At 46.6% G+C, this 71,073-nt stretch overlaps 6 protein-coding genes across 6 annotated transcripts; 3 read left to right on the forward strand and 3 right to left on the reverse strand.

Moving 5' to 3' along the window:
* Positions 1-12,515: 12,515 nt before the first annotated feature.
* PtA15_15A115 (uncharacterized protein) lies at positions 12,516-15,366 on the reverse strand (the record flags this gene model as incomplete). The annotated part of the gene is made up of 8 exons (XM_053163289.1): positions 12,516-12,626; positions 12,717-13,004; positions 13,094-13,175; positions 13,247-13,737; positions 13,833-14,018; positions 14,189-14,634; positions 14,691-15,140; positions 15,222-15,366. 8 exons carry the CDS (start codon positions 15,364-15,366, stop codon positions 12,516-12,518), a joined length of 2,199 nt encoding a protein of 732 aa, XP_053027279.1.
* Positions 15,367-16,588: 1,222 nt separating this feature from the next.
* Positions 16,589-18,159, forward strand: PtA15_15A116 (uncharacterized protein; the record flags this gene model as incomplete). Its single annotated transcript, XM_053163290.1, has 6 exons — positions 16,589-16,724; positions 16,806-16,952; positions 17,027-17,095; positions 17,160-17,600; positions 17,684-17,908; positions 17,999-18,159. The coding sequence occupies 6 exons, from the start codon at positions 16,589-16,591 to the stop codon at positions 18,157-18,159; spliced, it is 1,179 nt and encodes a 392-aa protein (XP_053027280.1).
* Positions 18,160-18,369: 210 nt separating this feature from the next.
* On the reverse strand, positions 18,370-23,611 carry PtA15_15A117 (uncharacterized protein; the record flags this gene model as incomplete). Its single annotated transcript, XM_053163291.1, has 9 exons — positions 18,370-19,025; positions 19,685-20,048; positions 20,970-21,415; positions 21,486-21,629; positions 21,699-21,848; positions 21,921-21,986; positions 22,460-22,664; positions 22,736-23,380; positions 23,483-23,611. The coding sequence occupies 9 exons, from the start codon at positions 23,609-23,611 to the stop codon at positions 18,370-18,372; spliced, it is 2,805 nt and encodes a 934-aa protein (XP_053027281.1).
* A 1,374-nt stretch (positions 23,612-24,985) lies between these two features.
* On the forward strand, positions 24,986-27,473 carry PtA15_15A118 (uncharacterized protein; the record flags this gene model as incomplete). The annotated part of the gene is made up of 8 exons (XM_053163292.1): positions 24,986-25,166; positions 25,247-25,330; positions 25,415-25,468; positions 25,555-25,608; positions 25,693-25,881; positions 26,030-26,812; positions 26,883-27,230; positions 27,301-27,473. The coding sequence occupies 8 exons, from the start codon at positions 24,986-24,988 to the stop codon at positions 27,471-27,473; spliced, it is 1,866 nt and encodes a 621-aa protein (XP_053027282.1).
* A 1,368-nt stretch (positions 27,474-28,841) lies between these two features.
* Positions 28,842-29,414, reverse strand: PtA15_15A119 (uncharacterized protein; the record flags this gene model as incomplete). The annotated part of the gene is made up of 4 exons (XM_053163293.1): positions 28,842-28,882; positions 28,959-29,058; positions 29,129-29,266; positions 29,406-29,414. The coding sequence occupies 4 exons, from the start codon at positions 29,412-29,414 to the stop codon at positions 28,842-28,844; spliced, it is 288 nt and encodes a 95-aa protein (XP_053027283.1).
* A 20,651-nt stretch (positions 29,415-50,065) lies between these two features.
* PtA15_15A120 (uncharacterized protein) lies at positions 50,066-51,364 on the forward strand (the record flags this gene model as incomplete). Its single annotated transcript, XM_053163295.1, has 6 exons — positions 50,066-50,208; positions 50,265-50,605; positions 50,629-50,850; positions 50,896-51,104; positions 51,187-51,267; positions 51,338-51,364. 6 exons carry the CDS (start codon positions 50,066-50,068, stop codon positions 51,362-51,364), a joined length of 1,023 nt encoding a protein of 340 aa, XP_053027284.1.
* Positions 51,365-71,073: the final 19,709 nt, after the last annotated feature.

Below are 71,073 nucleotides of genomic sequence, written 5' to 3' on the forward strand. Positions count from 1 at the left end.
GTCAAGGATGGTGGTCTCGCCCCTCAAGCATCTCAAAATAATATTGTTCAGTCCCTCTCTCCATTTTTCCCTATCTACCTCTCTCTCTTCTCTATATTTTCAAGTCTCTGCTTGAGCTCTTATGCAATTTTGTCTCCCTGTACTTAGTCAGACCAAGACTCTGGAGTAACAAAGATTCAACGGCCAAGCTGTTTCTCAAACATCTCGCAGTATAGATCCGGCCAGTAATCACACCTGACCAGGCTAATGCTGAGTGTGACGCCAAGCCCAGCTGTGATTGTATGTCCACACAGCCGCGTCTCCTTTTGGTATGAGTTGTCTTTCAAATTGTGGACTCTCTTGGAGAGCTTATGTAGATTATTTGAAGTCCTATTGATTCAGACCACAAGTAATGTCACATTTCCCTCCTAATTGAGGCCTTCTTCACAAGTATCTCTTACAACCTGCAGCCAGAGTTAATTTCTCAATTTTGAAGAACCCATACTTCAAGTTTATTTTTGGCACCATAAGCTACAATTTGCTGCTAGACTATACCCCTTGAGATTCCACTTTGAAATCTATTTTTATATATACAAGATTTTCCAGCTTCTTTTTCAATTGAAGAACAAAAATGGGGGGAAATTGAATCAGATCAAATAATAGCTGGTGGTGACAAAAACATTGCACCAGTGAAGAGGATAAACTTAGAATACAGTGAATAGAATCTGCAATAATCAATGTGAAACCTAAGCTCAGTACAGCAGATTTGTATACTTTCATATGTATCCTACATGTGTTTCTCTTTCCTCAGTCTTTTTTTACAGTTTCACTAATCTGGATCTAATCTCCTTTGTTTTGCCTCCATTTTTGTTTATCTTTGCAATCACTCTCTTCTTTTTGTTCCTGCCCATTTCTCATGCTGTTTCTTTCAGGTTTTCACCCTTAGCTCTCAGGTTTTTACTGACTCTGTGTTTCCTAATGTCCATATTGGTTGGAAAAAATTAATGGATATTTTGGCTTTTAGTGATAACATCTTGCCATACTTATATGAAGCAATTCTGTCAGACTGGAGGAATTTTTCTGCAACTTTCAGCAGGTGAGCTTAAATGCCTTTTCTGTATATAATGGGGGGGTTCAAAGTTGACTCCTGCACTGTTTCAGGAGCTAAATTCAGGAAAAAAAAGTCCCAGCCAAAAATCTCCAGAACTTTCTGCAACTTTGAATCCCCCATTTTATCCTATCTGTTGTTGCAATCCATTCAGGACCCACACAAGCAGGAAAAAAGGTAAGTCCAAAACTTGCCCATCTCATCATGACCCGATGGCTGGCCCAGAGTCCAGACCGGCCATCAATTGCATTGGATGGACGGTCAACACTGTCCATCAATTGCATTGGATGGCTGGTCAACACTGTCCATCAATTGCATTTGATGGCCGGTCAACACTGTCCATTTGTACATAAACCCCACTTGATGACCCGGTCGGGTTGTCAATTCACAAGTGGCTAACCAATAATCCACCACTCAATGACCTGACCCGGTCATTGAGTGCTCAATGGCCCGGTCACCCAGTCTTTGGGTTAATACAGACTCCACTTGATGACAGGGTTGATCATTGAGTGGAGTATGTACCATCCACTGGATGGCCCGGTCACCCGGTCATCGAGTGGATGGTGCACACTCCACTCAATGGCCCGGTCACCCGGTCGTCGAGCAGATACACACCCAACTCAATGGCCCGGGCACCTGGTCATCGAGTGGAGTTTTATCCACTCGACGGCCGGGTGACCGGGCCATCGAGCGGATACACACCAAAATTGATGGCCCGGTCATCGAGTGGATACAGACTCCACTCGATGACCGTGACCGGGCCATTGAGTTGGGTGTGTATCCGCTCGATGGCCCGGTCATCCGGTCATTGAGTGGATACAACTCCACTTGATGACCGGGTGCCCGGGCCATCGAGTTGGGTGTGTATCCGCTCGATGGCCCGCTCATCCGGTCATTGAGTGGAGTGTGTATCCACTCGATGACCGGACTGGGTCATCAAGTGGATACACACCCACTTGATGATTGACTCGGTCATCAAGTGGATACCCACTTCACTTGATGGCCGAGCCTATTGTTGAGTGGAGCGGGCGTCCACCCGATGACCGGGCCATTGATTTGGGTGTGTATCCGCTCGCTGACCGGGTCTGGCCAGCAAGTGGAGAGCAACCACTCGATGACCCGGTCAGGTCATCGGGTCATCGAGTGGTGGGTATTGGTTAAAGTGAGCTGTGTATCCACTCAATGACCCAACCTGGTCATTGAGTGGTGTACGTGGGAGTATTCTGTGGACTGCATCTGTTATTGAATCGATGACCTGTCAGTTGAGGCCATGGATCTGATGAGGTGTGTCCAAAAGAGATACTTCTCTATTGGAGGTCATGGATTCAGGAATTTGGGGTGTTTCCTGATTCAGGAAGGCCCTTTCTGCATCCCCTCCTTGTGAAGGAAATCAGGTTTGCAGGAAGGAATTCAGGTCCATTTTTTTCCTGAATTTTGGTCCTGAAACAGTGCAGGAGTCAACTTTGAACCCCCCCAATGAAGGATGAGTTTCTAAAGGCAAAATAAGGGTTCCTTTGGGGGTTTGAACCCTGCAGCGGTGCAGCTGCCTTTGCCTCTAGTAAATAATTGATTACTCAGCTTTATTTAATTAATAAGTAAGGCCCCGTTTGGCTGCCACGTTATACGTCATAAACGGTTAAATTTATGACGCCGCGACCCAAAGTTCGCCCCCCGTTTCCACCAAAACTTTGAAACCCCCGGTGTGGTGGTCAACCCGGTAGTCAAATCAATTTTCAGTTCTCAAAGCTCACCGGCGCTCACATCAAGACTCACAGTTCAAGACCCTCAAGGCTCAATCCTCAAGCTTCAGTTTCCACCTCCAGCTTCTTTTCCCCCATTTTGTTCCTCCTTCATATTTCCTGTCTGGGCCCTTTTCTCTCCTCCCCTTCCTCACTCCTTTCCATCTTATCCCTCTTCCCTCTAGTCACCCTCTGTTTATTTTTCATGGTCCTAACACAGCTTGTGCTGTGGGTTTATTCCTGTTTTCTTTGTTTTGATCTGCTTTTCTCTTTCCTCTCTCTGGTTTGTGGCTTTTCTTCCTCATATTCTAGGCTGTGGTTTTTTTTTTTCCTTCCTCCTCTATCTTTCTCTCTGCTGAGTTTTGCTATTTTGTTTTGCTTTCTTTTTTTTTTGTTGTTCTGTTTTGTTTTTCTTTTTCTTTTCTCTCTGTGTTGTGTTGTGTTGTGTGCGCGCGTGGCGCGCAAGGAGATGATGAAATACATGTGACATGTGTCTCCCTGAGTCCAAGTTCGCGGAACTTGGAGGAAGGGAGGCCATGGCATTCTGATCCGCCATCTCGAGTCCAGAGTCTAGAATCCAGAGTCCAAGTCCCAAGAATCCAACTTCTTTCGACGAATCCCTCAAATCATCCCAGAATCCTCAACAAAACCGCCGCCGAGAATCCAACCCTCGGCGAACTCTCAAAACCACCTCCACAACGCTATCACCTCGAATCTTCCGTCTCATCTTTCCGGACCGATCCGTGAGGGCAGTCACCCGACACCATTCCCCTCCCAGCGCTGCCGCCGGCCTAGCACCGGACGGAGCTCCATATTTGGTCCCCCGAGCCGGGATCGAACCAGCGACCTCAAGATTTACAGTCTCGGACTGTGGTTTTGAGGCGTTTGGCGGTTAAAATTCTTTTCCTTTCTTTTTCTTTTACCCTGAATCTCTTCAAATTTGAGATTCTCAGCTGAATCACTTGGGAGTCTTCTTTCTCTCCAAAACTCTCGGATACGACCGGTATCTCCCACATCCACGAACGAACGATCTCGATCCATCGATACACGTCATCCGTCGATTTGATTATTTCCTTTTTTTTTTTTTGTTTTATTCTTTTTCTGTGTTCAGCAGCGGGGCAAAGGAGAGGAAGAAGTAAGTCCCCTCCACTTAGTAGCACCTCCGAAAGTCTACACTCGTATCAAAGCATCATCGCCACCGCTGTGAGCCGCACCCTCTGGTCCGTCAGTTTTCTCCCTAGAATCCGTCGTGATGGTCAAGATCCAATCGCCGAACAAGCGGCTATGCTTCGATGGGACCAAGGTCGAGAGGTTCATCGAAACCTACGAGATGGTGGCTAGTTTGGACGAGGCTACCGAGCTCGACATGGCCCGGCAGATTCGGCTGTTTCTTGCCACTGACGAGCTGCTAGACATCCTCGAGACGCTGGAGGGGTTCAGTCCTCCCGATTGGCCGAAGCTCAAGGCCGCGATGATCGCCTATTGGGGCCAAGTGGACACCGCCAGGTTCACGACGCGGGACTTGACTTCTCTGGTCGAGGATCGAGCTTCAAAGGGCGGTGTGGCTAGTGCGTCAGACTATCAGACGTTCCGCCAGTCTTGGGAGCCCATCCAGTCCTACCTTCTCTCGAAAGCGCACATCGATTCGGTGGAGGAAATCCGAAATTCTTACTACCAAGCGTTCTCGCCCACCGTTCAGGACGAGATCAGGAAGAAGCTGATTCGCGACGGGACCATGGTGACCACTCTGGACAACCGGTTCAAGTTGCCGAGCTTCAAGATCCTCAAAGACGCCGTGGATGCGGTGATGAAAGAGCAGACCGCGCTCACGTTTGAGGAGTCGAGGACCGGACAGCCCGTCGTCGGCCCCTCATTCCAAGAGGGAAACTCCGTCATGAAAAAGATGGGCGAGGATCGTCGTCCCAAGGAAGCTCCGGCGTCTTCGAAACCCGCCCCCAACATGGACGAGCTTTCGCGGATGTTGGAGGCGTTTGAACATAAGATCGACCAGAAGATAGCCGCTATTCCCTCTAAGGCTTCGGCGTCGACGGACCGACCACCGATGGTGTGTTATTATTGCCACCGTGAGAACCACGGGACCGGCCGCTGTCTAGAGCTCGCTAAAGACAAGGAGGCGGGGCTCGTCGAACAACGCGGCACCAATTTTTTTCTCCCAAACGGGGCGCTCATCCCGTTCAACCGTAGTAGGCCGATCCGACACATTGTGGCCTCCTACCATCCAACTCCATCCGCGGGGGCGCCAAGACCTTCGACTCCCACCCGACAGACATCTAGCGCAGCCGCCGTTGAATATAAGGCAAGCTGCGGATCTTTGCAACCCTGGTATCCACCGGCGGTGTCCTCGCAGGCTTTTGCTGGAACCTATGAGTCCGATCCGGCGGGCAGGAAGCGACATGAAGAGGCACGGCCGTTCAAGGCTCCTCTAGTTCCACCAACTCAGTCGCGGAGGCCGCTGCGGAAGACACCTGGAGCGCCCAAGGATCCAGCGAGATCCCAAGAGGAGGAGGAGCCGGAGCTCTTCGATAGGATCATGAACAAGCCGGATCCTGAGTCTTCTCCACCAACGGAGCAGCCCTCTCGCTCTGCCACTCCTCCCAAAGCTGCAGGACAACAGCCGAAGGTCCGATTCGAGCGTGAGGTCTCTCGTGACCACCCGGACGCGGTCGAGGGGCTTGTCAAGAGGATTTTTGACCTACCCGTGACTACGACCATCGGGGAGATTTGTTCGGTTTCGCCAGCCGTCTTGGACGGCGTGAAGAAATGGGTCTCCCGCCGTCGGGTGGAGGTTGGCTCCGAGGACCTGAAGGTGAATTCCGGGACGTTGGCGGAAGGGATCGATCCGGATGGGGAATTTGATCCGAGTTTGTACTCCTGTCCGCTTGGCTATCTCAGCTGTAGCGTGGGGGAGGGTGAGATGATCTCGTCCCCGCTGGTTGATTCCGGTTCCCAGCTCAACTTAATCTCGGACTCGTTAGCGGTCAAATTAAATCTCACTCCGCGGGTAAATTTCAGTGCGGCCGTCTACGGAATCAACAATCAGGCGTGTGAGCTGATTGGCATCGCCGAGGACGTACCCATACGCGTGGGCCGTTCTATTGTGGGTACCTGCCATTTCTGGATCACCCGGGCCGATGGGCCGTTCATCCTCGGTCGCCCATTCTTAATGGATTTCAGGGCTACCTTGATGTTCTCCCCTTCATCCGGCGAGCGAATTATTCTGCCCGACTCGAGTGGAAGGAACATCGAGGTAACTCTCTGCCCGGTTGATAAGGGGAGATGGGAGCGCGAGTTTCCGGCTCATGGTCGGAAGGGCGTCTTGGTTCATTGCGGGCGCCTCGAAAAAGACTCTCAGGAGGATAAGCATTTTTTATGAATGGAGCCGATCCATTTGCCGGCGGTCTTAATCAAGGGTCTCGACTTTTCACCGGCGGATCGGCTTCCGACTCATCGACCCATCATTTCTTTCCTCACTCAGCTTCATTACTCTCAGTTTCCTCAGACGGTTCAATCAAAAATTATCAAGAGCAAAAACATCAAGAAAATCTCGAAAACCCAAAAAACTTTGGTCTCGTTTCTGCCAGCCCTCCTTTTCCTCATCTCGATCAAGTCTTCCCTCTCATTTCTTCAAAAGGCGGACAAATAGCTCGCGGTGGGCAGCATGGGTATTCAGCAGGGGCACAAAGCGTCAAAGTAAGTCCCCCTCCATGTATGCATCTCAGGGTAGATATTACCGCGTCATCAAAAACACTATCTCGTGCCACGCTCGTGAGCAACTCTTTGGAATCCAATCTCTCTCCCACTTTAGGTGGCCCATCTTCTCACCGACAGCGTCTCCGTGAAGAGAATAAACTAGACTTTCAACCACGTCTCCGTGAAGAGAATAAACTAGACTTTCAACCACGTCTCCGGAAAGAGAATAATCTATCTTTGCCCATTGGGACCCTCCGCAATGAGGCTAATCTAGTTCCGTCTATCGAGACCCTCCGCAATGAGGCTAATCTAGTTCCGTCTATCGAGACCCTCCGCAATGAGGTTAAACTTCCGAGCCTCCGCGACGAGGGAAAACTAAAGATCCTCCGCGATGAGGGAAAACTAGCGAAGGATCAGATGGATGAGGAGGAAAAAGGTAGTCCGCGGAGGTTGGAGGAACTAGAAGTAAGTTCTCTCCGATTATGCACCTCCAGGCTAGATGCCGCCTCGTCAAAAGCCCTACGATCTGCCACTCTCGTGAGCCGCCCCTTTCTGTCTGGTCTTACCTATGCAGATAAGGCCCCTTTCGAGGATCCTGGGGAACGACGGACTTGGGAACTTCTTCAGGGTGGTCTCAGCGGACAATCTCAAGCCGCCTTGTTGGACGCTTGGGCAGCGGGCGAGTACGTGGCCTTCGCAGCCAGGTACAAACCAGTTTCTCGGAAGATCAAGCCAGTAAACCAGCCAATGCCGCTAGGGTTGAATCCCCCTCTTCGTCGACCCCCTCTTTCCCGCGATCCCTACCGGCCTCTTCCCCGCTCGTTGGCGGGTCCTTTTCGGCCCAAGGGGCGCGTTACCGCGGAACGCCTCCAGGTGGTGAATTTTGGCCCGGACGGCTGGCTTTGGCCGGATGAGCTGAACCTCATCAAGAACGTACTGGCGGAGCGGAATCAGTCCATTGCTTTTGACGAATCCGAGCGCGGCCTTTTGAAGGACTCATACGGCCTTCCTTACATCATCCCGGTCGTCGAGCATGAACCATGGCAAAAGAAGAAGATCCCCATACCCGCAGCTAAATTGGACGAGTATACGAGGATTCTCAGAGAAAGGGTGCGGAACGGGTTGTACGAACAATCAACATCGTCATATTCTTCACCGGTCTTCTGCGTGCTGAAGGGTAACGGCAAGCTACGGATTGTGCATGATCTACAGCCTTTGAACAAAGTTACGGTGAAAGATGCCGGTGTTCCTCCAGCTACTGAGGACTTCGTCGAGTCATTCTCAGGCCGCGCCTGCTATGGACTAGGCGACATTCTCGGCGGCTACGACGAACGTGCTTTAGATCCCATCTCCCGACCATTGACCACTTTTGACACCCCGCTGGGTAGATTCCAACTGACTCGCCTCCCGCAGGGCGCCACTAACTCTGTTGCCGTTTATCAGGCACAGATGATGTGGGTTCTGCAGGACGAGATTCCCAACCACGCCGGGGTGTTCATCGATGATGGGGGCATCAAAGGCCCAGTCTCGGATTACGAGTGGGAAGTTCTGTCGTGGCATCCCGGAGTCAGGCGGTTCATCTGGGAATACGCTGCGACTCTTGAACGGGTTTTGTTCCGGATCGAAGAGGCCGGGTTGACGGTCTCGGCGACCAAGCTGGCTGCATGCGTGCCTGCATTGGAGATCGTCGGCCACGTGGTTTGCAAGGAGGGCCGGCGGATGGCGAAAAGCAAGGTTAACAAGATTTTGTCTTGGCCCACCCCCATGGACGCCACAGAGGTTCGAGGGTTCTTAGGCGTGGTAGTGTACGTTAGAATTTTTATTCCAGCGTTGTCCCAGATTTGCCTTCCTCTTCGGCGCTTGACTCGGAAAGATGCTGAATTTCTCTGGACGGAGGATTGTGCGGAAGCCTTCGAGCGGCTTAAGTCTTTGGTAGGACGGGACATTGTCCTGGTCAAAGTGGACTACGGGCCAAGCGCTGGGCGCCTCAAACTCGCGGTAGACTCCAGCTTTCACGCCGCGGGGGCGGTTCTTACGCAAGCAGACGGCAATGGTCTCGATCGCCCTGCGCTCTACGAATCGCTGTTATTCTCTGACGTGGAATCTCGTTATTCGCAACCCAAACTCGAGCTCTGCGGAGTCGCGAGGATCCTGAAGAAGCTTCAAATCGTTCTCTGGGGGCAGCATTTCGAACTCATCGTCGATGCTCAGTCCCTTGTTCAGATGATCAATGCGCCAAGCCTACCCAATGCCCCAATGACTCGATGGGTTTCGTTCATCCACTTGTTTTCTTTCGACATCACTCACCGCCCGGGCAAATTGTTCACGATGCCGGACGGACTTTCCCGCAGACCGCAAGGCGACGACGAGTCAGACCCACCTGCGTCCGATTTTGACGAGGAAGCCCCTCTCATTAGACCATTAGCCTCGTTCTCGGCTAGCGGGGTATCAGAATACACCGGCTTCCAGGAGGGATTCTGGCGTCAATTGGAAGACTATCTTACGACGATGGCGCGGCCCGAAGGCGTGGACTCAGTAGCGTTTCAGGCATTGAGAAGGAAAGCGTCAGGGTTCTTTGTGCAGGCGGGGCGCCTCATGAAGAGAGGTAGCCCCCTCCCAAGAATCGTTGTCACGGTGCCCAGCAAACAGGATGAGATTCTCGGTCGCTTGCACGAGGACCTGGGCCATCGTGGCACTGCGGAAACCTATCGTCGCGTCGCGGACCGCTTTTGGTGGCCGTCCCTCAAGAAGGCGGTGCAATCTTGGTGCCGCAGTTGTGAGGCCTGCCAGAAGCGAGACCTACGGCGACCACAGGAGGTCCGCTATCCAACTGGCGAGGACACTCTGTTCGGACGGGTCTCAATGGACGTTGTTCACATCAAAGCCAGCGGAGCAAAGTATCTTATTGTCGCCCGCGACGACTTCTCGGGCTGGGTGGAGGCGAAATTCCTCAACAACATCACTTCGGAGGCTGTCGCGGCTTTCCTGCAAGAACACTGGACCATGCGCTATGGCTTAGCGCGCGCTTATTCGACAGACGGAGGTTCGGAGTTTGGCGGAGCACTGGCGGAGATGCTGAGGTCTTTGCCAGGGCAACACAGGGTCTCGACACCATATTATCCGGAGGCTCAGGGAATGGTCGAGCGTGGGCACGCGCCACTGAAGGCGGCTCTGGTCAAACTCGCTGGCGAATCGGGCAAGAACTGTAGGAAGTTCCTGCCTCTAGTACTTTTCGCGGATCGTATCTCCACCAAGCGCACGACGGGCTACTCGCCGTACGAGCTCGTGTTCGGGCAGCGTGCCGCCCTCCCCATTGACCTAGATATCGAATCCTTCCTTGGAGTGGACTGGGATGAGGTACGCGGTACCTCCGACCTACTTGTGGCGCGGTCCAGACAGCTCGAGCGCAGTGAAGAATCTCGGCGAGTCGCTCATGATCGGATGATGAAATCCCGTGCGGACTCTATTCGCTATTGGCAAGATCGGAACTCGGATAGGTTGCGCGACTCTCTTTCTCCCGGTACTCTAGTCCTCGCTTACAACCGGTCATTGGAGGTTCAGTGGGGGCAGCTTTTCGCCCACAAATGGAACGGGCCCTATCGGATCGTCAAGCAAGTTCACGGAGGCTCTTATGTTCTCACCGAGCTCGATGGCGCGGAACTCAAACGTTGGTTCGCGGCGGATCAGGTCAAGGAATACTTTCCTCGTGGGGGCATTGGAGACCAAAAGTAAGTTCCCCCTCCTCGGTATGCACCTCGGGTATCTACTACCGAAAAATTGTCGTAAGCTCTACATTCGCCACTGTCGTGAGCCACCCGCCGGGTCCCCTTTGTTTCTTTTCTTCAGCGCGGTTCGACAGGATCTTTGGCGGAGACCGCACAGTCTAGGGACAGACTGTAAGTGGTGGTGGGATGTGGTGGTCAACCCGGTAGTCAAATCAATTTTCAGTTCTCAAAGCTCACCGGCGCTCACATCAAGACTCACAGTTCAAGACCCTCAAGGCTCAATCCTCAAGCTTCAGTTTCCACCTCCAGCTTCTTTTCCCCCATTTTGTTCCTCCTTCATATTTCCTGTCTGGGCCCTTTTCTCTCCTCCCCTTCCTCACTCCTTTCCATCTTATCCCTCTTCCCTCTAGTCACCCTCTGTTTATTTTTCATGGTCCTAACACAGCTTGTGCTGTGGGTTTATTCCTGTTTTCTTTGTTTTGATCTGCTTTTCTCTTTCCTCTCTCTGGTTTGTGGCTTTTCTTCCTCATATTCTAGGCTGTGGTTTTTTTTTTTCCTTCCTCCTCTATCTTTCTCTCTGCTGAGTTTTGCTATTTTGTTTTGCTTTCTTTTTTTTTTGTTGTTCTGTTTTGTTTTTCTTTTTCTTTTCTCTCTGTGTTGTGTTGTGTTGTGTGCGCGCGTGGCGCGCAAGGAGATGATGAAATACATGTGACATGTGTCTCCCTGAGTCCAAGTTCGCGGAACTTGGAGGAAGGGAGGCCATGGCATTCTGATCCGCCATCTCGAGTCCAGAGTCTAGAATCCAGAGTCCAAGTCCCAAGAATCCAACTTCTTTCGACGAATCCCTCAAATCATCCCAGAATCCTCAACAAAACCGCCGCCGAGAATCCAACCCTCGGCGAACTCTCAAAACCACCTCCACAACGCTATCACCTCGAATCTTCCGTCTCATCTTTCCGGACCGATCCGTGAGGGCAGTCACCCGACACCATTCCCCTCCCAGCGCTGCCGCCGGCCTAGCACCGGACGGAGCTCCATACCGGGGGTTGCGCGTCATAAATTTGACCATTTATGTTGTATAACGCGGCAGCCAAACGGGGCCTAAAATATTATAGAATTTTCTTATTCTACGGGTAAAATAACCTAGGGTACCTCACTTAAACGTACCCTTAATCATTATCCCTTCCTTGTGTAAACTACACCCGGGGAGTCCATCCACGGGGAAATCACGCGGAATCCACGAGGACTCCACGTGGTAGCCGCGCGCGAGGTCGGACCAGCGGCTGGAGGTCCAGGGAATCACGGGGTCACCACCGGGAGGATCACCCGTGGATTCCACGGCAGCTTTTGGCTACGCGTGGAATCCCCGTGGATTCCCTGTGATCCTGACGTGGAGGTCGGGCCCACGGGTGGATCGCAGGTCCTTCAACCGTGGGCTCCCCGTGGAATCGCCGTGATACCCACGCGCTGGTGGGGCCGCCGAGAGGCCACTCAGCTTTCCCCCGTGGTTTGACTGGCTAGCCTGGGGCGGAGCGGATCATATCCGTGGGTAGTAATGTAGCAGAATCTGGTACCGCCAGGGTACCACGCGCTGCATTGCAATCCAAATGGCTGTTGTGAAAACATCAAAAAAAGAGATACATAGATGAAAAAAATGACAAAGATAAAAAAACACAAATGAAATCAGGGAAATGTGAGAGAAATGACACTACAAACTTTTATTATTTCGCCCAAAAAAAAAATAAAAAAAAAAGTGGGTAAAATAATGGTAAAAAAAAATAAAAAAAACATATTATTAGGATCCAATTTTTTCCCTTTGTATTTCACATCCTCCATCGACAGAAATTTACACACTCCACTTGTGTCTCAAATACATGTTGGTGTCTTGTTTCTTTGTGGCTCTATATTTCACCTTTCTCAGTTTCATTTTTTTTTGGTTTCCTATGACATGCAATTTCATCTTTTTGTTCTCTTCATTATCATACTCTTGGCTTCATTTGGCGCACATCATAAATATTGATATCATAAATAGATACATATTAAAAGCATAACTATGTGCAAGTTGAAAATATTGTTATATACAAGTGAGAAACATTAACATATATATACAAGTTCAGAAAAAAAAACATATTCAAATTTACCCCGAAGATTTATGAAAATATCATAACTATGTGCAATTTGAAAATCAGGCTATATACAAATTTATAAACATTAACGCATCTATATAAGCTGAGAGAATACGCATGGGCCGATTTACCGGAACGATCTTTTAATTTGATTTAAGATGGATTTGATAGGGAAGTCGGACGAGGTGTTAACTTCGAGTGAGTTGAGAAAAACAGGGTCTTGGAGTTGAAGCCAATCCTGGTCAAAGCAAACATGATTCATTTTTTTTGGCGGAGGGAAGGAGCTTTGTGGCGCGTTTTCCGGGCGGCGTCGGGTCCGTGGACGAACCCCTTTGGCAGATGTGAGATGTCCTCCTTTCTTTCTGTCGCGGTACTCATCCAGAGCGACAAAGGCTTCCGTCAATGCTTGACTGCGCCATGGAAGCCGCCGAACTTTGCAAAACTTCTTCGTGTGTCTTTTCGTACCAGCTGAAACCCTTCTTGAAGTACTGGCGACAGGGGCGGCCGACAGTGCTTCGTCGTCTGTTTCGTCGTCACTGCAAGCATTTTTGATAACCGGGAGAAAGTGATTCAAGCCCCCAATCTCTATAGCAGATTCTAGGCGAGCGGCTTTAAGCTTTGTGATTTTATTATAATCAGCATGAGAAGAAAATACTCAATCAGTTGATGGACTATGAATAGCGACAAATGCCAAAAAAAAAATACATTTGTTCGTCGAGCATTTCTTTTTACAATGTTGGTATTCTTTGTCTGCTCATCTGGTGTCCAACTATTCGCGGCCCTGACCCTAAATTCATCCAACAATATTTTAGCTGAATCGGGCTCAATCCGGCCAGTGGATCCAGACAAATGACTTACTTTCGCGCATAACGTTCCTTGACATAAGTTGTGAGATGATAAAGAACTACACCTGGGTCTTTTTCCTCAGGCCGAAGCCCGTCGTACTCGTCGCATTCTGCTAAGCAAACAAAAATGTCCTTGGCCAGATTTAAACAAAGTCGATTTTCTGGCGCAGATAATGCTAAATTGAAGTCAAAACGGAATCGCCGCATCCCTTTTTCTTTCATCATGTCATGCATGATCTTCAGCTGTTCTTGGGAGGCGGAGACATGCCCAGGACCTCCGGTACGACGATACGGAAAATGAGGATCTGAAATGTCTTCACTGCTATTGGAATTCGTCTCGGAGGCTTCGGAGTCGGAGTGAGTATCAGGTTCGGGGTTGTCTCGTGTTGATGCGGCAACGCCTCGCAGCCAACTTTTTTTCTCGCGAGCAGTAGGGGGAGGGGGGGGTAAAATTGCACCCTCAGGCAAGCCAAAGAGAGATTCAAACAGAAGACCTATAAGTTTCTTTATATCCGGAATATAAAATGGAGAATTAACAAAAACCAGCCTTGGATTGCGGGTTGCAATTGGCAATCATGCAAAGAAATATTTAGGCATACTTTAAACTTTCCAGAACGAGAGACAGTGGATGGGTCGATGGTCGAAGTTTGTTTTTCACGGGTCCTTCGTGTGGCTTGGTGGTCTACTTTATCGTGCAAGCCGTCCAGTTTTTCCATGATGTCTCGATAGTTTTCAGCGGCAGATGCGATGTCGTCTTGAATCAGTGATAATTTTTCGGTATGTACCTGCAAAATCCGAAGAATGTCGGTCTGGGTCGCTTGGCTCCACAGATTTGCGGGTGGAGGATGGCGTTGATTGTTATCTTGGGGGGTAACACGGTTGCCTGACTCATTTGGGGATGGATCGTTCCTGTACAATCAATCCCAAATGAATTTCACTAATTAACGAAGTGTACAGTTTTAAAATCGTCCCTATCAGTCATTGGAGCATCTGAAGTTTGAGGCATTGGCAAAGGTATGGCCGGAACAATTTCGTCATAATCGTCTGGGAGTGTACCTCGGGGAGTAGCTTCACTTGATATTTGACGGTCTGAGAGGGCATTGCTCGAAAAATTGATGTTGATGGTACTTTGATTTGGAACTCGGTTGGTACAAGAAGGAACTTGGTTGGGACGGCAGACCGGAGTTTTGAGTTGAATCAGATCTGTTTCTCTTGATCCAGAGGCTTTAGGCGTCTGAAGTTCCGGATCGGAGTGGTTGATTGGATCAGCGCTTGAGCTACGGCGTTGGTGCTGTGGATCTGATTCGATCGGTTGATGTTGGTTAGGTTCAAGTGGCAAATCGTTGGGTTGATGTTGACTAGGTTCAGTTGGCAAGGTCGGTTCCAGCGGCGGCAGCTGAACTCATGAAGGATCAGTAATTGAGTTCCACGTATGACAAGCTTATAGCGTGACTTACTGGTTAAGGCGTAAGCAATACAAAGTTGGACTAATTGGGTCTTGCTTTGACCTGCCACGCTACATCCGATGCGCGTAAGAACCTTTGCTAAATCGGCCTCAGATACTCGACTGAATTGAAGCTGAGTCTTGTCAGCCTGAGTGAGTTCGGCGATGGGTATGGAAAATCCCCAGGGGAAAGTGACAACAGGCGGCGCTGTACATGAAGAACTCTGAGTGAAATCAAAACTTGTTGTCGATGCCGCATTCCGATCCTTATCCCGGGGACAATGAGTGAGACGTTTTGGAGAGCGGCCCCGACGCGGCCGCCTAGGAGGGCGTACTTCCTCTTCTTCGTCACTCTCAACGACTAGCACTTTCCTTTTCCGGCCTTTTGCTCCGACTGGGGGTGGAGGTGACTGGGTGACTCGGTTTTGCTTTGCTCGCCGAGGGGTCCGCAATCGAGAAGATGCTGTCATACAGAATTACGGTGAAACACTTCAGTTTAATTATGAACTCTTGCAAAAAGCTTAAACCACTTCAGGACATCTACAATCATCGTTCTCCTGCTGCCCCAAAACATCAGTTGATTCAGGGGCGAAATTTCTTCCAGATCGTGTCCGGCGTGAGGTGACTTGACCCCCTAATCTGGGTGGGGAAGGTTGAAGTTTTTTCCGAGCCTGGCCTCTAGGTGGCATAATAATTATTAGCAAGTCAAATAAATCAACAAACTCTAGTAGAATCAATCAAAGTAGTCAAGTTAAATGTAGCGAAGTCAAATAAATTGACGCAGGAAATTCAAATCAATCAACGCGGGAAAGTCGAATCAGTCGACGCAGGAGAATCAGGACAATCAACGCAATCAATTCGAATCATTCAAAGTGGTAAACAAGACTAAGATTGAGGTGGAGGGGACGACGTACTATGTCAATAATCTCCGCAATGAAGAGAAGAAGAAAGGGCAGCTGTCATGAGAGGTGGTGAGGCGAACAAAGAGATTGGCAAATGATTTTGCTACGTCACACGGAAACCGACGACCACACCAGTAAATCCGATGCAACTGGCCCTGCTTTCTGATAGGGAGGAGAGCTGTGTATGAGTCAGTCAGCCGGGTTGAAGGCAGGCAATATTTGAAAGGGGAACATTCTTTACCGTTTTTTCTGTGGCAGGTACTTGCACGGTGTTGGACATTGTACCATCATAGCTCCCGCTGTCCGTCGGCCTCTAGATAGGCCGGTAAGTGGATTTAGAATACCAGTTGTTTCAGTGGTTGCGCCGGCGGCTTGTGACAATGGAAGCAAAAATACCTGTGTCAGCCGGCCTTTACGTGGCAGAATAACTGCCAAGGTCAATTCAGGAAGGATCACGTGGAGAAGTAGACGTACATACGTTATAATTAGTTGTCCAACGCTCTTTGTAGGTTGAATGGGGCTCTCTTGAAGTCGTTGCGGCTCGAGCTGGTGTAAGTTTAACCCAAGAAGGGCGATTGGGACGCAGAGATCGGGATTCTGACCTGGCCAACGCTTGTACATACATACTACATAGGCATATCTAATAGGATTTATGTACAGCCAATTATAATTGGATAATTAACCTTTGAGTCTACAGCCAAACACTTCAAGGATTCCGATCACCTACCCAACAACGCTACAAGCTCAAAAAATTGGCGTACATATGTAGTAAGATGGTACAAAGGCAAGTTGGCATTTCATTGATCAGGCGTCTCAGACTCTCTTACCAAGAAATCCGTATTTATTGCACTGATCGATGATTCGACTTACAGGATTTTTCAACCAATTCTGTCCACCCACCATTTCGACCCCGCTTGTACTGCTTACCCTCGTCTGTTCTGCTTGCTCCTTACCCTCGCCTGTTGCTCGCTGCTCCCCATCTGATACTTGCTCGTCGTTATCGTTGATAATGAGTGACACCAACTCGAACGCGCACACTCATTACAGCCTTGCTAACGAACCGGGGGATGATGACTGGGTACCTGGCTCGGAGTTTGGCTCGGATTCTAGTCGTGAACCTTCCCCTGTCTCAATGATCAACCCAAGTAAGTCGTATGAAGATTTTGATCACACCGTATAGATATTGAAAGATGTTGATTTTTTTGCCTTTCTAATGTGATGTCCAGATGAGAACCTGCCAGTGGCACGACGCTTACATTTGATAGAAACTCGTCTTGAAAGTGTCATTGGTTTTCCCGAGGGCTTCGCCATCCAAGACCTGCCGGGATTGGGAGGCCGCATAACTGAACTGGAAAGAAATCATGTCAGACTTGGCAAGTTTCATCCAATGGCTTTCATTCGAACATATATTGATACTTACTATTTCTTTTGCTTGGTTTATATATAGCTACCAAGGTGGAAAAAATCCCGTTGAGATATCGGATAAAGCAATTAGAGGTTTCACTTGAAAATCTAGGTAAGTTGCTCGGAAAGTTATGGATGAGTCATCCGCCTGCTGATCAATTTTTTTGGCTCGTTAGAACGAACCAATCTCTTGCATAGAAGAATTGCCGACCTTGAAGCATACGTGAGGAACCACATATCGGGCGGCGGGGCGATGGTTTCTAGTGGAATTAATGGTGTGGCTGGACCACCAGCAGCGGCTCATCCGAATGAAGGTGTGGTCCAAGTCGGCCCAGAAATCAGGGAAGCGGCGGATCCTAATGATAGTGCGGTTCAAGTCGGCCCGGCATCTGGAAATGCGGCAGATTTAAATGGCAGTGTGGTTCAAGTCAACGATGAACCAGCGGCCGCGGCGAATTCGAATGGAAATGCGGTGCATGCCGGCCATGCCCGCGCAGGGACGGGTAATTTGACTGGGCAAGTACTTCGAGTCGGTCATGGGGCAGCATGGGCAGTAGGTCGTAGATTTGCACCTTGGCCATTGGACGACGTGGGGAGAGATGTGCCGGTCACCGAGTGTAAGTTGATTTTTAATCTTTCTATGCTTGTCTAAACTTGAGACAAGCGGGCAGCTGGCTGATTCTTGATTGTTTGTGTAAAGGCCCCGGGTCCAATTCAGATGGGAGTGTGGTTCAAGTCATCTATGAACCAGCGGCCGCGGCGATTTCAAATGGAAGTGCAGCTCATGTCGGCCATGGACCAGCAGGGGCGTGTAATTTGACTGGAGAAGTCCTTCGAGTTGGTCTTGAAGCTGCAAGGGTGGTAGGTCCCAGATTGGCTCCTTTCCCATTCGAGGACCTGGTAAGAGACGTGCCATTCACCGAGGGTAAGATCTTTTTGAATCTATCAGTGTATCTTTCCAACTTGATAAAAGTGGGCTGTTACATAGCTGATTTCGATTGTTTGTGCAAATTAGGTCCCCGGCCCGACGAGCCCATGAGATCTCCATCTGGGTCAGGCAGAGCTGACGAAATGGAAGTGGCATCGGAAGGAGAAATCATCAGCGAGACCAGAAAAAGGAGTGTAACGGATCAAGGCATTGAAACCCACGGTGGGAAACGACCGAAACTTGAGTAAGGATTTGTGGGCGCTTTGCTTTTTTTGGCTGTTTATGTGGCTTGTCTCAAGAGGTCTTTCATTTTTTGGAACTTGTGATTATTTTATTGTCGTTCTGTACATAATCAGTTATATAAAGGATGATACACGACAAACTACGCGCCAAAAAAGATAAAAAACCCGTTTGTAAATAGCAGTCAATTTTTGATGATGGAAAGAAAAAACAAATGTCTACTCGCGATCAAGTGAGACTAGTGCAGTCGTTGGAATGTTTATACTAGGAACAAGCTCGCCCGCTGCATATTCAATCCAAGCACAATGTGAGACAACATCGTTAATGTTAATGATGAACTCGTCATCTTTTATTGGGAGACGGAGATAAAGTTGAATTTGAGGTTGTTGGAGCTGAGAAAAAATGTCATCAATTGACGGGGGTAAAGGTGGTAATGGCTTGATCTTTACCCATGTCTCAGAGATTTGCTCTTTATTAGTACTTGTTCTGACATGTGTGAAAATAGTTTGAATACGCGCAAAGTGAAGAAGTTTTGGATATTTAGGATCCACAGCAATGATGCTGTTGTTTGGATTGGCCTCCCACGTAGAAAAAGTGACGTTCTTGTGGAAGAAATGCTGATGAATCTGACATCGAGAAGTTAAAGTGGCGGTGCGTTTTTTGTCGGTCTCACTCATGCGAATCCACTCACTGGCCACGACCCAACTCCTAGTATGTGACTTGGCATTGAGGTAATCGGCTAGTTTTTGAGAGTCTTGACTGCTCAGTTTTTGTTCATGGATGGGATCAACGGAATGCTTGGGAGTGTACGCTTTGGGATTGTCGAGATCTTTGAGTGAATTGATCTTTGAACGGAGGGACTCGGGAAACAATTCTGGTGTATCAAGCATGGCGCGCAAATTACCTGCGCGGCAGAAACCTTTCAAAAACGTGATTTCAAGCTGGCCTATTTTCAAAAGACCGAGATGAATCAGCGTCAAAAAGGACTCTTCAAATGTTAGGTCCAATTGATTTAGCCTTACCAATGCGGTTATTATGGCTGGATTGTAAGACCTCACCCATCAGTCTTTCCATAGGAAATGACCACCATGCCCGAACAGGCCCAAATCGCGCAAGACATTCTGGAAGATGCATCGCCATGTGATGATTTGGCGCCAGTTTGGCGTAAGGAAATATAACCAACGACCCACTGAGATATTCTTTGAGGTGTTCTGAAAAGAGCTTGATGCGCAGGTGTCATTGAGCGTTTCAAGGCAAGATTGACCGCGGAAACAAGATGCGCAAAATTTTGCAAAAGTGACATGTGCACACGATTGCGTCCGTACCACACTTTCATCATGATGAGCGGCAACTGCATCACGAAAAGATGACGCCATTCATCGGCTTTTAGCTTCCCATTAGCCGCCTTGCCTAGCACGGGAATTGCACGCTTGATCCAGGTCGGATAGTGTATTCGAGGAAGCAGAGAATTGATTATATTTAGCATGGCCGAATCAAATATGTGGTCTTCTTTGGATCCGGCTATCCATTCACCCAACACAGCTAAAGTCGAAGGGTCTCCATCCCAGTCAAAGTCACTAGAAGCTGTATTGCTGCCGAAGTTGTGTTCACAAAGCCGGAATGTCCCAGGAGGGGCGGAGTTGGGTTGGTGTGCCCCTGGAGCGTGAGGATGAATGTGATCTTCTGCATCTTCTTCGCTAGAAGCGGATTCTTCGTCGTTAGAAGCGGATTCTTCGTCGCTAGAAGCGGAGTCCTCGGAGTCTTCTTCGCTAGAATATTCGTCCTCTTCGTCGAAAGTCTCGGATTCGCGGGATTCTGAGAGAGCCTCCTCGTCCATCTCCGCTATTTCCGTGGCTGGGATGTCTCTCCGCCCAAATTCATAATTTTCATTGACTTCCTTGTCGGACATCCGCCAAAAGCGCTTACAGTGCCATTGAAATAAGCCAAGAAGGAGATTATGCATTGCATCGACTGTTTGGTACTCGGTGGGCTTCCAGTATGGTAATTCGGTCAAAACCGAGTAGCGGATTCCGTGTTTTTTAAAGATTTTTTTCCGATCTTCAGGTGTACTAGCGTCGCGGTAGGCATGGGCCCATTTGATGTGATGAGCTGAAGATCGAGGTTTCCAAGAGTCCATGATCAAGTTGTTTATTAAAGTCTTTGATATTTCACAAAAAGAACACATGAATTTATTTGCGCTGTGGCTTGCCAGACCCAGAGCGCGACGCAAGGCGGGAAGATCTGCAAAGCACGGTACCAGCGCCGCATATATGTGTCGTCCTTGTGGATACCGATGTGTGGACGACAATGAGAGACCAGATGACCACAAATTTTGAAGTTGTCGGACTATTGGATTAAGTATCCAGTTGGTTTGCGTCAAGCTTGGTTCTTTGGGCCCTGGAGCAATCCCTACCAAAAAGATATTTTCCGGTTGATAACGCATCTGGTAAGGAAGTGACAGGCAAACAAGAACCATAAACGTGATTGAGGCGGATTTTCCGGCGCTCTTGTTGCCGTAAGGGTTAATGGCGTCAATAAACAGGCCAAAGACCAGGTTACCAGTCTGACTAGTGAACGGTTTCCCATCAGGGCCTTCAAATTCTCGCCATATTGATGAACCGTGAATGTCTGAAACCCTATCCGGGACGTCCGTTGAGTTAGAAGCTTCAGCGAGTGGAGTTAGTGACTTATCAAGGGCATCTTCGATCCCAGGCCGATTCAGGAAGCGTGCAATCCAGGCGTGAAGAGACTGATAGGCAAACTGTCGTACTGGTTTCTTTACTGCGCCACGATATTTGAAGAGTGGCTGGCCGCAAACCCCGGGATTGACGGACCCCTGGTCACTATTGGAGTCGTCAGATTGCTCAGGTTGGTCATCATCGGATGCCACCTTTTTTTCTACGAGGTTATCCGCCTTATGGAAGCAATGTTCAGGGGTTCGGTCAGTTGGATACGTAGCAAAGCACCTCAAACAACAGTTCAGCAGGAAGATTTTAGGGTCAAGCTTGAGTCGTTTGACTGTACTTCGAACATCGCGGGGCAGTTTGTCAAGATCATTCCTTTCGGTAAATTTCAGTGGACGATGCGACAAACTGGTCTTGAGTTGGTGCGTTAGGGTGAGTTCAATGAGATCGCGCTGCCTTCTCAAGAGCCAAGCACAGGTGTGGTTTGAGTTTGGTCGGAGGATCGCAAACATGGTGGCAATTAACGCTGCATAGGTGAAAGCTGGCGGTGTTGATTCAAACGTAGGGATCAACCATTGTGCTGTTTTGATTCAACAATCAGCAATTGGTTTGACGAAAAAAAGATGATGGGATCAGAAGAAGGCACTCACCTGAATTATAAACTGCTTGTGAAGGCTCAACGGGAACGGGAACCATCCGATTCAATGTCAAAGCTTGTGTCACGGAAGCCAGGGCCTCATCCGGCTCTTGATTGACGCGGTCTGCAAATGAATTATCCTCAATAACGGGGGAACCTGATCAAAAACCGTGGTGTTAGTCCTAACCGCAATGGATTAAAATGATGAATCACAAATAAAACGTGCTTTCGGGGTTATTAACTGAGGAAAGTGCCTCTCTCGCCGCCTGATCATCCAGTTGATGACGACGCGCTGTTGACGAAACAGCGATGCGTCCATAACCCCGCTCTTGATTGACGCGGTCTTCGAATGAATTAACCTCGTCGACAGGTGAACCTGTTCAAAAACATTGTTGTTAGTTGGTACCGCAACGGACAATTAACATCATGAATTGCAAACAAAACATACTTTCGGGGTTAGTAACTGAGGACAGTGCCTCACTCGCCGCCTGATCTTCAAGTTGATGACGTCGCGCTGTTGACGAAACAACAAGGTCTCCAGGTTGCCAAGCTCCCTCGTACCAGTAAGTTTTTTCTCCGCATTTACGACTAACACAAGTGCACAATACATAAGTGTTGGGGGGTCGGCGTTGACGTGGCGGCATGTTCAACAAGAGGATTGTCTGATCAGAGACGCTTCAGTTCCATTTAAGAGCGGGTGGGACGAGTGAGATGATTCTCAGTGTACTGCATAGGTACGGTTTGTACGGTTGCCTTCCTGGGTCATCCACAGCATATGTATCGTTATTGTAAATATTCCAAAAACTTCCAAATCTACATACATACACAAAGACATATACAAAGAATCCATCAACGCTCTTTTCAACTGTGTCGCTGGAATGCCAGCAAGTAACAAATACGAGGCCCTTAATTATGTACAAAGTATATACTCTTTTGAGAGATGTGAAACAAAAAGAGAAAAGGAAAACTCGTTTTGTAATTACCAACTGATTGGTAACGAGCAGTCCAGATAGGACGCAGGTGACTTGGCGATCGGGTGGCTTATGCAGATAGGGTTGAGCGTTGCAGATTGGGTGGCGCTTTGCAGATCGGGTGGAGCTAACTTGGTGTTTGGGTTGAACTTGGTGATTGGGTGGAGCTTTGCGGTTGGGTGGAACTTTGCGGTTGGGTGGAACTTTGTGGTTGGGTGGAGCTTTGCGGTCGGTTGTTAATAAAATAATCAACCCCTTCACAAACAGGGACATCTGCAATGTCATCAAGCACGAATTGCGCATAAACTCCTTCGAGGGACGTCTTGGCAGGGTTGATAGGCACGAAGACGTTCGGACAATGCCATTGAAGGCTGTATCGTAGTTCACCGCGATTGAGCAATTTGTGGTACGGCATTGGAACAGGATGGGGATAGGTTGTGAAGGGCGCAGGGTAACCGCCGATGGGAGCGGGACAGAGATACTTGTGATAGAAGCCAATCGCAGACGCTTTGTTCACTTTGTCCGGGATTTGAAGCTTTGATCCGTATTGTTTAGTTATTAAATCAAGGATTATGTCTATCGTGATATTCGAGTTGTATGGATTGAGTCCCGTTAGAGGTAGTAGATTGAGATTTTCTTGGCCTGCCATCTCGACGTCTCCACTTTCTTCCTTCTCCGCGGTAATTGAATTGATGTATACCAAAATGATGGGGACCACTTTTTCAGTATAGGCACGGATCAAGAATGCTTTTGAGTGGCGACTCGGGGGTTTATACGAAGGGAAGAAATGTTGTATCATCGCAAGTAAGGTAGCCATCGTACTAGGTTTTTTTTCTAAATTCGCGTTGGGCTGAAGATAAAACTGAAGTTTCTCGGGGACAGCTTTAATACGCGGATCGAAAGTAGGTTTGGGTGGGGACAGGGCTGTTACGGCACCCTGAGTGTCTTGGCGTAGGGGCATGTCCGAGTCTTGGTCGGTATCATCTGTATCCTCGTCGTCATCCTCTTCCTCAATATCGTCATGTCCCGAAGGTGGTACGGTCTCAGGGTTGGTGGGCGGGGGCGAGGGAGGTGCACCGTCTTTATCATGAGAATTCATTTGGGAACGTCTGGATTTCGTGCCGGGGCGCGTGACACTGACGCGTTGAGGCTTGTTCTTCTTGGCCATATTGTGGATTGAATTTCTCTGGCAAAGACAGTTCATGGGTTAGTAAATCATCCACTTTCGTTCTGCGATTTCAACATAGAGATAGCAAGTAAAAAAATACCGGAGAGAGTTATCCACAACTTAAGCTGGCGACGGCGGCGTGTAAGAGAGCTGGTGCCGGAGGCGAGGAGTGAGGGCTGGTGAAGACGGCGAGGAAGAAGGGCTGGCGGCGACGGCGACGAAGGCGAAGACCACGTGGAGGAGGATAACAATGTCAAATATGGTCAATAAGGTAGCCCTTTAAGAAGCCAAAACAAAAATAGGACGTTAAAAAAACTCACTGGAGCTGAGCTGACAAAGGCTGCGTGTTGGTAGAGCCGGAGACGAGGGCAACTAGAGCCGGCGAAGATGGCGTTTGCGTAGGGCTTTCCGTTTTGATACGCAGGGCCAGCTCGCGAAAACGGTGAGAGACGGTGGCAAAGGGAAATACTAACTCAGAATCAAAAACTATATCAGGGCTGTATAGACTACGAGGATGCGAGGCGCATCATCGGGTTGGACGGAGGCGACTTGTTTGCGGGGAATGCCAAGGTTATTCTTGCATCGGGCTGGAAAAGCGATATTTAATTAAATAAATAGATGCAGCTTGCTTTTCTGGCGCAGAAAGACTCTGTGACCTCAAATTCAATCGCCCCCGTGGCCACTAATTGACACCATGATTTTCCTTTGGCAAATCGAAAAAATGAGGATGGGTGTGTTGCACACATGACCCCTTTGATAAGATACAGGCTGACAGCTAGATGAGCATTTAGCTGACAAAAGACGAAGTAGTTTCGTAGTTAAGCCTAGGTCGACAAAATACATGGCTGTTTATCCATTTACATAAATATATAAGCAAAAGTGTCACCGGTGAACAATGCTCAAATCTTGAATGGATGTTCAAACTGTCTTTAAATTTCGAATGATTGTCACAGTTTATCGTAAAGGAAATGTGATGTCTTCCAAATACATACATCAAAATAGATATGTATTTACACAGCTGGAGAGCTCGGAGCGGCGAGGTTCTTGAGGGAAGTGCAGGCAATACATGGTACGTGCAGTCTATTGAAATGCAACATACAAATCGTTGGAAATTTGATTCACATCTCTTCAAAGGCAAACAGTAAAGCTTTGGAGTGAAGAAAGGGTGCAGAGATTCATCCGGTGCCTTGCAGATCAGAAAGGGCCAACGGGCCGGAATCGTTTTACTATGGGGAACAGTATGTATGTATGTCAAGCAAGTTATCTGTCCGAGGTGTTCCATTAAAGCTCAACAAATTCAAATCCAGACCGATATCTAATTCAACAATTTTTGAATTCTGAATAGTTAGTAGTGAAATTATTTTTGTGATAATCATGCCACGAGCCGCCACCAAGAAGCAATCCGAGAAATTTAATCCCTTCGACCCTAAAGTATCTCCTGTTCAGTTGCTCGAATTTTTGCGGTTCAGGGCCGCGCCGATTGAACTGGTGGACACCAATGTTGATACACCTGTAGCCGTGCTACAAGCCTTAGCCGCAAAATTCAGTGATCCCAGTGAGTGTTTTAAATCCTTGATCTCGCGGTGATGCCCGGAAAAGATTGACTCTGATTGATTCTGTTACCATTGAATTTAGTCTTGGCTTCCCATGCTACGTCAGCCGCTGGCCGGAAAGAATCAGCGCAAGGACCACGCAACCGCCCCACCGGAGGGCCCGCCGGTGAGTGATTTCAATCTTTCTTGATAAGCTGTAGCGGACATTTGATTTTTCTCCGGGCTTCTCATGAACAATGTTGTTTGTCAGCCGCTGGCCAGAAAGAAACCTCCCAAAGACCATACCCCTCTCGTAACCGTAACGGTGAGTAATTTGAATACTATCTGCAGCGGCCGGCCCAGACGTCTAAATTATTGCCTCATGTTTTTCTCCCCGGGCTTCTATGCCAGCCGCTGGCCGGAAAGAATCATCTCAAGGACCATGGGACGGTCCTTCCGGTTCCGGTAAGTGATTTCAATCTTTGGCCACACTTATATTTATATTATCTTCGGGCTTCTTAACAATGTCGTCTATCTCTGGCCAAAAAGGATCGACTCAGGCTAAACTAGATCATCCCTCCTCTGGGCAATCCAAACCCGTAGGCGAAGGAAGTAAACCAGAAACTATTGAGAAGACCGATGAGGAACCGTGCCTCAGTAGCGAACTGTCGGCGATTGCATCTGATGATGATGTCAGCGAGAGCGCGAGTTCAACGGACGTTGGTTTGGTCGCAAAAGGTAAAGATAAACGGGTGAAATCGAAAAGCGGTCAACAGATTGCGCAAAAGCAAAATTTAACAGGTGCTGATGTGTTTTTTTACATTGTTTTCACATGAAAGCTTTGATGAATTGTACGGCTGAACACATATTTCTGCTTTTGAAACAGACCCAAAAACATCTAGCCGATCGGTGGTTATAAACAGTTCAGACAGTGAAACGACTTCAAGGAAGCGTTGCCATTCACAATCAGCCGGTGTTCATCCATGTGACGGCTCTCGAAAACCAAAGAAGGCCAAAAACGTTCAACCCGCTCATCAACCATTGCGCACAACCCGAAAAGCCGACGCAGTTCTTGATCAACATGGCGCCCACGGAGATGCAGTTGCTTTGGCGGTTATCAACCATTCGGACAGTGAGACGAGTTCGAGGAAACATCGCCATTCACAATCAGCCAGTGTCCAACCACGTGACGGGCCTGGGCCTCGAAAGCCAAAGAAGACTAAAAAGCTCCAGATTCCTCGAACATTGCGCACCAAACATTCAGCCAGCGCAGCTGTCATTCAAAAAAGCGCTGAAGGACCAGTGAACAAGAAAGTGCGCCTGGTTTCCCCAATTGGTGTCGATTTTTTATCCAAAACCGAGTCCTCAGCCTTGATCACGTTTGAGCCGGACGATCTCATGATGAAAACTTTCGCGGAAAAAAAGATGTCCGAATGGCCACCTTTACTCCCATTCGTAGAGAAAACCTCATCCGATTACAAGAATAATAACCCCGCGCAAGGAGCTGTTCCAGACACATCCAAAAACAATGCTTTAGATTCCTTTCTTCGTTGCGAGATAAAAGAGCAGGAAGAACTTTTCTCACGGCTTGTTGTTCAATCGGAAGAAACGGTGAATATGACAGTGATGGAGGTCATGGATACCTTAAATCAGAATATACTAAATTCACGTGAGTTCGCAAAAATCTTCATGTATTACCGAGAAAGGAATCCTAAGCCATGCTGATAAATATCATGTAGCCAAGAGTCCCAAAAAAGATCCGGCTCAGTGCGCACCGCTTGAAGATTTAGATGAAGACGCTTGGCTCGAAAAACTCTTCATTGCCGGCCTTCTGACTCCACCCTCACCCCAGCCGAGAAGCCCTATTCAGATGCCGACCGCATCTTCATCAGATCCCGACGAAGAGGATGAATTGGCTGACACCCCCAGTCCTCCCAAAGTGGACGATCGGAAAAATGAATTCAAAGTTCAGGCTCTACCACTTGAGGACCAAGTCCCGAACAAAAACGGTGAAATCGGGTCAGTCAGGAATTTGCCGTGGCTGTTCCAATCGCCGGAGCCTGAATACCAGTGTTGTTTCAAAAGTGGTAAGCTTGATGACCAGTCAACACATCGAAAAAAATTGACAAACTTACTGACATGAGGCAATCTAATTAGATCCTTTTGAAGAAATCTACCAACAATATCGAGGTCAAAACTGCCCCACTCCCATGCTGGAAATCAAGCCCTCAGTCACTCTTTCTGCAAGCAACAGCGAAACTGAGAACATTGTCCCTGGTCCATCTGGCCGCAATCGAGAACTTTTTGGTTTGTTTTTATTTTGCTACTGATTGATCAGCTTGGAAGATTATAACCTCATTCCCTCAAACATTTAAGGTACAGTTTCAATAAGCAGCAACAGCCGTCAATCAATGTCACCACATTATCGGCCAAACCGCGAATGGCATCAGCCATACAATACAAGTCAGTATTCTTATTCAGATTTATAGAACTCTAATTTTCCTTTATGAACATAGGCACGTTTCTTTTACATCTAGGAGCAAGAAGTGTGCCTTCCGGATTGTAACAATGTTGTGAAGTCTCACGAACATGCACCAGCTAGACATGCCGATATTTTCAATTTCACTGCGCTCATCCTCCTCTGCTCCGCCCGTCTTTTTCCATGTGTATTTAGGAAGTTGTGTATGTATATATAGTTTAGAAATCTCTTTTTGGATTGAAACATGTCTGTGCAGGCAGATTTTCGCAATGATCGCCTCTTGTTAGTTTAACCATCACTCTAACTTTAAAGTAAGAGGGAGTTCAAGAAACAAGAAATTTATTTGCATCGGCACTTCAAACCTCAGATTTTCAGTAGATTATAATTTATAAATTTATATTTGATTACTGTTGAAAAATTACACTGAGATAACATGATGAAATGTACATAAGAAAAATGTGACAGATATTTACACAAAAAAAGGCATGAACTTGTATTTGAGATACAAGAAATTACACTGAGATAAAATGATCAAATGTACATGAGATTGAGAAGGAGAGTTACAGAAAAAAAAAACATAAAGCTGTGTGGGGGAAGGATGTGAAATACAAAGGGAAAAAATTGGATCCTAATAATATGTTTTTTTATTTTTTTTTACCATTATTTTACCCACTTTTTTTTTTATTTTTTTTTTTGGGCGAAATAATAAAAGTTTGTAGTGTGATAGGGATGTCGGATCGGACAAAACAACATCTCTCGATCTTTGCGGCAAAGATCGGGGATGATTGGGGTAAGCTCAGCACGACGGGCCTCAGGGCTTGGTCGTTGGTGGCCTTGCGTCTGTTGAACTTGCGCTTGATGCGCTCGAGGTGGACTGGATGTTTGACGGTGAGGAAGATCAGCTGGCTGAGCTTGAAGGGGTCGACGAGCAGAGCACAGTGTTCATGTTTTTGTTGAATTGCCGACATTGACGACGGGCCCGGATCTTGGTGCACAGCGAGTTGGGATGGTCGGCACGCATCTCGAAACGTTTTGTGTCTTCTCTTGGAGTCAGAATGAATGAAATCAACGCATTTGTGACCAGTCGTCTAGGACAGCCCAAATCAGTCGTAGATGGAAATACAGTGTCAGGGTGACAATCCAAACAAGTTTCTAGAGTGGAGCAATCAAAAACCAGAGCTCACCGGTCAACACTGTGTTCTGTGCTGTCTTTCCTCAATCAACGAAGAGCCTCAGTCAGATGCTTGTTCAGTATGACCGCTGCAGGGGATCGACGGGTACATCCACATCAATGTGAGCGTAGGATAGGCATAGCTGATTGGAAGGAACGACTCACCTTCATGCCAAAGCTTCCCAACAAGCAGATTCTTCTCCTTCAGTTCTTTTTTCAGTGATTCGCACAGTGCTGCACCTGATTCGCTGGCCGCAAGTTTAGCCTATATAGATGGGACATCAGATATATTGACGATAATGTGAGGACCAGCGCTTAAGTAAAAGGATGCTTACCTCAGCGTCTTGCGCTTTTTGTTCAAAAGCCAGTAGCTTTGTTTCGGCCTTGATAAGCCAAGCCTGGGTGTCGCCAACGGCCGATTGAATTTCGAATTCTTTGGCTATCTCGAGGGAGTTGAAAGGGGTGAAGGTAAGCTCAAATATACAATTTATACAAACCATAATCGCCAAAAAGATGTTACCTGACTGGAACTCTTCCAATACTGATTGAAGGTTGCTGGCGCTCTTAGCTTGAAGATCCCGGTCTTCTTTAGGGAGGGATGTGAATGCTCACCTTGAGCATTGCCCGGCTAGGATGAAATGCATTGAAGCAAACCACCCGGCTGTGCCCACCTCCGGGGGCCGTGAGGAAGTGGGACTGAAGGGTCAGAGGGCGGGATGGCGAGGCTGGGGATAAAGTCGTCGCTTCCCTTGGGAGCCGTTGATTGTCTTCAAGACGCACACGACTCAGCCTATATCACTGAAATAACCCTAACACCGGCAATGCAAGGGCATCCGTGGGTTCCTCGTCGTTGAGAACGACGAGGAACTCACGGGGACAGTTTCCACCGGGATCCCAGGGGCAGCCGTGGAATCCTTGTCATTTTCCCCATCGGAATGACGTGGAAATCCCAGGCGGGTGGAGACAACGGGAAAGCCCGTTGTCTCCACGCATTTTCCACGGGAGGGTGGAGACAACGGGACAGCCCGTCGTCTCCACGCATTTTCCACGGGAGGGTGGAGACGACGGGGGGAGCAGTGAAATCCACGTGGATTTCACAGAGCCGGTGATCCCGTTGTCTCCACAAACGCGCGGGCCAGGAAGCACCCCCGCCGTGTAACTTCAAAGTTTACGCAAGTGCATCACGCCCCGCGTGGATGCACTTGTATGCATATATATATATAAGTACATATGTTTACACCCATTTACAGTGACAAACTGAGGTGTTGTGTATAGTTTAAAAGATGGCTTTATTTGTTGCGTGGCGCACCCAAGCCCGCGTGCTCTGTTGCCTAGAGCTCAAGCCCGCGCTCATAGGTGTACATATATGCATAATGCATAAACCAGCCCACAACAAAAGCGCTCAGGCTACCAGTAAGTGAGAATGGGCCAGAATACGCCCCAATAGCAATATTACACGTGTTATATGTATTGTACACATGTAATTAATCACCAAACAAGATTTAATTACCACGTCATTCAATATAAAAACATTCTAGACTGAAAAGGGCTCTTGCAGCGTGCACAGGAGACACTAGAAAGCACCCCAGCTTCTCCCAAGCCTCACTACATGTAAATTACAACTGTAGTAAATATGTAGAAGGGGTCTAATGAACTGGAGCACTTAATAAGCGCCTCCAGAACATGTATAAAGCACTGCTTGCACGTGTACAAGTGCACAGAAGCCAGTTCTAGTACCTTCTGTGGCACATTCCCACGGAAATGAGCGTCACAGAATCCCCAAACCAGCCCCCATGAGGTGTAAGGCATGTGTAAAATCACGCAGAACCTCTGTAAATGGTCCTTGGCAACCCTTGTATCCAAGCCCCAAGGATCCACGACCCACAGCGCCTTCTAGCCCAACCGAATTGCCTCAGAATGCGCCCACAAGTGTCCCCCTGTCCCCTGGGCGCCCCTGGAGGCCTGCCTAGGCTATAAAAAGGGCCCTTTCTCCGCGCAAAAGGAGATACCCCTGTAAGGACTCCAGTTTGGAGTCCTTCACTGTCCGTTGAGTGGGGCACAGAGGGGGAACCTTGGGACGAGATTCTAGTTCACGGGGCTATATATTTCAGATGAAGGGGACAATCTAGCCGGGAGAGATGTGAAGGGCAAGATCTCTCAGTATATACAACTCAGGGAATCAGAAGGGAAAGGAGAGAGAAGAAGGAAAAAGGGAAAGCTTACCTAGCCGGGAGAGATGTGAAGGGCAAGATCTCTACCAGCTAGAACGTGGAAGAGAGTGTAGACTAAGTATCAGGCGGATTATCTTATCTAGTGATAGCTATCTGACATCTTTGTGAGACCACAAAGGAGATTCCCCAGCTTCACATTACCCATTAGAATTTTACCCGCCTTCAACAGCCTCATTAGCCTGTGATTTGCCAGGTAAAATACCTACTTTCGTGATTTTTAGCCCTAATTTCCGCCCTGAAGCTGTCCAGTAATCACCCTGCCCTCAAGATTACCTCCTCTGAGCGCCTCCAACTGCCCAACTTCACGCCTGAAGAACCTAAAGTGACTCTAGGGTCTTATACTAGTAAGTTTAAGCCCCTTCTCTTGAGATTCTCCGCCATTTCTTTCTGGGATTTGAAACACCCCTGTTTACACGCCCCAGTTCCGCCATTTCTTTCTGGGATTTGAAACACCCCTGTTTACAGGCCCCAGTTCTTCATTCTAGAGGGATTAAACACCCCTGATTTACCAGGCCCCTTTGACTTGAAGCATGTGTCACTATTCCATGGTTACTACAGAATTTATCACAGTGAAATGAATTTTTATTTGCTTTTTTGTAGCACAAAAATTTTTACCAATCATGAAACTACTCCAATAATAAATGATTGGACTAAATTGGCTGGGCCCAAGTAGAAGAAACAAATACATTAATGAAACTCAAAAAAAATGTGGTGCAGAGGATCAATACTAGAATATCAGAGAAGAGTGATAAAATGGTGAAGTAAATATTACTCTCAAGCAGAAACATTACTGGATTTTTGGCAGGTAAATAAACATAATTCTGGTTACTGTAACTGACTGTAAGGGCAACTATGATACTATGTAACTATTGACCAACTACTATCTGACAATCTGATGGGGGAAAAAGTGTGGGAAAAGGAGAATTTTATATGAACAACTATGTTCATGAGTTGTCTGTTAGTCTGCTACCATGATGCATCACCACAGTATGGAGGGAGAATTGACCCATTAGAACTACCAACCAACCACCCAGCTGGCAGCCACAAGCTTCTGTAGCCTAGTTGGTAAAGGCAGCACTCTAGTATGTGTCTCAGCATAGCTGACACAGCAGGCATTCAGTTGTTGCACACAGCCCGCAGCAACACCCAAGCCAAGAGGACCTTCTTTACTTGGGTTTTTATGCGGGCTGCATTCAACAGCAAATTACCTGCTGTGTAAGGTCGTGAGTTCAATTCTCACCAGATACATCTTCATTTTACAGTCTCTACAAATTAAAGGTCAAAGCAGCTTTACCTCTGCAGGGCATAAACCCCCACTGCCCTCCATTTATGTGAGCCTGAGTCTCTATAGTGACAGCAGGACACAAGAAATGGGGGGGCAATAGTTGGATTTCTTGGGATAAAGAAATTACAACTATAATAGAAAAAGAGAAAGAGAGAGAGAAACCAAGCAGGATAAGAAGGAAGAGAAGTACTAGGTTATTCTAGTGGGAATGCACGTCCACTGGAAATGCTACTCTTCAGAAGAGTGCTGCTAATCTGTGCAAGAAGTGCTACAGCTTCCTCTCAGGAGGGTATCTGGATTAGATAAGTCTTAATCCAGCCACAGTTTTTTAGACTTCTCTCTGGACAGTCAAGGTTCTTAATGGGAAACCTGAGGGACAGCCCTGAACCTAGATTTTGAGGCAAAGGCCTGATGATAAGAAGGGACAGCCCTGTGATCAAGATGGAGGCAAAGGCCTATAGATATGGAGGGACAGCCCTGTGATCAAGGAGAAAGCAAAGCAAGAAGAAAAGGCAGATCCAGCAAGACACAGAGTTGTACCTCTGAGATAAACAAGGTTCAGTGAAAGAGGTTACTTACTGTCAATATCCTAGGCGCCTGTGACGGTAGGTATACTGGGAGTATAGTAGGCTCTTTGGTGGTGATCCTGGAGTTATCTGGGTGGTGGTTCTGGTGTGCTGAAGTCTGTGGATCCGCCTCAGGCAAGGGGGATCCTGACTACAAAAATTTTCACAGTTTGCTTATGTAATTTACATATGTACATGTGGTTTGGCGCGCCTAGTAGCGCTGACACGTCACAACTGCGCAAGGGCGCTACAACTCAGTAACTCAGGGAAGGAGTATAGTTACAATGAATTGGTAAGTTGTAACTAGGGTTAAAATTGCATGAGGAAACAGAATATGAAGTCAAAACAGGGATATCTCTTAAGATGAAAAAGATATAAAGTAATTTATATGTAACAAAGGTAGAACAGGCAGCTTTTAGGTCAGCTGTGATGACTCTAAGGCTGACATTCCCTACCACCAAAAGGGTTGGATTTCTGTAAGAAATTAAACCACAGGGTTAGACCTCTTGTCACTTCTGAATTTCCTGAGAAGGATAGCAGAGTCTGGGATGTCTTTCTCAAGGAGCCATTCATCATGATCAGCACTCATACCTTTGTATCTAGCTAAGTACATCATAACATCTCTGTTTTCCACTCTCAATCTCTTGTCTCTGAGAATCTTTTGTATGACTTTACTCTGAGGGGTTTTATCCATAGGGGGAATGACAACTTTGACTTTTTGTCTCAAAGGGAACTTGTCTGGATTGGGGTCCTTGTATGGTTTCACCAAGCTGACAGGAAATGTGGGATGTTTCCTGCTAAACTCTTCAGTCAGTATCACTTCTACAGCATTCTTCCCATGTAAAGCTTTCACAAGGAATGGTCCAGTGAAGGAGTCTCTCATCTTCTTAGGGCCAGACAGGTTGTTGAAGTTTGCTGTGGATATTAGGACTTTATCACCAACTTTAAAAGATGGTTCTTTGTGACTCTTGTCCCATCTTTCTTTGTTGTAGGATGTAGCTTCTGTTATGCATTGCTCAGCATGTTTTCTGGCTTTCTCAAAGATCTTTCCATAAGCAAGAGCAGTAGGATGAATGTCTACAGAGTCTTGCTTCAAGAAATTTCTGGGAAGGTTTGGGATCCAGCCTTTTTCCAGGATGGCAGGAGGTTTTCCAGTGGTTGAATGTATGCTGGTGCAGTAAGCTAACTCAAGGATTGGTAGAAGTTAAACCCAATCATGAGTGTAACCATCATTGTCTTTGAATTCTAGACCATATGCACAAAACCTCCTGATCATATCTTCAAGTGTTTGGATCATCCTCTCAGCTAATCCATCAGTCTGAGGGTGGTAAGCAGTGGAGAAGGAGAGTTTTGTTCCCAGCATACTATGTAAACCAGTCCAGAATTCAGATGTGAACTTAGGGTCTCTATCAGAGATGATGATTCTGGGGATGCCAGTCCTAGGCATTACTCTGTTCCAAAACAGTATGGCAGTGTCCATAGCAGAGTCATCCTTGAAGCAGGGTACAAATATAGGGGTCTTAGAGTATCTGTCCACTATTACCAGACAAGCATTGAAACTAGCTGCTCCTCCAGGGGACAAAGAAGTTACCCAATCCATGTTAATAACATCCCATGGTTTTGAAGGTTCTTCAATTTTCATGAGCAGTCCAAATCTTTTGCCTGTGGCTTTATTTGCTTTCTGGCATCTATCACAGGAAGAGCAGTATTCACCAGTGTCTTGTTTCCAGTTAGCCCACCAAGCAGTATCAGCTACTTTTTCTAAAGTCCTGTCTTCAGAAAAATGACCTGAGTAGACACTGTCATGGCATTCATGCAAGATGGTGTTGATACTTTCTTTGTCAGCTAGGACTAGGACAGAGTTGTGTTTCTCTCTGAAGTAGATGAGGCCATCAAATATAGAGAACCTTCCTTCATCATATAGCTTTCTCCAAGGATCTTGTAAGGAATTTTTCAGCTGGGCATCTTTAGCATCTTTCAACAAAAGTTCAGATAATATGGTAGTGTTCTTGTCTTGCTTGTAGCCTTCTCTCACTGAGTCAAAGAACTCATTCTTGAAAGTGGAAACATGTATGCCCATGATGGGGAATCTATCATCATCCTTGTCTTCTGGGTCATAAGCAGGGTTACTAGGATCATTTGGCAAAGCCCATCTGCTCAGTCCATCAGCATTCTTGTGAATATTCCCATCTCTGTGGATTATGGTCATATTGCCTCTGTATTCCTGAATAGCAATCTGCCACCTGAGCATATGTCTATTGGGAGTCTTCATGTTCAGCAGTGATCTCAAAGCTGTGCAGTCTGTTACAACATGAAAGACACTGCCATCTAAGTAGTAATGGAGTTTTTCCAGGGCCCAGACCAGACATAAGCATTCAAGTTGACTAGCACCATATCTTGTTTCACTGTCCTTCAGTTGTCTGGATATGAAAACAATGGGTCCTTCTTTTCTCACTCCATCAATGACTTGGACTTGATGTAAAGCAGCACCTAGACCAGTCATGCTAGCATCTACATATAGTGTGAAGGGATGGGCCCAGTCAGGAAACAGTAGCAATGGAGCTGTGGTCAGTTTCTCTTTTAACAAGTTGTAGGCTACTATTCTATGATGAGTCATCTCATATATGACATCAATCCTTGTCAGTTCAGTCAGAGGTTTTGCTATCTCTGCAAACTTCTCAATGTGTTGTCTGTAGTAGCCAGCAAAACCAAGAAATGATTGCATTTCTTTCCTATTACTAGGCACAGGCTTTTGGAGAACAGCAGCTACTTTATTCTGGTCTATTCCTATGGCAATACCAGACACAAGATGACCTAGAGCTTTGATCTGATCGAATCCAAAGTTACACTTCTTCAAGGAGATTTTCATGTTCATGTTAATAACAACTTTCAGGATCCTGTCTATCCTATTGAGGTGTTCCTCCCAAGTGTTGGACATAATGATGATATCATCAATGTAGATAATGGCCCACTTCTCATCAATTTCCTTTCTGAATTCAATGTCCATCATTCTCTGGAAATGAGAGGGGGCATTCTTGATCCCAAAGGGCATTCTCAGGTACTCATAGATTCCTTTGTGCATAATAATCCTGAGTAGATGTCTGGAATCTTCTGCAATGACATTCTGGTGAAAACCTTTGAGTACATCCATGCTAGTCAGGTACTTAGCTTTAGCCAGATTGTTCAGAGTCTCACTGATCTTAGGAATGGGATACCTGTCTGAAGCAGTGTAGGAATTCAAAGCTCTGAAGTCTCCTACCATTCTGGACTTTCCATTGTGCCAGGCAATGATCACAGGAGTAGTGATCTCAACTACTTCATTATGACCAACTTTCCTTAGAACATTCAGTTTTACTAGCTCTTTAATGTGTTGCTCAAGAGCTTCTCTGCTTTTGGGGCTGGCAGGATAAGGAGGTCTTCTGAGGAGAGGAGGGTAAGGTCTCTCAGTTGTCAACTTGATATGAACTTCATGACCCTTAATGGCACCAAGGGGCTGATTGGTGTTGGAGAAGGCAAGGTTGTTATTGTAGAGGACCTCAAACAGTTTCTCCTTTTGCTCAATAGTCAACTTATCACTGAATTTGGCTTCACAGAGTTCTTCTGTAATAAATTTCTGCAGTTGAGGATGGGACTTCTTTACAGCAGAAATTTCATTAGAAGGGCTCATTTTCTCCAGATGATGAGACTTAAAGCTGAATTTCTTCCTCTTGTTCTCATTTCCAATGGTAAAGAATCTCTCTTTGCTGTTTGTGATGTCAAAGCCATAAAGAGACATGTAATCATTTCCAAGGATAAGATAGTTAATTCTTGCATTTTTCATGACTACAAATTCTGTTAGAATTCTAATAGAACCTTTAGTGTGAGGAAAAATCAAAGCCATTTCTATTATGCCCATTGGCTGTAATTGGTCACTACAGCTGTGGAATTTAGCATGGTTAATTGGCATGAGCTTGTTTTCCCATTCTGGTAATATAGAATCTAGCAATTTGTTGCTGATGATTGAGCAAGAAGCTCCACTATCAAGAAGACATGATTGTTCTCTGGATTCAATGAGGACAGTAGTAAGATTTGCTTTTCCAGTAAGATGAGCTTTTCCTCTATCAGGCTTGCATTTCATTAGTCTAGCATCTTCTATGTGGGAAGACTGGCAGGATTTGTCCCAGGTCTGAGGTTGATGAGTTTCAGCTTGAATTTCAGCAATGGAGAAGTCTTGGTTTATCTCACACTCTACAGCATGTGTTCCAAAGTCAAAATCAACTAAGGGATCATAATTGGCACCATTTCCATTGTCCATGGCAAGAATCATGTGATTGGTTCTATGATTCTCTTCTTCTTCATCTAGTTCTGATTCAGACTTGTGTGGTTCACCTTGGTCTTCTCCATTGTCACTCTTGGGATCATCATCATCATCCATTCCTACATTATTGATTCTGTTCTTCTTCTTAGGGCATTCCCTGGAGAAGTGACCAGTTTGTTTACAGAAATGGCATATAAGTTTGTCTTTCTCAGGGGCAGAGACAGGATTCTTTTTGGCAGAGGAGTCAGTTGGCTTATCAGTTTTCTCAGGGGCAGGATTGCTTCTCCATTGGGATCTGTTTGGAGTGTTATAATTATTTGTCACAGGCTTGTTCTTTTTCATGACTCTGTCTATGACCTCTTCAGCAATTATAACCATATCCTCAAAACTCATTTCAGTGGCATCTCTTTTGTATCTGCTTTTAATAGCATGCTCAAGGTTTGGAGGGCACTGCTTTAAGATCTTCTCACAAATAAGGTACTGACTGAGTTCAGGTTGATAAGCTTTCAGTCTTTCTCTCTGATTACCAAACCATTTATGGATTTTCCTCCCGTCATAGGCAAAGTGATCATTCTCAAACTCTTGTTGCATTTTCCATTTCCAGTTCTCAGTGCCAAACTTATTTCTGATGGCATTCTTCCACCAAGCCCAAGATTTGTTTCCATACTCATCTCTGATGCCTAGGTACCAATTCCTTGCAGTGTCAGTTAACAAGATTGTTAATCTACTGATTATCATGTTATCCAGCATCAAGTAGTCTCTAACCAGGATATCAGTATTTTTAATCCAAAGTTCATGATTGTAAGGCAATTCTCCAGAGAATTTCTCCCAGTCTCCATTTTTGGGGATACCTTTCCACAGTTCTTTCCTCATTTCAAAGTCTATAGCTCCATGATCAATGTAGGGGAATTCCTCTTGGGTCTTAGTATCAGGAGTATTGCTAGCAGGCTTAGGAAAGTGATCTCTTGGTGGTCTCTGTGGTTCAGGAGTAGGAACAGGAGGAGTTTGTCTGTGTTCCTGTTGTTGCTCATGGTGGACATTCTGGAAGGGATTATTGTACAAGAGATGAGGGGGTTGGTCTCTGTCATCTGGTATTAACACGGAATCCAGCTTTGAGCTCACGGTGTTTACTACAGAAGATATGTCACTGAATCTTCTCTTAGATTGTTCAAACCTGTTGTGCTCATTGGCATGAAGGTCATTGATCTGATTATCAATGGAAGTAAGATTGTTGCTCACTTTCTCTTCAAAATCTTTCAGATTTTGGCCAATTGTATCCATGTTAGAATGACATTGTGATTCATTTACCAGAATCAAATCTTGAACTGTCTCAAACTTATCATCTATGTGTTTCTTCAGTTGTTCTAACACATTGTTATTCACTGTGGATTTCTCTCTGGCACTTTCTCCTATGTTGTTCAGGATTTGATCAAGCAAAAGGGGAATGAATTCATTTTTAAATAGATCAAGAATGGAATGATTCAGGACATCTTTAAAATTGCTGACACAAGATTCAAGAAGAGTACCAGGAATGGTTTCAACAGTACCAGATAATTCAGAGAGAAATTTGGAGAACAATACTTGTAATTTTTCTTCTAGAAACAAGGGGCCATTTCTAGACATTTCAGAGTTAAGATTATTGAGAAAAAATTCTCTATTTGAAGGATCAGAGAGATTATCAATATCTAAACTGAGGCCTAGTGGTGAATCACTACTTAAGGAACTTTTAGGTAAAGATTCATCTAATAAGGGCCTCTCCCTCTGCTTCTCCCTCGTCCATAGCCTCTCCTCACTCCTCGTGTGGCTCTCATCAAGTATTCTCCTATTTCTAGAACTCTCTGAGTGTCGTCCTGAGGGCGTCTCCAGTTCCTCCCTGATCCTCTCCAGTTGTTTTGAGGAGGAGGGGGGTTGTGGCCTGCGAATTCTTGCGGCATTTGCGGATAATGGGGTGGATTGTAGCCGCCAGTTTGCAGATGCGGGCTGGGGCGGAATAATTGAACCACCTCTCGCGGTATAGAAGCTGGTGGCTGCCTCGCTTGGAGCGTCTGCGACGGTTGTGGCGGCGGCAAGGGAGTTCCTTGGTAGTTCTGATTCTCTGGGCGCATTTGAGGCTGCGTCTGTGGACGGGATTCTGGAAGATTGGGAAGGATAGGAGCCTGGAACTCCTGCGCCAAGGCTCGGTGCTGAAAACCCATAGGCTCTGGAGTCGGCGTGACTAGTAAAGGCTGTTGGCTGGCGTGCGGTATCATTGCTAGCTGCGAAGGAGCTCGGATTTGTAGCGCGGTCGAGTTCGGCGGCCCGTTGCCGTTGTTCTGGCGCGTCAGAGATATTTCTAGATTGTTGAGTTCCTCTCTGGGGATCCAATCCTGACACAGGCGTATCCCGTCGTTCCTCCCAACCAGATCTATGATCATTTCTTGGGTCATTGAGGCTTGGGAGAGGAGACGCCTCATAGTTAATATGTTCTGCGCTTCCCTGGCGCGGACAAAAAGGTCGAATTGTTCGTTGAACATACTGATGAGGCTGGATAACTCCTCCTCTTCCGGGATAAGGTCCATGGGTCCTGAGGACGCTTCCCGTCGAGGGCTCTGAGTGTACGGAAGGAGGGCTAGATTGGACGGCGCCGTGGGTCTCATGCCCTCTGGGTTGATAGGCTGGGAGGGCGGCTGACTCGTCTGAGGAGGGTTCACCGTCAAATCTATTTGTTCCCTGTCGACAGGCCGTGGAACCGGCGTGGATCTGCTCGACGCTAGAGCTATGGACGTTTCTCTCGGCTGGTATAGAGCCGGAGGGATCCCGGTATCTGGGGGGAGCGGCTCCTCTTCCGGGAGCTTGAGGAAATCCTCCTGTAGAGGTGGCAAGGCTGCTTCTAGCCCTTCGAAGCCGTTCTTCGGCGGCTGGGCTAAGGCGGTACCGGTGGCGGAGCTCTTCGGAGAGGTCTCGGCCATTTCTAAGGTGAGGAGGCATCGTGATAAGGAGTAAGAGAGGTTAATTTAAGCGGAAAGAGAAAGTTTTTAAGAATTAATTCAAGGTTAAAATACCTTGGGACTTAGGTTTAGAAGATAACCTTTTACTTTTACGCGTCGTAGTAGAGGTTTTTTTCTTAGTTTCCTTTGCGCTGGGTTTCGCGGCGGATTTTGAGGTCCAATCAGAGATATTAACAGCGGCGGTGACCTTGCGGCGACGGACTTTTGGGTATTTAGTAGTAGCAATAGGGGTCCAAGAGGAACTATTGATCCAGTTTCCTTCTTTCGGATCAGTTACGCGGTTGTCGTCGCAATTTTCGTCTTCTGCGCTAGTCTGCGCCGTTACGAATTTTTTTACGGTCAATTGCGGCAATTATAGTTAAGAAGCAGGAGAATCTTTTGAGCTTACTCCGTTTTTCTCTATCTCTTCTTGATCCGAAGATATAGAGGGTTCTGGGGAGGATAAGTCCGACGAAGGGATAAATAGCGGCGCGGAGGAGTCGCAGTTCTGCACTTTCACGAGTACACAGGACGTAAAAAAAAATTTTCAAGGGTTCAGTTAGGAAATTTATCAATGTAAAAGCAATTTTGGATGATTTTAGAAGAATTTCAGCGTTAGTAAGATATGTAGAAAAATTTTTTAAGGTGATTTTTCGAATTTTTAGAGTTTTTTTTTTTTTTTGTTTGATTTAGTCAGGAGGATCAGTCTTTTGGCTTTATAGCAGTCTAGAATTATGAAAAGGTGAGTATATTTCCCGATGAGGCCCCCAATTGTGAGCCTGAGTCTCTATAGTGACAGCAGGACACAAGAAATGGGGGGGCAATAGTTGGATTTCTTGGGATAAAGAAATTACAACTATAATAGAAAAAGAGAAAGAGAGAGAGAAACCAAGCAGGATAAGAAGGAAGAGAAGTACTAGGTTATTCTAGTGGGAATGCACGTCCACTGGAAATGCTACTCTTCAGAAGAGTGCTGCTAATCTGTGCAAGAAGTGCTACAGCTTCCTCTCAGGAGGGTATCTGGATTAGATAAGTCTTAATCCAGCCACAGTTTTTTAGACTTCTCTCTGGACAGTCAAGGTTCTTAATGGGAAACCTGAGGGACAGCCCTGAACCTAGATTTTGAGGCAAAGGCCTGATGATAAGAAGGGACAGCCCTGTGATCAAGATGGAGGCAAAGGCCTATAGATATGGAGGGACAGCCCTGTGATCAAGGAGAAAGCAAAGCAAGAAGAAAAGGCAGATCCAGCAAGACACAGATTTGTACCTCTGAGATAAACAAGGTTCAGTGAAAGAGGTTACTTACTGTCAATATCCTAGGCGCCTGTGACGGTAGGTATACTGGGAGTATAGTAGGCTCTTTGGTGGTGATCCTGGAGTTATCTGGGTGGTGGTTCTGGTGTGCTGAAGTCTGTGGATCCGCCTCAGGCAAGGGGGATCCTGACTACGAAAATTTTCACAGTTTGCTTATGTAATTTACATATGTACAAGTGGTTTGGCGCGCCTAGTAGCGCTGACACGTCACAACTGCGCAAGGGCGCTACAACTCAGTAACTCAGGGAAGGAGTATAGTTACAATGAATTGGTAAGTTGTAACTAGGGTTAAAATTGCATGAGGAAACAGAATATGAAGTCAAAACAGGGATATCTCTTAAGATGAAAAAGATATAAAGTAATTTATATGTAACAAAGGTAGAACAGGCAGCTTTTAGGTCAGCTGTGATGACTCTAAGGCTGACAATTTATGCCCCAGGCCCGCTCACAAAACCCTTCCCCCCTTGAAAACCTGTTTCCACTCTTGTTTTAGTGGTCCTCCTTGTGGCGGCTGTGTCTGTTTTGGTTCATACTAGAGGCTAAGGTGGCTGCGCCGCTGCGGGGTTTACAATATGATCATTATCAGATCAAGCATTACGCAGCAGTCAGGCCTTAAACTGTGCAACTAATTAAACCAGCCTTGATTCCCTCAACAGAATACCACTGACTACTATCACACCCATGCTTTTGGCGTACATCACCGATTTGGAACCCGCACCTCTCACCGCAACACAATCCTAATACAAAGGCTTCTCCCGTTGCCAAATTGTCCACCAGTGTAGTTACACCAAGGTCATACTTGAATTCACCGGTCAGGCCTGCTGAAACCCCCATGCTCACCATTCAGCTGACCAGTCACAAAAAAATAACCACAATCTCCCATTAACCACGTGCCACCCTTTGACCGCCTCTTGAGTCATTGTTGCCACCATGACCAAACCGGCCCTCTACACGGCTAGTTCCAACCAACCCAGGCTAACCATGCTCATGGTAGGTCTCTTCCGCGCCCAATTGCCTAACGCCTGGGTCATCATCCACACGCTGCCAGCAAACCAAACCAACCCCTATTTGCCATCATTCAACAACACAGGGAATCCATACAGTCACCCAAGACAACACCACCACGCTGCATCAAGACAAGCATATAAGGCCAACCCACCAATGATCAATACCCCACCATCACACATCACAAACCTCCTCATTCAACTTAAATCAGCCATTTTTCATCAAAAACATAATGTAACCCCTCTTCCACCAAATCCAAGTCTATTAAAACCACAGTTTCACAGAAACTGACTTTATGGGTTCATGTTGCATTTCATTGAAATTGCAGGCAAAAGAAATTAAAAGTTTCAACTTTGTGTTTTTTGGGTTTAAAAAGTTCAAGTTTGTTTTTGTTCTTGAGTTTAGAGTTTATGTTTTGTTTGAATTTAGAGTTTATGTTTTGTTTGAGTGTGAATTTTTGGTTTTGTTTGAGTTTATTTTATTTTTTGTATGTTTTGATTGTGGTCATATTTTTTGTTTTGTGTGAGTTTGAAGTTTAAATTTTAAAGTTTTGTTCAAGATTCAAATTTGTGTTTTTTGAAATCAAGAAGGAGCCTACTCAAATGAAATAGGGGGCCTTCAGGGAGGGGGTGGGACAAAACCCAGATCCCCTGGGAGGACAAACAGCTTCCCCCTAGCCCTTTAAGTATTGGTCTCAGCTCGCACATGACACAAGGTCCCTGGGCCCTGACATCCTTTGCACCTGCCTGAACACAACTCTGTTGCCAGGGCCCTGCACCTAGGCAGACAAAATGCTGGCCTGTACACACTCGTCCGAGTGTTTACAGGTCAGCTTGAGAGGTTTACTCCTCTGGATGACCAGTCTGGGACATCCGGGGTTGTTCCAAATCCGAGGAAGTTGGCTTCAAGCAGTCAGAATGTGCCCTTGCTGGGTAGTTACTACCATGTTTTTTTTTTCAAAAACTCTACTTCTTGCCACACTTGAGAGCACCGCGGGCGCGCCTGGTTTGTTTCTCTTTCTTTCTCAGGGCTTGGATTTCCTTTAGGCATGGTACTGGATGAGCAGTCTAGGGACAGACTGCAAGTCGTGGGTGGATGTGGTGGACAAACTGGTACACGCGTGGGGATCAAGATTTACGCGCATGGCGCGCGCCAGAGGACGTCAAGGTTCAAGACATCAAGGCCTCAAGCTCTCAAACTTCCAGGCTTTCTCAGTTTCAATGGCGCCTAGGGACAGACTGAAAGTCGTGGGTGGATGTGGTGGACAAACTGGTACACGCGTGAGGATCAAGACTGACGCGCATGGCGCGCGCCAGAGGACGTCAAGGTTCAAGACATCAAGGCCTCAAGCTCTCAAACTTCCAGGCTTTCTCAGTTTCAATGGCGCGGCATGGCGCGCTTCCTCAAGGCGTTTCAGATTTTCTTTTCCTTTCTTTTCTTTTGTTTCTGTTTTAATGGTTCTGTTTTCCTGTCAGTTTCTCTTTAATCATGTTTGTTGTTTTCTTTTCTTATATGCGCGTCTTGGTTATATTTTGGATGAGGAGGTTTGGTTTTTGTCTTGTTTCATTTTGTTTTATTTTGTTTCTGCTGTTTTGTTTGTTGTAGCGCGCGCATGCGTGCTAGGTTGTGATGAGATGTCTGCTACATGTCACCAACTCCAAGGTTTGAGTTCAGTTGGAACTCAGGCTTTGGAGCAGCATGGACCCACTCTGAACCATAAAAATTCTCAGTTTCTCCATCAAGATTTCAAAGTTATAAGTCTTGATAACTGTCTTCCCAAAGTTTCACGTCTTTTAAGTTCATTACCCCCGCAACGCAGATCTCCTCCAACTTTCTGGTTTTGACCACAACCCCGCCGGCAGTATCCCCGGCTCACTCCTCAAACAAAAATAGCCAACGCGCAATTCCAGCCGTCAGAAAATCATCCACCCCAACGCTACACAAATAACTGCGCTCACTCACGGCCAATCATCACCGGAGGGCATACGCAACTCTCAGTCTTTTCTTTTCCATTCCCCTCCCCCAACTGCCGCCGGCCTAGCACCGGACGGAGTTCCTCATCGCTTGCCGGGGAGGCTTTGACCTCCTTTGCAGTCTGCACATCTCTGGATGACTGGTCAGACCGGCCATTGAGGGGGCTCATACCTCTCAATGACTTTTCTGACTGGCCATTGAGGGAACTCACACCTCTCGATGGCCGGTTGACCGGTCTGACTGGCCATCAATGGGACTCAGATCTCCTCCCAATGACCGGTCTGCACCGGTCATTGAGGGGACTAAGATCTCCTCCCAATGACCGGTCTGTGCCAGTCATTGAGGGGACTCGGATCTCCAATGACCGGTCTGTGCCGGTCATAGCAGGCCGCCCACGAAATCAAACCTCTTGCCGCCCAGGCCTTCGACGCCTTAGTCACCACCCACCTGCAGCCCACCCACCCTGGGGGCGTCCAGCAGGTCGTCGACGCCGGTGAAGGTCCTGTCATCGTCCATTGCTCCGCCTGCCTCTGCGTCGGTCCTCGCCTGCCACACATGAAGCATCATGCTCCTTGATGTCATGAACAAGATCTTCAACGCTTTCTATGTCCACCAATCCCCTGCCCTATCCTCCAGTCCGCGCCCGCCCTCTCCGTCCATCTGATTACATCCTCGACGAGAGAAACCACGCGCTCCCCTACTCCGAACCCGCAAGGATTCTCCCCCACCCTCACCACCACCAATTCTCTCCCCGACAACCCTGCTCATTCAAAATCCTGAAGTGCAGTGGTGGCAGAACTGGTCTGTGACATGATCTTTCACATGAAAGTCTAAAATAGTAAGAGCTGAAACAAATATGGCAGAAACACTTAGTTTTCCTCTGATAAAAACAGCCATAAGAAGTGGGCACCAGAGTTAATATATCTTTTTATGCTTGACTGATTGGGTTATAACCAACACAAAACACATTCTTCATTGTTGAGGTCTATCCTGGGATTTGTTTGATTTATTCAGATCCTTGCACCTAAAAAAGTGATATTTTTTTCTTCCTCATGATGATTTTTCTTTGTTTGGCTTATGTCACACTCAGGAAAGTGTCAGCTTGCCTCATTTTTTCATGAATCTGGCAGTTTGATTCATTCATGATGCCACCACTCCCAATCATTTTTGAATACCAACCTGGAGATTAATAAGAAATAGAAATAACTGCATTGATATTTCCATCTAGTTACAATGAAATTTTCATCAAATATTACTCAAGACTTTGGAAAAATTCAATTGAGATAGTGGGATAAAAAACCTATTGACTAGATAATACAGTGATTTTAGATGAGGGGAAGCAATGAAGCAAGGATGAAAATCTATTCTGAACACCTAATGCAACTCCCCGCTTTGGGTAAAAAGCAATTGGTTTCCCTCAACACAATAAAAAATCAGGGCCCAAAACACAGGCAATGTGTATGTTATGCTGCTTCAAGAGGACAACCAAGCTGAAAAGTGGGATAACCCGGTGTAATCTAAGTGGGTGTATAGCTAAGCATGCTGTTACGCTCATTGCAATCAAGCATTTGAAATGAACTCATATTTTCCAAAACTTTATAAAAGGCCTATTCACTATGAAAAAAACTCAAGAAACTGCTGACAGTTGACATGCAGCATACTCGAGTCAAATGCCCATTTATACAAGGCTCATACCAATGAATCCCAGGGTGGTAAACCCTGGAATTCCTGCACATTGCTCAACTGAACCCTGGTGCAGTGCACAATACTGAGGCACACCAAGCTGAGTCTGAGCTATGTATATATATGTATATATATATATATATATATAACACAACCTACTCTGAGCTGAATGCTCAGCTTTATTACATACAAGGAAGAAACATTCCTGGTCAACAAGCCCACAGAGCTTTTATGTAGACTGGGAGGGATCCATTTCAGTCAACATAATGAAAGGGTACACAACCTGCTTGATGAACGGCACAGTCTGGTCATCAAGCGGGTACACATACTCACTTGATTACTGGCACACGCCAGTCATTGAGCCGGTACACAACCCGCTCAATGACCGGCACAGTCCGGTCACCAAGCGGGTAAACATACCCGCTCTATGGCCGGCACATGCCAGTCATTGAGCGGATACACATACCCGCTCAATGACCGGCACACGCCAGTCATCGAGCAGGTACACATACTTGCTCAATGACCAAAAAACACCGGTCATCAAGTGGGTCTTATCCCACTTGATGACCAGCACACACCAACCGTTCTTCGAGATGGTACACTCAATGACCGGCACACATGTTTGCCGGTCATTGAGAGGGACAAGACCCTCTCAATGACTTGCGCGTGCCAGTCATCAAGCGAGTATGTGCTGCTCAATGACTGGCATGTGCCGTTCAGCAAGCGGGTATGTGTACCCGCTTGATGACTCGCGTTTGCTGGCCATTGAGGGGGATAAGACCCTCCCAATGAATGGCGTGTGCTGGTCATCGAGTGGGATCAGACCCACTCAATGACCGGTGTTTGCTGGTCATCGAGTGGGATTAGACCCACTCAATGACCGGTGTGTGCTGGTCATTGAGTGACACACCGGTCATTGAGTGACACACCGGTCATCGAGTGACACACCGGTCATTGAGTGGGATTAGACCCACTTGATGACCGGTGACCCACTTGATGACCGGTGTGTGCCGGTCATCAAGTGGGATCAGACCCACTTGATGACCGGTGTGTGTCGGTCGTTGAGTGGTATTAGACCCATTCGATGACCTGAACACACCAGTCATTGAATGAGTCTAATTCCACTCGATTCCGGCGACTGTCAATTTATGTAGGGCCCTTGTCCGGGAGGGATTCCTCCTGGACAAGTGGTGTATGAAGCAGTCGTCCAGAAGGTATCCCTCCCGGGCGACTGATATATGAAGCAGTCGTCCGGGAGGGATCCCTCCCGGGCAACTGGTGTATGAAGGAGTCGTCCGGGAGGAATTGCCTCCCGGACAACTGTTATGTAGGCGGCCACTGTTGTGTGTATCTGTTGTCTGGGAGGGATTCCTCCCGGAAAACTGGTGTGTGAAGCGGTCATCCGGGAGGGATCCCTCCCGGGCGACTATTGTATGGGGCCATCGTCCGGGAGGCATCCCTCCCGGATGACTTTTGGTTGACCGGTGTGTTACACATGTTGTTGACTGGGAGGGATTCCTCCTAGTCCACGTGGTTGGGTCTATGTGGCCTTGTCTGTTGGCTGGAGGGATGCCAGCCACTTGACAAGGGTGCTGGTATGTACTTACAAGGTGCTACTGCTGTGCCAGCTGAGCATCTCACAAGTACATAACTGTGCAAAAAGTAAGTGTGGCTAAGCAGATTATCAACATACTGCTTAGCCTGAGCTAATCCATAAAAATACATGGACTAAACCTGGAATCAAGCTGGACACACTCAGGTATGCAGCAATGTATCAGCCTGGATTTGGCATGTCAACTGACACCAGTTTCTCGAGTTTTTTTCAGTGATTTATATTCATTTTTTTGCCCCCAGACCATCTGGACAAGCTCCAAAACGCTGCACAGTAACTTTCCACCCACAACTGTGACCTTGGTCCTTTTTGCCCTGCAGCGGCGGAGCCGCCTTGGCCTCTAGTATATAATAAATACATAGAAAATATAAAATATTTATGTAGTTCAAATGGATAATAATCCATAAACTGATGCCTATGCTAAATATATTCCGGGTGAATAATAAACAATAACCGGGTGCGCAAGCATCTTGTACATATGTCACGGAAACTTACAGGACATGTGTTACATGTCTGAAGTCTTCCGGTAACTAGGAGATCCTCCCCAAAGAGGATCATCCTGATACTAACCGCCCCATCAGAGTTAGCAAATCGAATGATACTCGAGCAACATTGACAGCCCCAGTCCGCAAATGATACCCGGTCAACGTTGACAGCCCCATTGAACTAGTTACAAAGACATACAAAACAATAATCCAACCACTTTCTCGACTTGTCTCTTTATACAGATTTTGATTGATTCAGCAGTTGGCCTTCTTTCATCTCAAGCCCCTTGTCCTTCCTAGTGCGCACCAATATTGAGAAAGGTTCTTTATTAGTAACTAGAAACCCTTCTGTTATATATCACACTCTTCCTCTATTCCCTGGGAACCAAACTACTCCTGCATAGCAGGCCCCAGTCATCCTTGGAGGGATCTAAACAACACCTGCTCGCCGGCCCCTCCTTTAAAAATATTTCTTTTATTTTTATTTCTTCAAAATAAAACAAACAAAAAACATCCTTTTTTTGTACTATCACCCGGTGTTGCTAGAAGAACTCAGTTCTTGGCATCACCAAGGCTGAAACTAATATACAGCCCTGGAGACCGGGAGAAATTCCTCCTGGTCAAAGAGGTCTCATGTGACCTTGGAGAAATGGAGGGTTTTTTTGCCCGCCAAGGTTGTAAAACCTTGGCAACAGGAAGGCATTCGGCCTTCTGATCAAGGAGGTAGGCGGGTGTGGATTTAATTACCTGGGTACCCACTCCTTTTTCCTGGAATCTCATTCACCTGCATCCGGATCCGCTGGCAGGCACCCCTTGCCACAGCAAGTATACACAACGGGTTTTCCAGGGCCATCTCTCACAGTACCTGTAGCATTAGATTTGGGTTAAAGCTTTTGAATTTCTGAAATAAGAGAATCTAAGTTTGTTAAAGACAGACAATCACAGAAACAAACTTCAAGGGTTTCCCCTACAATATAATAAAAAAAAAAAGAAATAAAATCACACCAAACCCAAAGCCCAATCTCTACTAGAGAGATTGCAAGCATTGGGCAGATGACCCCCAGCGCGCCGCATTTAAGGCAATTGCAAAGGGGGGTCATCAAAAATTAACCCTCAAACTGTGCACGCGCAACAGCGGAGGGGGTTGAGTCGGCTCTCTGGCTGGAATTGCAGCGCAGCGAGTCGACTGGCGCTTCGTACCTGCCAGAGGTACCCCTACTTATAGGCACATTGTCTGATGTTAATCTGACCACATCCCAACCGTTCCCACCACAACCACAACACATCCTGCCTCTCCACGCCTCACATCAATCCCGGTCAACACCATCATAGGGCCCGCTACGCCCCTCACAACGATTGCCCAAGCTCACACATCACCATGCCGCGTATCCAAGGTCATGCTACAGCCCAACTCTTTCAATCAATCTATCCCCATGACCCAAAAATCGCGGCCGGGAACCCCGCTCCAAGCCCCTCCGACGACCCACGCTCGCCCCTCCGCAGGTCCCGCCCCCATACACCACTGGCGAGCGTCGACGGCGATCGACAGACGACGACCATCTCCGCCGTGCCCGTATTTTGAATCTGGGTACTTTATTCCTTTGCCTCCAACACCTCCACCGCTTCATTTTCATCAACTCCTCAGCCTTCCCCCCTCGCACCAGCCCCGTCATTGTCCACCCTGGCCTTGACCCCGACCTCTCCGTGCCGCCCCACAACCTCTCCGACCACATCCTGGGCCCCGCTCGTCGGCTGGATAGTCATGGCCCCACTCCCAAGCGCTTCCAGCCCGTATGGATCACCCAATCCCCGCTCAGCTGCCGGCTCTCGCCCGAAACAGAGGCGCTTATTTGGATGCGGTTCCTGGACGGAGCCGGCAGGACGAAAGGCACGCTCAAGGTGATGATTGCGCTGAATCTGCATTCGTCGCAGCAGGTGCTACCGGTGATCACCAATCCGATCCTGACCTCGCTGCGATACCTGGGGGCTGAGAACGCGTATGTGTTGGTGTGTACACCCCGGAAGGACTGGCCCATCTGGGCGCGGTGCTAAGCGGACTGGGCGTGCAACACCACATGCGGTGCGCCAAGGAGGAGACAATCTGGATGGGTGTGGACCGGATCAAGCTGCTCTTGGAGTACCGCAACCAGGCGCTGTTGGCCTTCGACAATGCTGACCGGGCCCTTGACGGGCTCTCCAACCTGGTCTTCATCGACGACGTCTTCCTCTGTGCCCAGGACATCCTTGAGCTGCTCTGGCAACGTCACTTCCAGGGGGCGGACTCGGCGTGCGGGACCGACTGGTGGGAGGCCAAGACGCTACGGGAACAGTACGGCTCGCAGACCCCTCGCCACCCGATGACGCCCGCTTGCATTCGGTGGTCTTCTACGACTCGTGGGTCACCCGCTTGTTGACAGGCAAGACGCTGCGCCCTCGGCTGCAGATCCTGACGGAGTACAAGGACGGCTACGCGGCAATCTGCGGGGCCAAGGAGTCGAAGGTCTTCCAGGCCCGCTTCCACAACGTACTCCCCGTGCCCGTGTATTTGTGCTGGAACGACATCGTCGCCCTGGCCCCAGCGCCCTTCCGGGGCCCAAAGGGACTCACCTTCTGCGCTGCCGACCGCCTCACTAACGAGTGTCCGTCCTCCGAGTGCCAGCTCTTTGCATAAGACTTCTCATTAGGCTGCAATAAATGCCTCCTCGTCCCTAATGTCGCCGTCACCTACACCCGCATCATCTACTATGCTGACGGCGTTGTCCGCAGCTCCAATTGCGACAACCGCCCCACGTCCCGTCGACCCTTCCATGGGGCCCCTGATAGCCAATTCTTGGTCGAGAAAATTGACTGGAGCAGCTACCCCAAGCCTGTCGAAATTGTTGTTTGTTGGCCTGTCAGTCTCTCTCTCCTCTTCGCCACACCCTTCATTCCTTGCACTGGATTTGACTCTCTCTCTTGGTTCTTTGTTGTGGTAGGACCCAACCCCACCCACCCACCTTTCATGTGATGCAACCTTTTCCTCATCCCTCTCAGTAGAACTCGATAGACCCGACTGTGTTTGTCCCTCCTTCATTTTGTTTTTTGATCTTTTGCACGTACTCGCTGACTCTTCCCTTCGAAATACAGGTGCAATGGCCCTGGACTTATGTATAACCCTAATCCCCTTTCCTGATCCGCTCAACCCATCTACAGGAAATATTTGTGTTTCTTGCCATGAGCACCCCACTTGTCTGTTCAAAGATGTACATTTACCAACATTTTTCAGATTGAATACAATAACTTGAAAGAAAGCTTATGGATTTGAAAAATAAAATTCTGTTGAGCAGCCTGGGGACACCCTTTTTATTTCTTTCACTGCACACATCCTTCCACCAAGACCTATCAGCCCTGCAGCATAGTCAAATTAGTGGTATGTGGCTGAAATTTCTACCAAATCACATGCTGAATTGAGGAATTAGAGGGAGTGAAATGAAAGCCATCAATGCATCTCTGAGTAAATTGTACAGTTATTTCAAGCTAAACCTTGGAAGTACAGCGGCGAAGCCGCCTTGGCCTCTAGTGAAATTTAAAATCATGAATTTCTTTGGTTTTTATTTGTTTAATGAGCTTCAGTATGTCATTTTTTTGTTTTATAGTTATTGGAAATTGTTTGATGATTCAAATAAATAATTATCTTGTAGATCAATTCAATCAATCTTTGACGGTGTTCCACATCTTTTATTGATTTATGGACTTCAGATATGTTTGTTAGTGGACCTCTGCCTCTGTTTTCCGCCCAAATACCAAAGATTTTCCAAGCATCTGCCAGAGCCGAACCTGGCGCATTTGTGGTCCTTGTGTAGAAGATTTTACTTGATATGCGGTTTGGTGTGTCATTCAGTTTATTTTCATAAAAAGTTGATCCATCACTTGATTTTGGATCTTCACCTTTTCCAACAATTTTCCAGAAAGATTCAAAGAAATTCATAAGGGTTTCAAGTTCTGTTTCTTTCAAAACCCCTCTTTTGTGCTCGCCAAAGAGTGAGAGATACAACACTATCAATATTGTTGTAATTTTGGTTACTTTCTTCATGTATTGAATCTTTGCTTGGAGAAAAAAAACGTGATGATGACTAGGAAGGGTGGAGTGGCCTTCAAGGTTTGATTGAAATTCATTTTGTATCTTTTTAAAGAATCCAAAATAATCTTCAAGGTGAAGCTTTTCATCAGAAATTCTCAATATTGTCTCAGTTATTGCTTTTTCTCTACTGTATCGCGTGGCAAAATTTGGATAGGGTAAGTTGTAACATGATGCATGATAAATTGGAAGGAAATTCACATCCTTATCTCTTGACATGAAAAGGAAACTTTCATGAGAATGTTGCTCTCTTTTCAGGTCTTGAAGAAATTCAAATATCTGTTGTATAGGTTTAAACTTTCCCGGATGCTTGCTATGCGAAACGGAATATTCTAAGCTAGGATCCATTACAAAAAAGTTCCAGTCGGAGACCTTGAAGACTTTATTTTCATTATGAATTGGTGCTACTCCATTATGATTGTTGTCTTGAGCAGTTATTGGATCTTCTGACTTTTTGGTAGAATCTTCTTCAACTTTTTGTGATTGCGATTTGTTTGAGATTGAACCTGTTTTGCTTTCTTCTCTTGCCCTAGTGTAAGCTCCAACTTGCCGTTTTGGGGATGCGGGGTTTCTCTCCCCATCATTTGTCCTCTTTTTGACATTCAGGAAGTCACTTTCAGGTTGGTAGGATCTAGTCGAGTCAAGTTGGATAGTTGTCGAGAAATCCTGTATGCGGCCTTTGTTTTCAAACAATTTTGCCCGTTTTTCTACAGTTTCAGCTTCTGTGGGTGAAGAAAAAGAGTGATCTGGGCATGCGTAGGAAGGAGATCCGGCTGAAAAATGCTCTGGGGGTAACTCGTTCAAATCAAAAAGAAATTTTTCTTTGCCTGGTTCTGTTGGAAGACCAAGGCAGTTCTTGCCAACGAGATTGAACGCCAAAGGCAAGTATCTCAATAAGCAAGACTTCATTTCCGCAGCTGGGTTACTTGTCTGATGAGAGGGGTGACAAAGTCGAGCTATCCGTGACCGATTTTTCTGAGGTTCAAAAAGAGACGCGCTTTGTGAGATTGGTGGGAGCCAGTTGGATTGTCGCGATCAAAAGGCCTGAGATAGCCCGAGATTCATCTTGAAGCACGTGTCACCATCCGATTACAACAGTGCAATCCAGTTTTATGGGTGGTACACAGCTGGCCCATGATCGTCGACTGAACTTGCCACCACTCAAATCTCGTGACCTGAGTTGTCTCATCATCATCTCTGTAAAGAATCAGGACTGTCTTCTTGAAGTCCTTAGTTGAAGTGATTAGTTTCAGCTTGCGTATTGTTCATATATACACAGCTGTGTAAGGAAGAACGGGATAATCGTGTCACCCAATCCCGATCCTATGTAACATCAATTTCTGCAATCATGTAAGAAAATGTCGCAACCACCCAATCAGCGGATCCCTCGGTCAATGGGGCATTGGTCGGGAGGAACCGTTTCAGACCCGGACCTCACTCACGAGAAGCCATTCCTTCCGATCGGCAAGGTTCTAGTCATTAACTGGGAGGGATCGCGTCCGATCAACAATTGTATCTACGGCCTCATCGACCGCGAGCAATCCCTTCCGGTCAATGCAGGTATATACCATTATTGACAATTTGACCGATCCCGTACACGAACCTTGCTGCTCGGAAGGAATTGCCTCCGGATAGCTTTCATTCAGAATTTGGTTGTACAATATCATCGATGCAATTCTTCACGGTCGACGTGGTTGCACTCGTCGACCGGAAGGAATCGTTTCGAGTGAATGTCGAGGCTGTGCAGCCTCTTCATCCAAGCAATCCGGACGCGCAAAACCCTCGCAGTCAAATTTTGCGCTAGTTAAGCTGATCGTCCATTGATCGACTTCCAGAGATTCTACATACTTTTTGGCATTCGAGAATATGTCTTTTGTGACGCATATGTACATCCCAACACGGCTCTTTGTAACCATGCATAAGCGAGTCAACTTTATGATAAGCAATGCTGAAAATGAGTCTGGTGTTGTTGTGATCTTTCAACCCAAGCTACATCAAAGCACCTTGCAAAAACACTGATTGCGCGGGAAGCAGTCTGAAATCACCAAGAGGCACTACAAGCTGTCATACATCCTACACAGAAAATTCAGCAATGTATGCACGTACCTTAATAAGAAGAATTTTTTTTCAGCTTCCCGTCCCGAACCTTCGGCGGAAGGACCTTAAGGAGCACATCCTCCGAGCCAAGATGATGGACACACGGAGTCCTTTGTTGTCCACGGCATCCGGTTACCCACTCTCCAACGGATGTACAACTTCAATGCGAACCCAAGCTTCTCAAATACAATTCTTTGGCATGCCAGGCAAGCTCAAGATCAAGGCGAAAGATTTCGAGTTTCTGGGTGCAGGACCTCCACTTCAATAAGAGGCCCGAAGCTTCCGCCGGGCTCCAAAGAAAAGCAACAATCACTCCTGTCACACCGACCCATTGAATCAGACCACTAGCCAGCCGAGTCGAGAGGACGTACATGGTCTGGCGCATCCACGCCTTCCTCAACTCACAGGCCCGGTGTAACTCTTGCAAGCAACAGTGTAACAGGCTGATCCCCCGGCCCCATCAACCAATCCTACCTTGACATCAAGCCACATTCAAGAGCTCACTGCAGCCCAAGGACTGTGACCCCCCCAAAAGCACTAGGAAACCCACAGCAGAAAGTTGGCAAGTCAACCCAGCCATCCGCGGGAAGAGACATCACGATATTCATGGTGGCAGACGGATCCCGCAACAACCAAAATAAAGGAATTGGAACAACTAAGAGTTTTTTTTTTCCAATTAGTCACTAGACTTGTAACTACAATATGGCAAAATGCAATCTTTTCTAAAGGATAAAGGGTTACCTAAGAGCAGGTCAAAGTCTGTCTCTTGATTGAAAAGAGAGTATGAGGATGAAAGAGGACTTCTCCAAGGCAGTTGGAAGTTAGTGAGTTAAGTTGAGGCTTGAAAGTCCTGGGTTACTGTGCAAAACATCAGTACCTATCTTAAATCTTAGAGTTAGCTATTGTGCTTACGTTTGGTCAGTTCGGACAGTACCTCAACAACTAATGATACGCTTGGATAGGCGGCTGATTGTTCTAGAGTCTGTGTTCAGACACATAAACGAGTCAGTCCTGCAGCTATCTTATGGGGGCTCTGCAGAGATAAGTGACTCACCTCCTTTTGGAGCCTGGGTGATCCTTTCTCTGAGGCTGGAGCTGATTAGGCCTTGGCAATGGTTGGTATTGAGTTTGCTGCAATTTCTCAACATAGTCAGCCGTCAATCTGTCACATCTCCTGAACCAGCTTGCAATACTTACCTGTTTGGTAGTTTGCGTGGCGTGGTCTGATTTGGCTCTGTGTCTGCTGACATGGCTGCATGGGAGCGGAGAAGTTAGCTCAAAGCTTCTTCATCTGCCTGGGTCATATGCATATGCATAGACTAGAGAGGAGCGGTAACTGACCTGTCTCCCTGGGAGGGTTAGGTTTGCAACCAAGCCCCCTTTTCCTTTTTGGCCCGGGCCCTGGACTTGAGTCCTCACACAAAAGAATGATGGAGCAGGAGTCTCCGCCTGTTTGGTGGTAGACAAGGAAACCTTGCTGAGCTGAGAGAAATTTCTCATGGGAAACCCCCCGGCACCAACCATACGTTAGTTGAGGGACTAAAATTGAGTTGCCCTACTCCTGAAGCGGTCAGAAGTGATATGTAGGTTGCTATTGGGGCAGTTTTATTTTTTGATTAATTGAAGTCCAACTTTGAATTTGTTGTGGGCGCAGGCTAGCGCAGAAGTAATAACCTGAGCCACAATTTGGCTATCCTCTCAAAAGTGGCCAAGCAGCCTTGGCCTTTAGTATAACATTGAATCTAGGTGGGATGGAATGTAAATAGTTTGAAATTTCTACTTTGCTGCCATGTGGGCACTACAGTATCATAGCCTCCAATTGTAAAAAATTCAAATGGATGAAAGCTGTGCAATTTTAGAAATCAAACTATAATCAAAATCTAGGATCTGCAATTTCCTCAGTTTTAATTGGCTTCATGGGCTTCAATGTGAGTGTATTCAAGACCATATTCTTTGTAAATAAATTTGTTATTTAAATATACAACTATTTTGTTGATCAATTCAACCAATCCTTGACGGTGTCTTGTGTTGGAATCTTGAGCTGTGTTTGTTAGTTGATGCTTGCCTATATTCTCCACCCAACTTTCAACAATCTTCCAAGATGTTGCCAGGGACCTCCCTGGACGATTCATGTTGCTTTCATGGATGCTTTTACGTGTGCCATAGTTCAGTAGATCATGCAGTTTGTTTTCATCGCGTGCAGGCCTTAGATCTATACCCTTTCCAATTCTTCTCCAGAAAGATTCAAAGAAATCCATAATGTTTTTGAGGTCTGTTTCTGTGAATATCCCTCCTTCATGCTCACCAAACAGTGAAAGATATAATACTATCAATGTTGTGGTGAGTTTGGTTATTTTCTTCACATATTCAATCCTCATTGGGAGCATGTTGAGGTGAGTCCATCTTGAAGGATGCAAGTTGGCTTCAAATTTGGATTTCAATTCATTTTCAATGGTTGTCAAAAAACCCAAATAATCTTCAAGTTGCAATTTTTCATCAGAAATTCTCAATATCATCTCAAGTATTATTTGTTCTCTAAGGGCTTGTCTCCCAAAATCTGGATAGAGTAATTGTTTTCTTCTTACATGATATCTTGGGAGGAAATTGACATCATTATCCCTGGAAAAGAAAAAGAAATCTCCATGAGAATCTTGCTCTCTTTCAAATTTCAGGGATTGAAGAAAATTGAATAGCGTTTTGATAGGTTGAACTTTTCCAGGAATCTCGTCGCTCAAAATGGAACTTTCATGGCTTGGCTCCAATATGAAAAATTTCCAGTCAGAGACACTGAGGACTCGATTTTTTGCACGAATTGGTTCTATTCCATTGTGGTCTTTGTCTTGAGCGGCAGAGAAATCTCTCGAGTTTTCTGTTGATTTGTCTTGAACTTGTTGTAATCCCGACTTTTTTGAGATTGGACCTGTTTTGCGGCTTTCTCTTGTCTTGTAAGCTCCGACTTGCCGTTTTGGGGAAGTCGGATTTCTCTCCCCCTCATTTGGCCTCTTTCCGACATTCAGGAAGCCACTTTCAGGTTGGTATGATCTAGTCATGTCAAATTGGGTAGTTGTGGAGAGATCATGTATGCGGCCTTTGTTGTCAAACAATCCCGCTCGTTCTTCTACAGTGTCAGTTTCTGTGGGAGGAGAAAAAGAGTCATCTGGTAGTGCATAAGAAGGAGGTTCGAGTGAAGAATGATCTGATGGTAACTTGTTCAAATCAAAAAGAAACATTTCTTCCCCTGCTGGTTCTGTCGGAAGAGCAAGCCAGCTCTTGCCAACGAGATTGAACGCAAAAGGAAAGTGTGCAAATAAGCAAGACGTCTTCATTGGGAGACTTGGGAAGATTAACAAAATCGATTTATCAAACGGGTTTCCTGAGCTTCAAGAGATTTACTAGGATGTACCTTTTATGCAGGGCAGTGGACTGTCCTAATCCAAATCCGAGGCGCTTCATCTTGAAGCATGTGTCACCAGTCCGATGGGCCTACAGGATTTCCAACAGTGCAATCATGTTTGGAACTTTGGGGTGTGGTCGCTGGCACCAGCTTGCCCCAACTGAGATCTCGCGCGAGCTGCCTCATAGTATAATTAATATGTAGTGGAACTACCTTATTGAACTCCCTGATTGTGAAGGGGTCTGTTTAAACCATGTTGCTACCCAGCTCTAAGATCATCAGAAAATAGCCGGAGCGCTTCCTGTTTGGTTTGATTGCCCACTTCTTCAGTCCCAATCAACTGTGGACTAGCAGTCACCTCCGAGTACACCACGGGCGCACTTTCTGGAATTGGGACCGTTGGTCCCGCGGCCGAGCTCTTCGACCGTCTCGCCAACCCCTCAGGCGTTGGCAAACTGGTGAGAAACCCCGGCCGGTGGCTCCACGGTGGTCAGACCGTTGGTCAACCGGTTGCTTTGAAACCGAGAACCAAACGGATTGAGCTGTGAATTGCCAACGGCTGCTGGCAAATTTGCTTTTGCCATCACCGAGGCTTGAACTGGGGTCGGCTGCCCCCAGTACATGTAGCCCTGGAGCAAGGCAGCTTGCCAAGCTTACAGCTACACTGATCGTCCAGTGGCATCGGCACTGCTTGCAGCCGAGCCACTGGCCGGAACATGCGTATCGGGCCCCCAGCAGTTGGCGGTGGCGGCCCGGGCCACCGGGTCTCCGGCGGCGACGTGGTGACCCGGGTACATTTTGCACCCGCTCCGGGGATTGCCTCCAACGCCCAGCCAACGGCTTGGTTGGCCCTACGTTTACCCAAACATACATGTGTACCAATCTCCAACGGTTGCCGCCGCGGGCAGACGAACCGTCAGAACAACGGCAGCGCATACCTCCAGATGACGCTCTGGTGCGCCCGTGGTGTACTCAGGATTGTCATTATTCTCAGTCGTTGTTGCCTACACCACGGGCGCACTTTCTTGAATTGGGACTGTTGGTCCCGCGGCCGAGCTCTTCGACCGTCTCGCCAACCCCTCAGGCGTTGGCAAACTGGTGAGAAACCCCGGTCGGTGGCTCCACAGTGGTCAGACCGTTGGTCAACTGGTTGCTTTGAAACCAAAGACCAAACGGATTGAGCCGTGAATTGCCAACGGCTGTTACAGGTACAAAATGTCCTGGACCACTTGGCTCTTTAAGCAATTGGCGCCAAGCAAGATCCAAGCAGTGACCTCCACTACTCCACTAGCAGTGTCCTTTTATACCTTTCCCCCCAACCCCAACTGACCACGACTTCTGCCTCTCTTTATTCCTTTTCCAAACCCATTATGTCTTGGCCACAATTGTGCGCATTTCCTTTCACATATTGTATCGCATTGCTTACAAGAATGTGAAGCTTATTGCATCCTCCAAATCCGGGAAACTGAGACTGTTTCCCGGGATGGTATGCTATTCTTCACCACTACGTCTTTTCCAAATAACAAACTCAGCCCTACACATTACCAGAATATCACCAATTCCGGGATACTGAGACCGTGTCCGGGGATAAGATGTCTTCCCGGGCCCCGCCTATTTGTCGGAAAAGGACGCTTGCCAATTCTGGGAAACTGAGACTGTGTCCTGGAATACGGGTGCCAATAATTGTACCAAAAGTGTGTTTGTCAATTCTGGGATACTGAACTGTGTTGGGGCATACTACATATGTTTCCCCGGGCCTTGCCAACTTCTCGGAATAGGAAGTTTGCCATTTCCGGGAAACTGATACCGTGTCCCGCAGAAGGTGTATGTACTCCCCAACAGGACCTCCGTCTGCAACACCTTCTTATTGGCTATTGGATCCCCTCTATAAAGTTTTGCTCCAGCGGCCAAGCCAAAAAGCATCAATTTTCTCTGTCGATAGAGATGTGCTAGACCAAGCTCTTTGCCGTGTTTTGGATTCCGGGGCTTGAAACCAATTTTTCTCAACTTCTTGCGGTAATAAAATGCAAACAATTAAAAGAAAACTTTCAAAATTAATATCACATAAACGGTTCCAGGGCGGCGCAGCCGCCCTTAAACCCTAGTACATCTAAAACAGAGCTTGGTTCCTGGGGAAATACTGTACTGTTTTTCAATACATTAGGGGATATCAAATATGAGCAAATCCGCCATTATATTGTAATTGACTGGTTTGAAAAAACCCTCCATTTTTAAAACATGTTGGTCATTCACCTACCTCATCTTAGGATCCACTGGTCAAAATTTTTATTTTTGGATAATTGACTGGTTTTGAATTGTGGATTTCTTATATTTGATACCCCCTATTCACATGATACAGCTCAGAATGACCTTCAAAACCAAAAGTTTGAAGGAGAATGGAAAGAGAAGGGTTGGGTTCTCAGGGATGCGTGTAGTGTCAAAAGATGGGGAAGAACCAGAGGATTCTCATGGTTCAAAGGGCTTGTGTGGGGCTGTTTGGGAACAAGGTCAAAATTGGAATGAAGCAAATCCCCCACCAAAAGGCCTCAAACCCTCAGGATGAAATGTGGACATTAGTCCCAAGTCCCTCCTTTGGAGGTTGCGCTTCGCACCAGCCCAGGCTGTACCAGGGCCCTCCAATGTGGGGGACTTGTGTTAAGTTAGATGTAAAAGAGGGTGGTTTACCCCTCAATACCCAGAGTATAACGGAGATAACACCTTAACCGCACTATTGAAGGCAAAAATTCCATAAAACGGGGGAAAACTCCCCTTATTCGCGCGTGTTTTCCTCCTGTAACTGTCAGCCTACGTGATGCCAAGGATATTATCCTTCTAGCTACACGTGGTGCAAAGCAAAAGATTAGAGTTATAAAACTCTAAGACAAGGTTATAAGGGTTAATTCCAACGTAATTGCTGGGAATTCTGGCGTAAGAATAAGGCAATTTGGGCCAATTTGGGCCAATTTGACGTAATAAAATGAATATAATTAATTTTGAAGAGGGGCCTGATAAATCAGGGGTGTTTAATCCCTCTAGAATGAAGAACTGGGGCCTGTAAACAGGGGTGTTTCAAATCCCAGAAAGAAATAGCGGAGAATCTCAAGAGAAGGGGCTTAAACTTACTAGTATAAGACCCTAGGGGCACTTGAGGTTCTTCAGGCGTGAATTTGGGCAGTTGGAGGCGCTCAGAAGTGGTAATCTTGAGGGCAGGGTGGTTACTGGACAGCTTCAGGGCGGAAATTGGGGCTAAAAATCACGAAAGTAGGTATTTTACCTGGCAAATCACAGGCTAATGAGGCTGTTGAAGGCGGGTAAAATTCTAGTAGGTAATGTAAAGCTGGGGGATCTCCTTTTGGGCGGAGAAAGGGCCCTTTTTATAGCCTAGGCAGGCCTCCAGGGGCGCCCAGGGGACATGGGGACACTTGTGGGCACATTCTGAGGCAATTTGGTTGCGCTAGAAGGCGCTGTGGGTCGTAGAACCTTGGGGCTTGGATACAAGGGTTGCCAAGAGCCTTTTTCAGAGGTTCTGCGTGTTTTTGCACAAGCCTTACACGTCATGGGGGCTGGTTTGGGGGTTCTGTGACGCTCATTTCCGTGGAAATGTGCCACAGAAGGTACCAGAACTGTCTTCTGTGCACTTGTACACGTGCAAGCAGTGCTTCATACATGTTCTGGAGGCGCTTATTAAGTGCTCCAGTTCATTTGACCCCTTCTACATATTTACTACAGTTGTAATTTACACGTAGTGAGGCTTGGGAGAAGCTGGGGCGCTTTCTAGTGTCTCCCGTGCACGTTGCAAGAGCCTTTTTCCATCTAGAATGTTTTTATATTGAATGACATGGTAATTACATCTTGTTTGGTGATTAATTACATGTGTAAAAGTCATATAACACATGTAATATTGCTATTGGGGCGTATTCTGGCCCATTCTTTCTTACTGGTAACCTGAGCGCTTTGGTTGCGGGCTAGTTTATGCATTATGCATATATGTACCCTACGAGCGCGGGCTTGGGCTCTAGGCAACAGAGCACGCGGGCTTGGGTGCGCCACACAACAAATAAAGCCATCTTTTAAACTATACACAACACTTCAGTTACGTCACTGTAAATAGGTGTAAACATATGTACTTATATATATATGTGCATACGAGTGCATTCACATGGGGCGTAATGCACTTGCTTAAACTTTGAAGTTAGTTTACTGTAAATAGGTGTAAACATATGTACTTATATATATATGTGCATACGAGTGCATTCACATGGGGCGTGATGCACTTGCTTAAACTTTGAAGTTAGTTTACACAAGGAAGGGATAATAATTAAGGGTATGTGTAAGTGAGGTACCCTGGATTATTTTACCCGTAGAATCAGAATCTTCTATAATATTTTACTTATTAATTACACAAAGCTAAGTAATTAATTATTTATATATGTATTTAATGTTTTTGCGTAGTTTTACATATGTAAGAATGATAATGTCTCTTTCATATGTAACACTACTTTTTTATGTTTTCATTTGTATCCAAGTTTATTAAAGACACAGTTTTATTTGAATTGTAAAAAACAAGATCAAGGGTTCCCCCTATAAAATCACAAAAGAGAAAAAAAAATCAAGGGTTTTCCCTTATTTAAAACCTCAAAAAAAATGGCGGCACTAATCTCCATACAATACTCATTCAAAACAAAAGTCTCAACCTAGCCCCCCAACAACAGCAAAGCTGTGTACTCAGGCTCACCCCCCAGCACGCGTCCAGCGCGCGGGTCAAAAGGGATGGACTTGAAGGCCCCCGGCCAGCAGCTAAGGCTACGGACCCGTGGGGGGCCCACTCTTTGCCCCTCAGACTGCGCATGTGCAACAGCGGAGGGGTTGAGGGCGATGGATAGCTGGAAGTGCAGTGTCGCCAATTGCCCTGGGGAATTGATAACCTCAAAAACTGCCTCGCTTTTAAGCAGTTGGTCCTTCTCAGTGTTGCTAGACTCACCACAGCTGTTCTCTTGACTCGCTCTTGATCAATATCACCGTTACCCTTGCCAGGAAACTGTATCCACCGTTGCTATCTGCAACTCACCGCCACACCACCCTATCATCGCCGTGCACTACCAACCCACCATGGCGCAATCTTACTCACACTTGTACGTCACATCTTCTGCAGCTTTGCTCCCATTCCTTTCCTCTGTTAACACTAATTCTACATTTTTACATCCGATGCTGCCTTCACTAACCTTCTCTGACCATTGCAGAAACTCTCAAACGCACTCACCCCGTCCCGACCTGCAGCGCGCACAGCCAGGCCTTCAGCTACAACATCAGATTGACCAGTTGGCCCAGCTCTCCTCGCTCACATTCACCATCTCCGTCCCCGAATAAGCAGGAGCTTCTTGTCCATACAGCCTTTCCCCCGGCAAGCCCTCGCCAACCAGCAAAAACATATCTTTTAATTGTGCCCTTGCCAACCAGAAGAAACTGTGAGATCCAAGGTGCCAATCTTGATTGGGACCCTAACGACCAGTTTTCTGGGGTCGCCAGCAGCGCCGGTGGCAGTAGTCGTGGGGGAGGGACGAGAGCAGGGTTGCAGACGTCTTCATCATTGGGGGGTTCTCTGAGGAAGATGCGCGATGCTGGCAGAGCAGGCACACCTGACAATCACAAAGAGAGAGCTCTGGGACCTGTCCTGCTTCGCATCCACTAACTGCTACCCCTTTTTCTCCAAGCTTGTCAAACAAGCCTGACCCTGCTCTTGTTCCTCCCCCATCACACTGCTGCCAACCGTAGATCAATCAACTTTTAGTGGGCCCATCATTACTGTTTGTATCTTTGTTATTTCACAGCCTGGGTTTTGATTAGGACCTAATGGATCCACATCCTATGCCCTCCTCTGAGGCTCCATCGCTGCGACTCTGATGTAGCCTCTTCCATTGAATGGTCAGTCTCACCAGGTGTGTTTACTTCCATTTTGGCTTGTTCTGATTCATGTCTTGTTTTAATCCGGGTGGGTGGATTGGCTGCCTTGTTAATGGCACTGGTAGGGTATGCTTCAGGTCTATTTAACCATAAACTTGGAAGCTTTTGATGATAGGATTAGCTCTATTTGCATCAACTAATCTTGACTACCACATCCAATATGAGAAAAACCAATTGAAAGTTAGATTATAATATATCATTTCTATTCTTCCTGCAGCATACTTGTTAAAATAGCAGCAACAAGATGAATATTTATTCTTAGTTATTGTCATGGGAATCTTCATTCAAAATCCATTGGGATACCCATGTTTCTGCTCTCTCTTTGAAAGCATTATGACATTGCAAAGTATGAAGTCCATATATTCAAAAAGTCTGATATTTTTTGACATGGGTGGGTGTTTTTTCTTAGATAATGTAATGGCTGTTTCATATGTTGATTCTTCAGACTTGTTGATCAGGGAGGAACCTCCCTGAGTATATGTAGCAATTTTTGGCAGCAATTATACCAGGTACAATAATAATTTTTTGACTACCTAATTTTGCATATATTTTGTGCTGATGGCTAGAAAAAGGCGTCTCCTTATGTTTGTTGATTCTGGCCCACATTAGTGATCTACTACTCAAAGTTTTTTTTTTTTTTTGGAGGATGAAATTGTGTATCAGCTATCATAACAGCTCTTTTCACATTAGTAAATTTAACACCACTTTCCTGAATATTATCACAAACAGAATGTTTGAAAGAGGAGGATTCTGAGTATCCAATTTGTTTGAGAAAAATTAGATCACAAGAATCAGTGAGGGTGTTCAAAGTTGAAATTATAAAAATTTTGACACCACAAAATCATGAAATCATAACACTTTTTTGGGTGTTGATTTTTTATTTACCATTCTAGAAATATGCTATGTTTTGAGTTATTTGGTTGGAACATCTATCTTTTTCAGCTTAAAATTTTAAGATTTTATGGTGTTATGATTTTACGCAAGTCACTTTTGAACACCTTTGAAACTGGTGTTGAATTTACCAATTTAATAAACAGGGCTAATGGCGAACTGCATAATTAATTTGTAGAGGACTAACCCTCAGTTCTCAGTGGCAGAGCCGCCTTGTCCTCTAGTTATTTTTATGTCACGGTGGCTCTGCCATAGTAGCCAGCTGAAAGTAACTGCGAGGGAAAACATAACAAGGCTCAAAAGAGAGGGAAAAAATTTAAAGAAAACACAACAGAAGCTTTGCCATTATTGTAAAAATAACCGCATGGATGCTGTTACGTTTTTTTTACGCTAGCATTACTGGTAGCGTAACCTCCCACTGTGGAAAATAAGGACCGCGGTGGATATTCTCTTGCACCTGAAATAACAACTCTACTCAAGACTTACATTTAAATAACACAGTTCCCTGAGAGGTTCTCTTCAGCCAAGCCCTGCTTAAGGTACAGACTCCTCTCTCATAGCAACTAATCTCTCATAACACATTTTTGGAAAATTCAGTGCTTCTACTTATTATAGGGTCTTGGAAAAACGACTCCCAAGTTTTGGGAAAACGACTCCCATACGTCCGCGCGACTATTTTTCGACCAGCGCTGGACGTCGACCTAGACCCTTTTTTTGGGTACAGCTGTCTTGGGAGTCGTCGACCCAAAAAAATTATTTTTTGGGAGTCGTCCCCACTAATTTTTCGTATTATTTTTTATTATTTTTAATATGTATAACTTTTTTGTTCCAAGTACTAGAGCCATAAAAATTTGATAGCACAGAGAAAAATAAACAAAAAGACAATACTGAAAGTTTCAGCAGTATTGTCCCATCAGAAAATGAGATATAAGGGATGTGCGCCAAAATTAGTAGGAAAATAACTGCTGACTGTGTAACTTTTGTGTTACACACCCAAAATGTCCACAAATTTCAGGGATATCTTAAGACTGCATAAACTCTGTGATATAAAATTTCTGGCATTATTTTTCCATCAGAACATGACACATAAGGGGCGTGCCGAATGCTCAGTAGGAAATGACTGCTAACTGTTTAACTTTTGTGTTACACAACCAAACAGTCTAAAATTTTCAGGGATATTTCAAGACTGTAGCTCCTCTGCGCTATAGGGTTTGTGGCATTAGTGTGCCATCAGAACATGAGATATGAGGGGTGCAGCTCCACAATAGACATGCTCCCTACCAGCGCACAATTTGTACCTCATGTTTGATGACACAAACTCTCAGAGCTTCCAGAAAAAATGAGGAAAAGAAAATATAAAAAGTGTTTATTCAAAAAATACTAGAGAGGAATAATAACAATATTTATTCAAAAAAGACTAGAACAACCACCAATACATGAAAACTACAAATGGAAATACTAGTAAAATTTACCACTCTTATCAGGAAAGAGGAGCTTTCTTCCACCTGTTTGAGCAAAACAATCAGAGTATCTTGCCTCCCAACCTCGTGCCTCTGGGTTGGCATTTAGCTTCCAGCTTCTTTGTAGGGAAGGGGCAGGGAAGACGTCAGGGGAGGATAGTTCTAGAGCCACAAAGTGATCAAGTTGCCGGATGAAAGCCAAGAAGATTGGGGGGTTTTGGTTAGGAGGGCAGAAGGAGGGAAGGAAAGTTTGAGACCACTCTTCAGTGAAATAAAAAACTGGCCGTTGGAAAGTGTTGGCCAGTGCTTTGCCGGAGGAGGGCATCGCCATCCAATGAGCCATACCGCAACCTTTGGTACCGGAAAAGTTTATTCTGGCCAGAGTCGACTTGATGTTGTGAAAATGTCCCAACTTCACGTACCACTCGCCTCGTTTGCTGATTTCGTCGGCTAGAGCTTCTCGGACTGCACTCCAAGCGCCCTGACCATTCCCCAAGCACCATGCCACCGCGCGGAATCCACAATGGCCATCTGACTCGACATCAAGTATCCGCTTGACCGAGGATCTGATGATGACTGGGAGTTGATTGAGCCAATTCGGTCGGTCAACTGGTTCTTCGGATGGGGGTGGGGGGACAGGTGCTGTTGGTGGTGGAGGGACTGGAGCTGTTGGCGGTGGAGGGACTCGCGTGGCTCGCGCGGCTCGCGGCGGAGGTAACCGGCTAGATTTCGGCGGAGGGGCGGGGGCAGACAAGGTTGATTGAGCAGGAGCGGAAGGTGGGGCTGGCTTCTTAGCGGTGGCGCGGGTCGGACGTTGCGGCGGAGGCGCGGGGGCAGAAGAGGTTGATTGCAAAGGAGGGGAAGGGGAAGGCGGAGCTCGCATCTTCCCAGCGGCGCGGGACATACGTTGCTGCGGAGGGGCGGCGGCAGACGAGGCGGAGTTCACAGGAGGGGAAGGGGAAGCTGGCTTCTTAGGTGCGACGCGGACCGGTTTGAAGCGCTTTGTTGGGACTTGGGCTTTCGGCGGCGGAGGAGGAGGAAGCGCAGGTGAGGAGGGTGGTGGTGATGGAGACGGCGACGGAGAAGGAGTTGGAGAAGGAGACTGAGCGACTTTCTTGGCGGTCTTTGACTTTCGTGCCGGGAGTTTCCTCTTCTTGGGCGCTGGTTTGTTCTTCTTCTCTTCTTGCTTCTTCTTCTTCTCCTCTTCTTTCTTCCTTTTTTGTTGCTCCTTCTCTTCTTTCTTCATTTGTTTCATTTCTTCCTTCTCCGCTTTTCTGGTTTCCGCTAGCCTCTGTTTCTTGGACTTCATCATTGCTCCTTCTTCATTCTTCCTTTTATTTTCAACGTGTTCGAAGGCGGAGGGGTCCCTTTTCGTAGTTTTCGGTTTGTTTGGCGCGCCTTTTGGACGTCCACGGGTGGTCTGAGCTTGTGTTGGTTCCTGGATCGTCACGACGGTTCCAGAGCCTTCCAATAGGCTGTTGATAGCTTGTAACTGGGCCGCCATCTGTGCGGGATTCATCTGCAGGAGCCTTTCGCGGATCCGGTCGACTTGCTCGATTTTGGTGAGATCAGCGTTGGTGCCAAGAGCATGTAGATCCTGGGGGGAATGAAAAGACTCAAATTAGTAAGGGAATGGCGCAGGGGAGGTTAAAAATTGGACGGAGGGGTGGCAGAGGGGCGGTGGCAATGGCCGGACGAATGGGAGTCGGCGGGAGTCGTTCTTCCAATCAAGGCTCCGCGGCTGGGGGATTTGGGAGTCGTTGGGAGTCGTTATCCCAATTGGCAAGCCGCACGGACGGAAAATGGGAGTCGTTCCTGTCCCTGGTGCGCGCAGGTGTGAGCCTGAGTCTCTATAGTGACAGCAGGACACAAGAAATGGGGGGGCAATAGTTGGATTTCTTGGGATAAAGAAATTACAACTATAATAGAAAAAGAGAAAGAGAGAGAGAAACCAAGCAGGATAAGAAGGAAGAGAAGTACTAGGTTATTCTAGTGGGAATGCACGTCCACTGGCAATGCTACTCTTCAGAAGAGTGCTGCTAATCTGTGCAAGAAGTGCTACAGCTTCCTCTCAGGAGGGTATCTGGATTAGATAAGTCTTAATCCAGCCACAGTTTTTTAGACTTCTCTCTGGACAGTCAAGGTTCTTAATGGGAAACCTGAGGGACAGCCCTGAACCTAGATTTTGAGGCAAAGGCCTGATGATAAGAAGGGACAGCCCTGTGATCAAGATGGAGGCAAAGGCCTATAGATATGGAGGGACAGCCCTGTGATCAAGGAGAAAGCAAAGCAAGAAGAAAAGGCAGATCCAGCAAGCCAAAGAGTTGTACCTCTGAGATAAACAAGGTTCAGTGAAAGAGGTTACTTACTGTCAATATCCTAGGCGCCTGTGACGGTAGGTATACTGGGAGTATAGTAGGCTCTTTGGTGGTGATCCTGGAGTTATCTGGGTGGTGGTTCTGGTGTGCTGAAGTCTGTGGATCCGCCTCAGGCAAGGGGGATCCTGACTACGAAAATTTTCACAGTTTGCTTATGTAATTTACATATGTACATGTGGTTTGGCGCGCCTAGTAGCGCTGACACGTCACAACTGCGCAAGGGCGCTACAACTCAGTAACTCAGGGAAGGAGTATAGTTACAATGAATTGGTAAGTTGTAACTAGGGTTAAAATTGCATGAGGAAACAGAATATGAAGTCAAAACAGGGATATCTCTTAAGATGAAAAAGATATAAAGTAATTTATATGTAACAAAGGTAGAACAGGCAGCTTTTAGGTCAGCTGTGATGACTCTAAGGCTGACAGATACTTAATGTTCCAACGTATGCCGTATCCGGCAATCAACGGCGCAACCTTCACATTCAGTTCTTTGGCCACTCAATCAAAATTGGCCCGCTGGGCCGCTGATTGAGTTATTTGCTTGATCACAACATCAAGCTTGGTGATGAGTTCCTTCAGTTTTGTGGTCTTAGCATGTTGGTGTTTACTAGAAGTGGCCGCAGCGGATTTGTTTGAATGATTGCCTTGAGGATGATTAACAGTAGCAGCAGAAGAATCATCATCGGAAGTCTTGTCGGCATTACCGTAGTCACTTTGCCAATTGTCCTCAGCATCGTCTGGTTCAACTTCAAGCACAACTAAATTGGTCTTCATACCGGGGGCGAGTTCAACTTCCGGAGCCACTTCAAGAGATTCAGTCTCTTCTTCCTCGAGAACCTTTCCGAGCACAGGAAAGAAGCCAAGGACTGCTTCCTTGGCCTTCCCAGGAGGCAAAGTCTTAAGCAACAAAGCATTCAAGCCAGCATTCACAATCAATGCGAGCTTATGGCAGAAGCATCGGATGTGCATGCTGGCTGGGTCCCACACATTTTTGGATTGCTCAGCGGGGCTAGTATCTTGGAGTAGTTGATACATCGTGCTGGCCATCGTATTGTTATTAGAGCCAGAATCCGTCGTCTGAGCCAGCATTTTCTTGTAGAGACCTCCTTTCTTAAGGAGAGCGGCGATCGGACGGGCTAGGAGATGCCCAAAGTGCTTCCAAGGGATCATTTTAAGGGCCAGATGTCGGACAATGTAGTCCCAGTTCGAGTCGACATAAGCCACTGCAGCGCCAATGAAGGCGAACCTATTTCCCTTTGTTGTCCAAACATCGTGGATTAGGGTAAATTTGGTGTCAATTTTCTGTTCAATTGAGAAAGAAAAGGCTGACATTTCCTACCACCAAAAGGATTGGATTTCTGTAAGAAATTAAACCACAGGGGTAGACCTCTTCTCACTTCTAAATTTCCTGAGAAGGATAGCAGAATCTGGAATGTCCTTCTCAAGGAGCCATTCATCATGATCAGCACTCATGCCTTTGTATCTAGCCAAGTACATCATAACATCTCTGCTCTCTACTCTCAATCTCTTGTCTCTGAGAATCTTCTGTATGACTTCACTCTGAGGGGTCTTATCTATGGGGGGAATAACAACTTTCACCTTCTGTCTCAAGGGAAACTTATCTGGATTGGGGTCTCTGTATGTTTTCACCAAGCTGACAGGGAATGTAGGATGTTTCCTGCTGAACTCCTCAGTCAGAATTACTTCTACAGCATTCTAACCATCATTGTCTTTGAATTCTAGACCATATGCACAAAACCTCCTGATCATATCTTCAAGTGTTTGAATCATCCTTTCAGCTAATTCATCAGTCTGGGGGTGATAAGCAGTGGAGAAGGAGAGATTTTTTCCTAGCATACTATGTAAACCAGTCCAGAATTCAGATGTGAACTTAGGATCTCTGTCAGAGATGATTATTCTAGGGATTCCAGTTCTAGGCATTACTCTGTTCCAAAACAGTATGGCAGTGTCCATGGCAGAGTCATCCTTGAAGCAGGGTACAAATATTGGGGTCTTAGATTATCTGTCTACTATTACCAGACAAGCATTGAAACTAGCAGCTCCTCCAGGGGACAAGGAAGTTACCCAATCCATGTTAATCACATCCCATGGCTTTGAAGGTTCTTCAATTTGCATGAGCAGTCCAAATCTCTTGCCTGTGGCTTTATTGGCTTTCTGGCATCTATCACAGGAAGAGCAGTATTCCCCAGTGTCTTGTCTCTAGTTAGCCCACCAGGCAGTATCAGCTACTTTCTCCAAAGTCCTATCTTCAGAAAGATGACCAGAGTAGACAATGTCATGGCATTCATGCAAGATGGTGTTGATACTTTCTTTGTCAGCTAGGACTAGGACAGAATTATTTTTCTCTTTAAAGTAGATGAGGCTATCAAATATAGAGAATCTTCCTTCATCATATAGCTTTCTCCAAGGATCTTGTAGAGAATTTTTCAGCTGGGCATCTTTAGCATCTTTCAACAAAAGTTCAGACAATATAGCAGTGTTTTTATCTTGCTTGTAACCTTCTCTTACTGAGTCAAAGAACTCATTCTTGAAAGTAGAGACAT

Source organism: Puccinia triticina, chromosome 15A (genome assembly GCF_026914185.1).
Source record: "Puccinia triticina chromosome 15A, complete sequence".
Taxonomy (NCBI): Eukaryota; Fungi; Basidiomycota; class Pucciniomycetes; order Pucciniales; family Pucciniaceae; genus Puccinia; species Puccinia triticina.